The 62,401-nt window shown below is 44.2% G+C and overlaps 2 protein-coding genes across 6 annotated transcripts; one reads left to right on the forward strand and one right to left on the reverse strand.

Annotated features, from left to right (window-relative positions):
• The first annotated feature begins 10,402 nt into the window (after window positions 1-10,402).
• Tada1 (transcriptional adaptor 1) lies at window positions 10,403-24,857 on the forward strand. Of its 2 annotated transcripts, XM_030254784.1 has the most exons (9): window positions 10,496-10,712; window positions 13,363-13,454; window positions 13,633-13,698; window positions 17,175-17,255; window positions 17,902-17,999; window positions 19,798-20,007; window positions 21,072-21,223; window positions 23,059-23,221; window positions 23,804-24,857. In XM_030254784.1, the coding sequence occupies exons 6-9, from the start codon at window positions 19,894-19,896 to the stop codon at window positions 23,954-23,956; spliced, it is 582 nt and encodes a 193-aa protein (XP_030110644.1). In that variant the 5' UTR covers window positions 10,496-10,712; window positions 13,363-13,454; window positions 13,633-13,698; window positions 17,175-17,255; window positions 17,902-17,999; window positions 19,798-19,893; the 3' UTR covers window positions 23,957-24,857. The 2 variants fall into 2 exon arrangements, with proteins under 2 accessions (NP_084521.1, XP_030110644.1); NM_030245.3 differs by lacking the exon at window positions 17,175-17,255 and having other exon boundaries at window positions 10,403-10,712.
• Window positions 24,846-41,089, reverse strand: Pogk (pogo transposable element with KRAB domain). Of its 4 annotated transcripts, NM_175170.4 has the most exons (6): window positions 40,943-41,064; window positions 40,234-40,567; window positions 39,635-39,768; window positions 34,734-34,860; window positions 33,102-33,200; window positions 24,846-31,401 (listed from the first exon to the last, which is right to left on the reverse strand). In NM_175170.4, exons 2-6 carry the CDS (start codon window positions 40,250-40,252, stop codon window positions 29,936-29,938), a joined length of 1,845 nt encoding a protein of 614 aa, NP_780379.2. In that variant the 5' UTR covers window positions 40,253-40,567; window positions 40,943-41,064; the 3' UTR covers window positions 24,846-29,935. The 4 variants fall into 4 exon arrangements, with proteins under 4 accessions (NP_780379.2, NP_001136420.1, XP_017167846.1 ...); NM_001142948.1 differs by lacking the exon at window positions 40,234-40,567; XM_017312357.2 differs by lacking the exons at window positions 33,102-33,200; window positions 40,234-40,567 and having other exon boundaries at window positions 26,627-31,401; window positions 40,943-41,089.
• Window positions 41,090-62,401: the final 21,312 nt, after the last annotated feature.

Consider the following 62,401-nt stretch of genomic DNA (forward strand, 5'->3'; position numbering starts at 1 on the left):
AAATGGAGGATGTTAACAGATCTGTGAGCAATCAGTAAAATTATCCAGCCAATGGGTTCCTTGCAGTCTGGAATCCCATCGCCTTCCTTGTTACCTAAGGAGTGGCCTATCATAATGATTGATCTAAAGGCTTGCCTTTTTACAATCCCTTTACAAGAACAAGATAGAGAGAGACCTGCTTTCACAGTGCCCACGTTTAACCACTCAATGCTAACCAAAGGTTCCAATGGAAAGTCCTGCCACAAGGAATGTTGAATAGTCCTACCTTAGGCCAATATTTTATACAACAGCCATTTGAAATAATTTGTAAACAATTTCTTCAATCCATAATTTACCATTGTATGGGTGATATTTTGCAGACTGATTCAAGTAGAGATCCCTTAGAACAAATGTTTAATGAAGCAAAACACAATTGTCTTACTGGGGATTACAAATTGCTGCTGAAAAAATACAAAAAGGAGATTCTGTTAATTATACTCTTAATGATTTAGAAAAAAATTACTGGGTGATATTAACTGGCTTCAGCCTACAATTGGTTGGAGCACTCAAGAGCTGAGAAATTTATTTCAAACCTTCCAGGTAATAAAGAATTAGAAAGTCCAAGAAGATTTTTAGCTGAAGCTGAAAAGGAACTGGCTCTAATAGAAAAGAAATTACACATTGTCCGTGTAGATTGTATTGACCCAAAGATGGCGTGTATTTTAGTTATTTTGTGTTTTACTCATTATCCCACAGGAATTTTTTCCTTTTTTCTCAATTTTTACTAGATATTTTCTTCATTTACATTTCAAATGCTATCCCAAAAGTCCCCTATACCCTCCCCGTGCCCTGCTCCCCTACCCACCCACTCCCACCCACTTCTTGGCCTTGGCATTCCCCTGTACTGGGGCATATAAAGTTTGCAAGACCAAGGGGCCTCTTTTTCCCAATGATGGCCAACTAGGCCATCTTCTGCTACATATGCAGCTAGAGACATGAGCTCCGGGGGTACTGGTTAGTTCATATTGTTGTTCCACCTATAGGGTTGCAGACCCCTTCAGCTCCTTGGGTACTTTCTCTAGCTCCTCCATTGGGGGCCCTATGTTCCATCCTATAGATGACTGTGAGCATCCACTTCTGTATTTGCCAGGCACTGGCATAGCCTCACTTGAGATAGCTATATCAGGGTCCTGTAAGCAAAATCTTGCTGGCAAATGCAATAGTGTCTGGGTTTGGTGGCTGATTATGGGATGGATCCTTGGGTGGGGCAGTCCTGGATGGTCTATCCTTTGTCTCAGCTCCAAACCTTGTCTCTGTAACTCCTTCCATGGGTATTTTGTTCCCTATTCTAAGAAGGACTGAAATATCCACACTTTGGCCTTCCTTCGTGATTTTCTTATGTTTTGCAAATTGTATCTTGGGTATTCTAATTTTCTGAGCTAATATCCGCTTATCAGTGAGTGCATATCAAGTGAGTTCTTTTGTGATTAGGTTACCTCACTCAGGATGATATCCTCCAGATGCATCCATTTGTCTAAGAATTTCATAAATTCATTGTTTTTAATTGCTGAGTAGTACTCCACTGTGTAAATGTACCACATTTTCTGTATTCATTCCTCTGTTGAGGGACATCTGGGTTCTTTCCAGCTTCTGGCTATTATAAATAAGGCTGCTATGAACATAGTGGAGCATGTGTCCTTATTACAAGTTGGAACATCTTCTGGATATATGCCCAGGAGAGGAATTGCTGGATCTTCTGGTAATACTATGTCCAGTTTTCTGAGGAACTGCCAGACTGATTTCCAGAGTGGTTGTACCAGCTTGCAATCCCACCAGCAATGGAGGAATGTCCCTCTTTCTCCACATCCTTGCCAGCATCTGCTGTCACCTGAATTTTTGCTCTTAGCCATTCTGAATGGTGTGAGGTGGAATGTCAGGGTTGTTTTGATTTGCAGTTCCCTGATGATTAAGGATGCTGAACACTTTTTCAGGTGCTTCTCAGCCACTAGGTATTCCTCAGTTGAGAATTCTTTGTTTAGCTCTGTGCCCCATTTTTCAATAGGGTTATTTGATTTTCTGGAGTCCATCTTCTTGAGTTCTTTATATATTTTGGATATTTGTCCCCTATTTGATTTAGGATTGGTAAAGATCCTTTTCCAATCTCTTGGTGGACTTTTTGTCTACTGACAGTGTCTTTTGCCTTACAGAAGTTTTGCAATTTTATGAGGTCCCATTTGTCAATTCCCGGTCTTACAGCATAAGCCATTGCTATTCTGTTCAGGAATTTTTCTCTTGTGCCCATATCTTCCAGGCTTTCCCCCACTTTCTCCTCTATAAGTTTCAGTGTCTCTGGTTTTATGTCCCACAGGAATTCTTATGCAGAGGGAAGATCATATCTTACAAGGGCCTTTTATTTTATTTTATTATATTATTATTTTTTTTAGCACACAAAGAGAATTAAGAAATGTAAAGTCCTATATAGAAAAGGTCTCTGAACGGATTCTAAAAGGAAAACTGAGACTTCATCAACTAGCAGGAATAGATCCAGCTGAGATCTCAGTACCTTTTAACTAATGCAGCAATTGCCTTATTAGAGGCACATGATGAACACTGGCAAAGAGCTTGCAGTAATTTTGTGCGGTGTGTGTGTGTGTGTGTGTGTGTGTGTGTGTGTGTGTGTATGTGTGTGTGTGTGTGTGTTAATTAACAGTAAATACCCCCAAAGCAAATGACTTCAGTTTATAAAAGAACTAATTAGATTCTCCCTCATATAATAAAAGGGACACCAATTTCTGGAGCTCCTACATTTTTTACTGATGCAAATAAATTGAGAAAGGTGGGATATAAGTCAGAAGACATAAGTAAAGTGGTTGAGAGTCCTTATAATTCAATTAAAAAATCAGAGTTATATGCAATTTTTATGGTGTTATTAGATTTTTAAGACTCTCTTAGTGTAATAAATACTTTTCAACATGCAGAGTTGTTTTGCATGTAGAAATTGCTGAACGGCCAGGCAGTGGTGGCGCATGCCTTTAATCCCAGCACTCAGGAGGCAGAGGCAGGTGGATTTCTGAGTTCGAGGCCAGCCTGGTCTACAAAGTGAGTTCCAGGACAGCCAGGGCTATACAGAGAAACCCTGTCTCGAAAAAGCAAAAAACCAAAAACCAAAAAAAACTCAAGCAAACAGAAATTGCTGAACGTATTCAGGATGATTCCAAATTGACTTCATTGTTTATTCAGCTAAACAAGTGATCAGAAATAGAAATAGTCCATTCTATAGCACATATCAGATCCCATACAGATCTACTGGATCTTCTAGAACAAGGTAATGATACAATTTTCCAGCTATTGATAGGGAGTGTGCCAGAGGCTACAGAATTTTATTAAAAAAAAAAAAACATGTTAACAGGTTTAAAAAAAGAATTTTCTACCACTTGCCAGCAAGCTAAGGAGATTATAAAGACCTATTTGTTCCACATATAACCAAACTCCATTACCTACAGGGAGTAACCCTAAGGCACCCAAGGAAATGAAATTTGGCTGTGTTTCCTTTTATAAAGTTTGGTAAACTGAAATATGTGTGCTATAATATAGAAATATATACAGGATTTCAGTGAGAAACTACTTTAACTTCTGAAAAGGCTGATTCTGTAATTACACATTTATTAGAAGTTATTGCCTTTATGGAGATACCTGTACAAATTAAGACTGACAATGCTCTAGCATATGTCTCTAATAAAATGAAAGGATTTTTTTAAACACATTATGGTATAAAATGTATTCCAGGCATACCACATATTCTTACAGGACAAGCAATTATAGTGAGATCTAATAGTATTTAAAGAGATGCTTAACAAGCAAAAGGGGAGAACAAAGACCCCCAGAAACAGATTTGTATAGTACTTTTTTAACTTTAAATTTTTTGAATGCTAGCAAACAGAAATTAGAGCTGTTATAATTATAACAGAAATTATAATTGGAATATGGGGAAAACTGCTGAACTAAACCAGCCTGTTCATTTCAGAGATGTCCTAACCTCAGAATGGAAAAGAGGAATTTTGTTGTGCTGGGGGAGAGGTTATATCTATATTTCCACAGAAAAAGAAAAGCTATGTGTTCCTTCTAAATTGACAAAAACCAGACATAATAGGTAAAGACCTCCTGGAGATCCTGACGACAGAGAAGAACGAAATCAAAAGGCTCCAGATAGTCAACATACATGCTGGCTGGTCCCTTATAAGGAACAAATTGGTTGGAAACCGACTGGGACTTAGAAATGTCTCCAGCCATAACTTCAGCTATACATGGCCAACAAATCTTTGCCACCCGTTTATAAGGCATAGATAGAGATTTACTGCAATGTCGGTTACAATCCAAACTAGCTCAACTGTTCAAACAAGGAGCAGAAAATCATCTTTAACTGATCTGTGAGCACTGCGCATTCTGTACAAATGTCCTTAGAGAACTATATATTGCTTATTAAAGTCTGTGTGTTGCAGAATGGAAGGCCAAGAATGCAGCCCTAACAAGACTCAGCCTTGGGGATGCTGAGATGCCGAGGCTTGCTGGCCCAGCTTCTTGCCTGATTCCACTTCAGAGTATAGCAACGCTGTTTCCTCTAAAGACTTGCCTTCAGAACAGCTTCAAAACAGCTAGCTCACTTGATCCAGAATCACAGACTGATCCAGTGAGGACTTGTGTTAAGCCCTGAACTTTCTCAGCACATAGAGACTGGACAACAAACACGACAGCAGCTTTCTTAAGACTAACCATTTTTCTAATTTTCTTGAGTCCCCCAAAAGGAATTCTATGTCCAACATTAGCAGGAAGCAATTATAAAACCATTGTCCCAGTCCCTTAAGTTGGGTTGGGTGGTTTTGGTCACTGTATGAGTTATATATATGTTGTCATTTTAGGGGATGGTTACAAATAATTTGGACAGGGAGGAAACAGAATAGGGAGCCTTGGGGATTTCTATCTTCCCTTTCCTTTTCTCTACGCTTCTTTTTTCTTAGATAAAAGGAAGGGCTTGGGAAGAAAAGAGGGGTATGGAATTATCATATAGAATTATCATATAGAATTAATAGTATAAAAGGTAGATTATTGAATCTACTCTTCAACTTACAGCTCTTGATATTCTCAAATGAGATTATTTTTATTTACATTGATATGCATCACTGTATATTTATACAGGTCTAAGGTTTTTATTGGTATGAATCTTTGTATATTTATACAAAATTTTAGGTTAATTTTGTTACAACATAATGTATACATGTTTTAACTATTATATAGATATTAAGCCTATGCAGATCATTTGAAAATGCAAGATTTATCCCAATTCTTTTATGTGGGAAGCCACATGTGCCGTTGCAGGGTGGCGCTGGCTACCGCTGGCCACCATGCATAAGTTTGGGTAAACAACCAATGTGTACATATGCAGTAAAGTTTTTCACCAAGTCACTGCCTGGACCAGGCATGATAATGAGGCTCCATGAGATACTGAGAGAGAATAACCAATCAGATGAGAGACATGCAAATGAGGTATGATAATGAGGCTCAGTGAGGTACTGAGAGAGAATAACCAATCAGATGAGAGACATGCAAATGAGGTATGATAATGAGGCTCAATGAGGTACTGAGAGAGAATAACCAATCAGATGAGGAACATGCAAATAAGGTGGAAAGCATAACCAATCCGGGTGTGAGACACGCCTCTCCTAGGCCTATATAAGCAGCACCAGTTTTGGGCTTGGGGTTCTTTCGCCTCTGCAATCAAGCTCTCCCAATAAACGTGTGCAGAAGGATCCTGGTGTGGCATCTGCTTTGCTGGCGAGTCGGGCACTCACAAGACTTTTAGTAGATGCTATTGCAAACTGTTAGGGATGGTTGAGAAATGCAGGTTAATGGTCAGACAGTCAAACTAATGGTCTGTTACATACTAGTTTGGATTATCACAGAAATGTACATGCTGGTTTAAACAAGTAATAAATAGCTAGAAACAGGCAACGTTTGCTTGTTCAGGTATGCTATAAATAGGTAGATGGTCTTCAGAAACCTCAGAGACTCACAAAATATGGTATTTAAAGTTTTTTTAAAAACTTAATGTAAGGCTTTTTTGACATGGAGACATGTCAGCTCCTGGCAGTATCCCATTTGACTTAGAAGAAGATGTCGAGCATTGAAGGACCTCTAGTTGGAAGCTTAATTTGTGGCAGGCTAACCACCAGGCAAAGAAAATGCCTTAGCTTCGTCTGTAGACAAAATGATGTCCAGGACAAACAGACACAGGGAAGTCACCGCCAAGCTCTGCCAAGACAAGCAACTCCTTCATAATTCCTGCTTCACAAAAGATCTGTTAGACATTCTGGGCCAGAAGGCTGAAGATGATGCTCCAATGTTTTAGAGAATATTGGGGACTGTCAAAGCAGTAGCTATCTCTGTCATTTCTGTAATTTTTGGAAGCTGCATCCCTGCACTTCCTGCATATTCGGGTAATATATATTTTTCTCCTCAAATCTCAGATTGAGACTAGATAGCCTCAATTGAAGACTACTCTTATCATAAGCTTTAGTTGTTTAGGATTAAGAGGATGTTCTAGATCTAAGAAGATGTTTGTAGGTTGATAATGCAAGTTAGGATAGAAAATTGATTTGGATACAGAACTCTGAACTCACAGGATAGGATAGATAATAGAATACTTCTCCATAGTTGCTAAATAAAAACATTTTAAATGTAACTCTTACCTAATAATTTTCATAGTGGTTTCATAATTATTCCTATTGCATGTTGTTTATTTTATCAGGGAAAGAGCCTTTTAATTTAGACAAAAAAGGGGAATTGTTGAGGTTTGGTCTGTTGCTATGTATTGTAGTAGTAAATTCTGTTCCTGAAGGTTTACAAGTGAATTCTCATGTTTACCTGCTTGTGCTTTACAGCCTTGCTTCTTTTCTCTTTTCTTTCTTTTTTTCCTTTTTTCAAGAAAGGTTTTCTCTGTGTAGTCCTGGCTGTCCTGGAACTCACTCTGTAGACCAGGCTGGCCTTCAACTCTGAAATCTGCCTGCCTCTTTCTCCCACGATCTGGAACCAAAGGCGTGTGCCTCCACTGCCCAGAGCAACCTTGCTTCTTAATTTAAAACTATTTGGTTAAGGGCCGGGCGTGGTGGCGCATACCTTTAATCCCAGCACTCGGGAGGCAGAGGCAGAGACAGAAAGATTTCTGAGTTCAATGCCAGCCTGGTCTACAGAGTGAGTTCCAGGACAGCCAGGGCTACACAGAGAAACCCTGTCTCACAAAAACAAACCAAACCAAACCAACCAACCAAACAAAAACAAAAACAAAAACAACAACAAAAACAACTATTTGGTTAAATAAAATTGGCTCAGCCAATTTCTGGAGGGATTAGAGGTCGGCAGGTTTCAAGTTTACCTGGTGGGGGGTGGCAGAGGCAGAGAGAAGAAGGATTCAGGGGAGAGGGGGAAACCACCATGAGGGGAGATGGACCATGAGCAAGCACATGGCCAGGAGAAACAGCAAGTGTCTGGAGCACACTGCTGGGGAGGTAGCCAGGCCAGCAGAAAAGTAGGTAAGGGGCTATCTCCAGTGATTTTCAAAGCCAAGACTCAGTAGTCGGAGTCTCACTCATTTGTAAGCCTGACGGGGATACATTTAAATTGGTTTAACTACATAAAAAGAACCAGAAAAGAAGCCAAAAGATTAGAGCATATTGCCACAGTTAGTATGAGGCCAAGCAGAGAAATCTAGGAGAGGCCAAGAGAAAGAAGCCAGATTGAATCAGTCAGCTTGGAGAGCTGGAGCCAGAGCAGCTGAGTTGAACCAGCCAGCCAGAGTTCATAAAGAGCTGGAAAGCGTGAGCGCAGTCAGCAGTGAGCCTCAGAGGCTGAAATATTCTAGGCCTAGGTTAGCAGCTTTCAGGACTAGGCTTACAGATAGAGGCAGTCAGCCTCACAGACATCTGCATCAGATGAATAAAAGTTATTTTTACAGTGTGGCCTGGCCTACACAATAGTCCCAGTAGTTAGGATGTGGCCTAGCCTAAGAGTCTGTTGACAGATGAACAACCTATGTGTGTGTGTGTGTGTGTGTGTGTGTGTGTGTGTGTGTATATATATATATATATGTCATATATAAGTCATTCATATATATGAATACAAAGTGTGACAACACAGTTCAGTTGCATCTTGAGGACATACTATGTGAAATAAAGACACAACATTAAAAAAAGTATGCCACAATTTCATTCATAGGAGGAATTTAAAGTAATCAAATTCATAGAGTGAAAGGTTAGTAGGGGCTGGGAGAAGGAGAAATGGGAAGTAACTAAGTAGACTCTAGAGATCTTCTTATACATTGTTGTACACACAGTGATACACAGTTACAAAATCTGTTACAGGTAGATCTCTTGTTGTGTTCTTCCAAAAAATATGCTAAAGCAAAAACAATGCTGTTTAAGATGCTGAAAACTGAGAAATAAACAGAGACAAAGCTTTTATAAATATGCAAGTAAAATAGTTATATGAAATCAGGTGGTGAAAGGGCTCGGTGGTAATGGTGCTCCTCACCGAGCCTGATCACGAGCTCACTTGCTGGAACACACGTGGCAGAAGGGCAGACCTGAGTCCTTTGTTCTTTGACCTCACACGTGGGCTGTGACCCTTGAGTCCCTACACACATACGCATGTAAATAAATAAATGAATGAATAAATAATAGTAAATTAAAAGCTGCTATGAAAAATAAACCAGTGGGTATCTTCCTTTTTTGTTGTGTTGGCCTATGGAAATAAATTGCAGAAAGTGGGCAATATTTAAGAGTAATATTATCCGCCCCCAGTCACCCACCCTACTGGAAGGGACTGGGTATCAGGTGTGCAGCAGAGGCCGTTAAATGCACGTGATGAAAAGTGAGCAGCCTGACCACTTCTGCAAGCACCCGGAAGGCTGCTGGGTTTAAACTGGGGCTTCCTTTTGAATATAGGGAGGATTATTTTAAAAACTGGGAGGCGCTTGACCACAGGGACGAGACATTCATAACGATTCCTGCCACCCGATCCCATGATTCTCTTACAGGATTCTGTCCTAAAGTAATAATTACAAATGAGGAGAATCTGCATAAAGATGCTTGTTAAAATATTTCTTTTAATACAGGAGAAAACCCCAGTTTAATAGACAGGAAAGAAGTCATTGTATGCATCTTATCTGTGCAGTATTTAACAGGGCCCGCTGCTCACAACCACCTGTAAATTCACTCACAACGACATCTACCTAAAAACAAAATCTTTAAAAAATTATGCTGTCATTAAAAGTATGAACATTAGCCGGGCAGTGGTGGCACATGCCTTTAATCCCAGCACTTGGGAGGCAGAGACAGGTGGATTTCTGAGTTCAAGGCCAGCCTGTTCTACAAAGTGAGTTCCAGGACAGCCAGGGCTATACAGAGAAACCCTGTCTCAAAAAACAAACAAACAAACATGAACATTAAGGCAAAATAATAGCCTGGTGTCAGATAGCCAGGGCTACAAAGAGAGACCCTATTTCAAGAACAAACAAGCTGGGCATGGTGACCCATGCCTTTAGTCCCAGCCAGCACTAGAGGCAGTTGGATCTATGTGAGTTAAGAGGCCACTCTGTCAAAACGAGAGAGAGAGAGAGAGAGAGAGAGAGAGAGAGAGAGAGAGAGAGAGAGAGAGAGACTTTAAAAGTAGGCTTTAAAAAGTTTTAAGCTGAACACAGCTATGGCTTCCTAGTGTAGTATATATGTGCATATTCGAGTGTGAATTTGGAATTTGAGAGAGGACAAGCTAGCTTGTGGGTCCTTCCACTTGACCTTGACTTGAAACGAGGTTCTTTGCGTCTTTTCCTCTGTGGGTCAGGCTAACTAGCTGCTGAGACTCCTCCTGTTACCTCCCCTAGGACCTTTGGTAGTCCTGCTTGGGAATTATTTTTATTTGATCTGTCAATAGTGAATGTTCAGAACTTGAGTAACATAAATCCTGCCTTCAGGCAGCTCTCGTTTTAGTTGCAGGAGGCAGAAAACGAGATCGACCAACTAAATGTCACAATAGGTGGTGAGCACTTGGCAAAAAAATGAGGACAAGAGGATAAATTAGATATTGCATGCACTCGGGGACCTGAGCTCTTCCTTCTGGGAAGAGCTGACCTGCAGTCAGGGCGGGGCCTGGCCGGAGGGCGGGCGGGGCGGTCAAGTTCGCGCCCCGGGGGCCGCCGCGGGCGGGCAGGCGGGCGTAGGTTGGGCACGCGCCCACCAGGGGAAGCGGGTCACGTGAGCCAAGAGGCGGGAGTTGGCGAAGGGAGTTTGGCTGGGTGCTTTCCCAACTGCGAGACGGCGGGGCCAAGAACCAAACCCACGCAACGTCTCCCTAGCGGATGGGGGCGGGGCCGCCGAGCAGAGCCGAGCCGAGCCGAGCCGAGCGGAGCCGAGCCGAGCCGAGCGGAGCCGAGCCGAGCCGAGCCGAGCCGAACCGAGCCGAGCCGAGCCGAACCGAGCCGAGCCGAGCCGAGTGGAATCGAGTCGAGTCGAGCCTCCAGCGTCCGGCGCGCAGGCCTTCCGCCGCGTTGATCTTTCGGTTGCTGGTGGCCGTGGGCCGCGCGGTCTACGGTCGGGCTGAAAGACGCGCGCTGCAATGGCGACCTTTGTGAGCGAGCTGGAGGCAGCCAAGAAGAACTTGAGCGAGGCGCTGGGGGACAACGTGAAACAGTAAGAGCCGCGGGGACCAGCCTCCGGGCCTGTCCGTGGGTGTGCCCCAAGCTCGGGGCTGCCGTAGTCCCTGGACTCTCTTCACCTCCCGGAGGCCGTAGGCGTCTCGCGGCCGCCACGGCTCCCGTGCGGGCTCCGCCGGGACTCGAGGCGCTGGAGGACTTTCTCCTGGGCGTCCCGACACCGGTGATACCCGCGTGGGGGCGGGAGCAGCGCCCTAGGCGCCCCGGAGTCGGTAGAGCGGGGGGCGCGCCGGGGCGGGGTGGGGGGGCCCGGAGGGCTTCCCGGAGGCGGAGGCCCGCGTTGCTCAGGGGCCAGCTAGAAGAGCTGTGAAAGCGGGTTCGGAAGGCACAGAGACCCCAAGTGAAGTCGGTCGGTCACCCACCTTACAACCACAGCATCCAAGGGGGCGGCTGCCTAGCCGGCCGTAGGACGCCTTTCCCAGTGTTCCACACGGGCCAGCCAATCCTCAGACCTGAGATCGGCACAGTTCGTACTCGAGAGACAGAGATTACTTATTCCCCCAAAGTCACTGCCCAAGGATGGGACTGAGGCTTCTGGTTCCCGCCGTGTGATGCTTTTCAGGGGTTACTTGGAAAGTCCTCCCGTTCCCCACACCGCCGGGCTGTCAGCAGGGACTGGGGCAGAGTGACAGCTCTATAAGCAGTAGCCTGCGGCAGCCGGAGGAGGAGCCTCGATCTTTTGGGGGAACTTCAATTCTGGCAAACCCGTATTTCCTGGCACTGAAGTTGAAATGATTGACAAGAGCAGCCCGTGAAGCAGAGGTGGTGTTAATAGAAAGGCCGTCAGAAAAGCTTAGGTGCAAGCTCCTCGTCGGAACCCCTCTTTAAAAGGCTTTAAATAAATAAATAAATAAATAAATAATAAGTATTATTATTTGTAGATTTTTAAGCACCGGAATTAAAAAGAGATGCCCAGGGAAATAAGACATACCCAGATGTGGACTTCTCAATGGAGAGTCACAAGTTGTGCGTTTTGGCAGCTGTCTTGTTACACCCAAGAATTTTGTACAAGTTTCTTTTTCTTTTTTCTCTTTTTGCTGATGAGGTGGACAAGCTTATAAAGTCTGGTAGAGTAAAACCAGGCGACATTAAAGTTGCACAAGGGGTTTCTCTGTCCAGATGACCAGACAACTGCGGTTTTACAGCCTGGAAGCGAGAAGGAGGGAGGCCTTAGACAGAGATTGTTAGTTGTGTTGGAATTTTCGATGTTAGCTGGTAAGAGGCTGCAAGCTGAGTGGGGTGAGGGACTCTTTTGCGTTTTTTACGTTTGTGATGTTTTCAGTTTGATAGTCCTGCCTCAAGACTGTCACACCAAGCGCCATGGGTGAAGGACCACCTGAGATGCAAGGAGGAAATTAAATTAAATTTAAATAGGTAAAAATGGCAGCCTTTGGCTTCGTTAGAATGGTTGTGTACTTTTATAATACTGTTTGGTGAGGCTTACGGTTAAAAAGCCTATTGGGAGACTTGTCTCTTTTTCCACGCTCACAGGGTTTTGGAAGTGAATGGTTTCACACGGAGCTAAATCTGCAGGCTATGACTTGTGAAGGCCATGACTCTAACTCTGGCCAGAGTAACTGTGCCTTCCTTCCAGACTCACTTAGCAAACTCAGGCATGACAGAAACCTTTGCAGTCTTTGATCCATTTGTAATGGCCAGAGCTGACTGTGATGTTGCACAAATATGGGTGCTGATTCCAAATTTTATGTATCTGTCATGTGAAATTCACAAGTCTTTGTGTCAGGGACACAGTTAATGATGGGATTGTAATGCATTTCTGTTTCCGGTCTTCATTTTTAAAACCTGCCATCTTGGTTAAGCTTGCTTGTCTCTGGCCATTTCCTCTTAAGCAGTTTGCTTTTCGTTGTTCATCATGACCATTTAAATGGGATCCTGGGAGGTAGGTAAAACAAGGGTATACAGAGTGCATGGTGTGAATTGTTTACCATATGTCCAGCGGTCCAGATGTTAAAACCACAGGCTTTCAGTTACTCATATCCAGGAATACTTCCTTTCTGGCGAGTGATTAGAAAGGCAGCATTTCTGCCGATTTGAGCTCATCTGAACGGAAGCGTGGCACAGGAATAGGTGTTAGTCACCACTCTCCTCCTCATAAAACGTTCACGCTTAGGAGTAAGTCCGCCATGTTCTTTTAAGAAGGCGGCCAAGAGAAGGAAAGGCACAGGTGTGTCTGCACCAAGTCTGCCCTGAGTCCTCCTTTAGGGAGAAAGGATGTTTCTTGTTGCTCCTCTGCCTCTTTGGTGTGTTCATTTGCTAGGCACCACAGGCGAGTTGCTTAAACCACAGAAGTTACTCTTTTCACAGCTCTGGGGGTTGTAAATCCTAGGCCAGTATGCTGGACGGGTGGGTTTCTTCTGAGGCTCTCCTGGGACCTCTGCAAGAGTCTGAAGTATCTGTCCCCTCCTTTGCTGCTGACTAGACAGACTAGCTTAGGAGTCACCTCGTGGTCTCCTCCTAACCATCTTTAATATAGGCTTGGCCCAGAGCCACAAGTGCTTCTCAGCCCAAGACACCGGGGATTATAAATTTGTCTTCCCTGGGAGTGAACCCCGGGGCAGAGGCAGAAGCAGAAGTCTGTGGCTTTAATGTCATTTCTCCTTCTGCAGATACTGGGCCAACCTGAAGTTGTGGTTCAAGCAGAAGATCAGCAAGGAGGAGTTCGACCTTGAAGCTCACAGACTCCTCACACAGGACAATGGTAGATCTTCTCCCAGTTTCCCCAGATTTGCAATTAGTACTTTTGTGTTTGATGCTGTGTAAGAAAATCTTAACAATATTATGGTTACAAAGGTAACTGGGAAGACTGGTAGGGAGAGAGGGAACAATTTAAGTATTTCCGAGCTCCTCTGACTTGTGACAACCTTCCTTCCTTTCAGTGCATTCTCACAATGACTTCCTCCTGGCCATCCTCACACGTTGTCAGATTTTGGTTTCTACACCAGGTAAGGGGGTGGGAATGTTTCCAGTCTCAGGGAGGGGGGGGGGCGGGCTGGATATTTAACTTCCTTCATCAGACACCACTTAGGTTTACAAAGGAAATGTTCCACCACTACTACCACCACCAAATGTTGTGTAGGTGATGATTGTACACACACACACACACACACACACACACACACACACACTCTTCCTTGTGCTTAGTACTCTTACTCCCCACACAGCTTGTCACATTCTGATGACCAGGGTGGGAGTCAGGATTCAGACAGTGAAGGCTGTGATGAGAGGCAGTGGGTACCAGGAGAGGGCGGCATTAGGAGACACAGCTGAGCAGTGGATGCTGGGAAGTCAGGCAGTAGAAGCCTGGGCTTGGGATGTGTGCTGAGCAGAACAGCACCCAGTAGAGCCGCTCAGCGCCCGTTTGGTAGAGTGTTGGGAGGAAGTAAGTGCTTTAAAAATGTCCCTCCTGATAAGATTGTAAAATAAGTGTAAATCTCCAATCTGGAAACTAAGCATTATTTCTTCATTGAACACTATTTCCTCATAATGAAATGAATATTTGCTAGTAACAAAAGAATGGTTTTTGTTACAAGTAAAATGTCCTTCTTTCTATGTGACAATCACAGGTGGACCTGTTTTCTTTTTCTTTTCTTTTACACTACTTATTTCTTTTGTTTTGCATGTATGTATGTGGGTGCACACGCCACAGCATGTGTGCGTGTGTGTGTGTGTGTGTGTAGGTCAGAGGGCACCTTGCAGGAGTCAGTCCTCCCTGTGAGCAGAATTCCAGGGACTGACCTCAGGTCATTAGGCTGGGCAGGTGCTGTCTTTCTCTGAGCCCTCTAGCCAGCACTGTTTCCTATTTTTCTAAGGAAGGCCAGAAATACAATTTAAATAGTATTTATTGAGTACAGCATGTTAGATAATCTTTGATGCAACTCTTCAGGGTACTGTCAGCCTCTTTAGAGTGCAAACAAACATCAGAACGACAGAAGCGGATGCCTGGGCTCTCTCCAGTCCTCAGTGCCCTGGGCACCTCTTCCCTCTGGCACCCTCTGTGTCCACACAGCTTGCTCCTGAGCTCAGTGCACCCTGCTCCTTCATGGGCCTGCACTCTCAGCTTTTCTGCCAGCACCTAGGATCCAGTTTTAGTTGAAGAACTGTAGAATTGAACTGTAGAACCCAGGTTAATGTCATCCACAGAGATTTATTAACCCGCCCGCCCCTCCCCCCAAACCAACCAACCAACCAACCAACCAACCTGGAGTTCATTAAAGTGGTAAGCAGTGGGGCTGGGTAGATGGCTCAGTTAAAGCACTTGCCACTCTTGCAGAGGGCAGAGGACCAGATTCTGTTCCTAGGACCCATGTGACAGTCAGCTCACAAGTGTCTGTAACTCCACACCTCTCCTGGGCTCTTGAGGCACCAGGCAGAGTTTATGATGCACATAACATAAAGGCAGGCACTCATAACATAAAAATATCAATCTTAAAAATGGTTAATAAGTTGAGTGTGATGGCGCATGTCTTTAATCCCAGTACTTGGGAGGCAGAGGCAGGCGGATTTCTGAGTTTGAGGCCAGCCTGGTCTATAAAGTGAGTTCCAGGACAGCCAGGACTACACAGAGAAACCCTGCCTCGAAAACCCCCCCAAAAAAAAAAAAAAAGGTTAATAATAGTTATGGTATTACAGTTATGAGTAGATGTTTTGGTAGAGAATGGGGCTGGAGAAATGGCTCAGCAGTTAAAAACACACTGCTCTGGAAAAGGACCCAGATTTGGTTCCCAGCACCCATGTTAGGTGGCTCCGCTCCTGTCACTCCAGTTGTAGGAAATCCAAAGCCTTCTCGGACACCTTACAGTCTTGTACATGCACACATTACCCTCCTCGGGCACCTTACAGTCTTGTACATGCACACATTACCCTCCTCGGGCACCTTACAGTCTTGTACATGCACACATTACCCTCCTCGGGCACCTTACAGTCTTGTACATGCACACATTACCCTCCTCGGGCACCTTACAGTCTTGTACATGCACACATTACCCTCGGGCACCTTACAGTCTTGTACATGCACACATCACCCTCCGACACCCACACCCACACACATTCCACATGTATATTATTAAAAAAACTTTAAAAAATTATTTTGGAGGAGTACTTCTTTGAATTGCCATTTTGGAGATATTTTTTTCCAAGGATATATATTTTTTTTAAAAATTAAACACCGTATTCGTAGTTCTAAAAAAATCCCAGATCAGCACAAAACACTCTTTGGAAAAGGCTGCTCCTTCCTGGTACACTGCACCCCGGTCAGTCAGTCCGGTGTCTGTTGTTAGGGACAGTGCCCCATTGTCCCTCGCCCTGGCTGGAGCCTGTCTCTGGATGTGTGAGCTGCACTGTCCGGCTGCCTTATTACCCCGTGTCCTTTGACTTTATTCTTCTTGATTTCAGCACTTTTATAGCACTTTCTTCTTGTTTGACGGACACTTGTGTTCTCACCCTTTCCTGAAGATCGCAGAGGGCTGTGTGTCGTCTCCTCAGTGTTCCTGTCTAGAGCACCTGTGCATGCTCTGTGCTGTTGGTTAGGGCGGTCAGGGTGCTGCCCATGGGTTAAGTGCTGGGGTCTTAGGTCTCAGTGGTGGTGGGAGGTGGTGGGAGGTCCTTAGGCACCGCAGTGGCCACCTTCAAAAGCAAGGGTACATTAGTGAATCTTGGTGCTCGTGATGGTTTGGATTTCTCTCTTTGGGATGTGCAGTTTTGCTGCGTGGGACTCCTGAATTTCTTTTTCGGTAGGTGGGGTAGTATGCCACAGTTTGACTGCACAGCTCAGGTTGGCCTTGAATTTGGAATCATCCTGGCTTCCATGGTGCTGGGATCACATGCTACCATGCCTTGGTCTCCTGTTTGGTCATGTGACCCACCCCATCCCCAGTCTTGAGTGTGTTCTATTGCAAATATTCCAAATATGACGACGCGCCTCTTTGGTGCTCTCCTTTATATTTCAGGGATGTAGCAAAAACCTGTGGAGCGTTTGCCTTACAGTGAGCTTGACAGCCCACTGCTCAGTAGGAGTAGCTGCTGAAAGCTTTGTCCTTGGAAACCAGCATCCTTCCTGCCTCCCTTAGCTGGCACCAGTGATGCTGAGTGTGGCTTGAGAAGTCGTCTCCCTCCCTCCCCCAGAGCTCATCTGTTGTATGTCCCTGTTGTGTGCTCTCCATGCTGGAAGTGAGCAGAGCTGCTTTGTGGGCCTGGGAGCTGCTTTTGCACAGATGCCTGCCTGCACATGGCTCGCTGCTTCACCATGGCTGACTTATTGTTCTTAATTCTTAAACAAAGAGGGCCATATTCTAAAAATGTAGGATTTCATAATGTATATAATGTATTTGATTAATTCTTCCTCTGCCACATTTGTATTTCATAATAGACCTAGCCCATGGGGGTTTTGAACATTCACCTTGTATTGATAATGATTTTTCAGCGTACCAAACCCTCCTCACTCCTTGTCTGTTAAGCCTCCTTTGCCGGTCCTTGCTGGGTTACGGCTCCCATGGATAAACTTGTAAGTCATTACCTTGTTAGTCCATCTTGGAACCTATTGAGACTTCATTTCTTTATTTCTTGTAGGTGTATGCATTTGCCTTCCTTTATTTTTAGCCAGGTTTTGAAAAGGAAATAAATACATGTATTGAGTTAATCAACCTGGGCTATGCCCCACTCCCAATTAATTAAAAGCATAGGCCTGGGACAATAGACGTGTGAAGACCTGAGTTTAATCCTTTAGAAGCTTTGTCAAAGCCAGGCATGGCAGCATCTGCCTATAATGATCTACCAATAATCTCTTTGCTGCGAAGGCAAAGAGGGGAGGAGCTTGTTGGCTACCTCAGTTTGGTGAGAGACCCGTTGGCGTTGATCTCTGACCTCCACTTGTGCACGTGTACACACACACACACAACACACACACACACACACACACACACACACACGAAAAGTTTATTTTCCTTAAAAATATAATTTTAGTTATAGTCAGAAAATAATGTTATTTGAGAGAATTTATAATTTTGTTTGTAGAGAAGTAGAAAGAGATGATTCAAATTTGAGCTTCATTATTTCTTTTCATTATCCCCAGATGAAACAATAATTGCTGTTGTCATTTCCACTCTGGTAATTATCCTTCTCACCATGGCTGTTGTTTTTCTCTCTCATAGAGGGTGCTGGATCTTTGCCCTGGACAGGGGGCTCTGCAGCCAAGCCTGGAAAACCCAAGGGCAAGAAAAAGCTTTCTTCTGTTCGTCAAAAATTTGATGTAGGTCATTCTCCAGTAGATGCCAGCAACTGTGGGGTTAAGAGCTAACTGTGAATTTCTTTGGTGGAGAAAGGTTTTCTTTGCATAGCCCTGGCTGTCCTAGAACTTGCTTTGTAGACTAGGTTAGCCTTGAACTCAGAAATCTGCCTGTCTCTACTTCCTAAGTGCTGAGACTAAAGGTACCGCCTCATAGCTGTGAATTTTTTTTTAAAAAGATTTATTTATTATGTACAGTCTTCTGTCTGCCTGCACACCAGAAGAGAGCATCAGATCTCATTATAGATGGTTATGAGCCACCATGTGGGAGTTGAACTCAGGACCTCTTGAAGAGCAGCCAGTACCCTTAACTACTAAGCCATCACTCCAGCCTAGTAGTTGTGATTTTCTTTTTCTTTTTTTTCCCCTTCCCTTTCTCTCTCTTGCTCTGGCCCTGCTTGCTCCAGCCCATAGGTTTTTTATTTGTTTCTCATTACAGATTGTTGTGAGCCACCATGTGGTTGCTGGGATTTGAACTCATGACGTCTGGAAAAGCAGTCGGTGCTCTTAACCACTGAGCCATTTCAGCAGCCCACAGTAGCTGTGACTTTAAATATCATATTTAAAACAGTATTATTTATTTTCAGTATTATATTTAAAATAGTATAAATGTATTCTTGTCAGCATTTACATATATGTCAGAAGCAGTTCAGAATTTCCACTTATTGGAAGCTGGGCTTATGGGCCCTCCTCAGTTGTCTCTCAGATCAGTAGGTCACCTGGGAGACTCTGGTAGGCTTCTTTTAATATTCAGCTGTGCTCTGAGCCCTCAGAGATTAGCACAGAGACTATGAAGTGTTTGACTTCACTTATAAACCTTCTGGAATGTATGGTTCTAGGAAGGAAAAAAAGTTTGCCAGAATTTTCTCATCCCAGGATTTCCTGTGTGTGCTTCCTGTCAGTAATATAGACTCAGTGCTCACCCTCGTCATCTCTAGAGCCAGATCGGATTTAAATGTTCTGGATCATCCTTGTACTTAGGAAATGGGAAATGCCAATAGTGTTTTATAATCTATACATGGCTCAGTGTCTCCACTGCAAAATCAAAGGGACTAGGAGCAAATTTCCCAGTGATGGCAGGAATTTTATAGGAATGCTGAAGTTTTACAAAGGATCCTGCCTTTCAGAGTGTAAGCAGACAGTAACAGTAATGAGCTGCTACTGTCCTGTCACACTAGCTTGGGATCTTTGTCAGAGCTATAATTTGATTCATTGGGCTTTATAATAATTGAAGCATTAATTGTATATCTGTACTTTCAGAATTTACGTAAGCTTCTGGATTTTCTGAATATAGTTCTATGTTGTCTCTTCCGGTTGTTACCATTGGTATTTTTAGCATAAGGGCGTACATTTTGTGACCACCAAGGTGTAAAAATGAGCCCTGAGTACAGTAAGTGGCTGCGCTGGGCGTGGAGGTACACACTGTACTCTCAGCTCTTGGAGGCTGAGGCAGTGTTATGAATGTGAGGCCTATCTAGGTTATTGTGCATAGCAAGACTGGTTCACTCATCCCCATGTAACGGGTGTGAACTTATGATCGTTTGTTTGCGTATGATTTCCTCTTTGTAGTTTTGGCTGAGCGCCTAGCCTTTTGTGGCCGAGCCACCTCTCTAGCCCACGATTGACTTCTTACTTTTAATAGTCTTGTGGTATAGTTTTGGCTGCCTTAATGTGTAGATTCCCAGGTATGGCAGATGGTTTTTTCTGTTTCTGTCTTGTCCCTTGCTACTGAAGTGAGTAATTATGATGTCTGCTCCCTTAGCATAGGTTCCAGCCTCAGAACCCCCTCTCTGGAGCTCAGCAGTTCGTGGCAAAGGAGCCCCAGGGTGATGACGACTTGAAACTTTGTTCACACACCATGATGCTTCCCACGCGAGGCCAACTTGAAGGGAGAATGATCGTGACTGCCTATGAGCACGGGCTGGACAATGTCACTGAGGAGGCCGTGTCTGCCGTGGTCTATGCCGTGGAGGTTGGTGGGCGTCCAGAAATAACTACACATAATTGTGATGAGCTGACTCTGACAGGAACTGGACGGCACTCTCTGTCATCATTGAAGGAGAGACACTTCACACTGTAAAACTGCAGAATTGCTTTTGATTGACAGGTTTTCCAGACAGGTTACCCACAGCGCCCTTGGTTCTGCTTGCCTCTCGTGTGAGAAACTGTAGTGGCGCAGGCCACTTGTGTGTAAGGTCGTGCTGCATTTAAAGAGTGTCAGTGTGGACACCTAAATAGTTCCACCCACTATTTGAGTCATCCGGTCACTAAGTTATTTGACAGAACATACATTGCACCAATGCCAAGGCAGTACACAGTAACTATAGACAAGTTTCTGTTGCACATTTTCCTCATAGACACTTGTAAGATAATAGTTGCCTTAAATGAATTCTATGTGAAAACCCGTATTAAGTTGCACAAGGGCATGCTGATAAGACACTTAGATTGGTCTGAGTAAGTGCCCAGCCTGACTCTGTCGCTCTGTGCCGACATATGACAGGAGGGCTCTGCTTTCACACTCCCCAGCCAGCTCTGATGAACTCGGCTCTTCTGTAGGCGAAGAGGATTTGAGCAGACATGCGTGGTGTTCTCTGCCTGTTTGAAGAGCTTTTGAGAGCAAAAGCTCTTGCAGTGAACATTGTAACCAGCCAATACTAGTGTGTCAAATTTCAAAGTAATTTGTCTTTAAAAAAAGTATTTTCTTTCCCAAAACTCATTTCTGAGAAGCATCAGCTAAGGAAAACAAGACAAAATGCATGTGGCGTGGTGGCCATCTGCCCTGTGTGATGTCAAATCTTAGCCCTGCAAACCAAAATAAAATCCACTTCCAAGCGAAGCTCCCCATGGAGCACGGCCCCCTGAGAGCAGAGTGAAGGCAGCTCACCCCGCACCCGTGCCCTGCATCTGTGGGCGAGGGCTCTGTTCAGAAGCATTTCTGTCAGGCTGCATCTCCACCTAAACGGGACGAGCACTTGACGGTGGAACTTCTATGCTTTGCTTTTGAGGGTTTCTTGCTATTTTCTTTTGTTTTTACAGAATCACCTCAAAGATATTCTGACCTCAGTTGTGTCGAGAAGGAAAGCTTACCGGGTACGGGATGGTCATTTTAAATACGCCTTTGGGAGCAACGTGACGCCACAGCCATACCTGAAGAATAGTGTGGTGGCTTACAACAACTTGGTTGAAGGGTGAGTGAGTGGCTTCCATTCTTTGCTGCTTGGTTACCGACCTTATCTGACAGGCCACTGTTTAAAGACAACACAGTTATTTATTTATTTATTTATTTATTTATTTATTCATTCATTCACTTATTGATTATATATAAGTACACCATAGCTGTCTTCAGATACTCCAGAAGAGGGTGACTCCTCTTCTGGATCTCGTCACGGATGGTTGTGAGCCACCATGTGGTTGCCGGGATTTGAACTCAGGACCTCAGTGCTCTTACCTGCTGAGCCATATCGCCAGCCCAGCACAGTTATTTCTTAAGCTACATGCTTTATATGTTTTTTTTTTTTTCTGGTACTTTTTTTTTTTTTTTTTTAAATCAGGCCATTGTTTGGTTTGATTGCTTCTCACTTCCTGAAGTGGGATTGGGTAGCTCCTCGGGTCCTCAGGTCCTGTTTGTTTCCTGATGGTGGCCTCTGCCTGGTGAGGAGGTGGTTGGTCTGTTCTCAGCCAGAAGTATGGCCTATGGCTGGGTCTTTTGACGTGGGAAGAGAAGGAAGAATCGTAGTCGGTTGTTCATAGCCTCACGTGACACCTTTAGCTGGATCTTGAGGTCGTGGCCTGTGCCCGTGTCTTCCGATTGTTCCCGATGTCCTGTCGTACAGATGGGCTCCACATCCTCAATCCGCTCTGGGCTCTCTGGGCTCCCAGGGCCGTCTTCACGTCTAAGCCACTCTTCTGTGAGTTGGCCCACATCACCTTTACCCATTCCGCTTTCCCCACAAAATTTAGTGTTAATTTTAACCTTTTGGAAAGAAATAGCAGAACAGTTTTCTTGTTGTTACTGCAGCGACCGTTCTTCCTCTAAAGGCTGGATTTTGTCTGTCTGGCTGTCTGGCTAGTGGAGGACAGGAGGAAGGAGGTGACCATACAAGGTCAGAGCAAATATTTTAGACCAGGAGGACAGGCGGGAGCTGCAGTGGGGAAATTTCAGAGAGAGGGCAGGCATGAGGGGAGCTGACAGTGGCTATTCCAAGGCCCCGGAGACACTGTGATGAGTATCATCTTAGACTGGGGTCCCTGTTTAGGCCTCCACCTGTGGTAAGTTATTACCCAAACCTCAGACAGACTTGTTTGGCATTGCTTCATATTTAAGTCACTCTCTAGAGAAAGATGAAAATATCCCAGTGTTTTTGTGGTCAGAGGTGTTGAGTTGTCTCTGCCATGGCTTTGCCCTGGAGCCCTCCATTCTCTCTCCCAGTCCCCAGAGCTGTTGCTCTAGCAGGGCTTCTTTCATTTGTGCTTTAAATCCAGTCGCTGCCCCGTCTTTGCTCCACCTCCTCGGATCTTCTTGGCAACTGTGTACTCACCTGTGCTGAGGTAGAAGCCAGGCCTGACTTTCCAGCGTGTCATTTATTTTGCCTGTTTTGGGAAGTGAGCAAGACCTGGGTAGCTTTTCCTTTATCCCCTTTTGCCTGTTACTTTTCCTGATGTGTTTTCTAAGCCCGCTGCCTCCATTTGTTTTGAAAATTTCATATTTCAAAAGTTACACTGGTTTTCTGTTTTCTTTCCAAAATGGAAAGTGTGAAGGGGTAGGAAACAGTTTGGTTCAGTACCCTGAGCTAAGTAAACATGTTAGTATTGTAGGAGGGGGAGCAAACGTGGCTACAGTATATTGTCTCCAGCCTGATACATGGGGCTTTTTGAAAATCAAAATCTTTATATGTGCAGTGGTGGTTTCTTCTTCATTTAAAGACCCTGAGAATGAGACATCCCAGCAGAGCCTCTCTGTTCTAGGGTTCACTTATCTCTATTGTAGGTGCTGAGAGTATTTCTGTAAACCCTTCTTTTTCAGCCCTCCAGCCTTCTCTGCTCCATGTGCCAATCAGAGCCCAGCGTCTCAGCCACACCCCGACGATGCTGAGCAGCAGGCTGCATTCCTATTGGCCTGCTCGGGGGACACGCTACCTGCATCTCTGCCTCCAGTGAACATGTATGACCTGTTTGAAGCTTTGCAGGTATTTCTTGGCTTCTTAAGATTTATCTCTACTTACTGATACATTAATGACTCTGGATCTATAGAGATACTAGCGTTTCTCATTTTTGACTTGCGTTTTTGGTCAACTGTAATAGCCTCACTTTTAAATCCCAAACCCTGTAGCTCTTAATTTACCTCTCATGCTCTACCTCATTCAAACAAAGTCCCACCTTTAGGTATCCAAAAGTTCCTTATCATTAGGTTTTGTTTTCTTTTTTAATTCTAAAATTTAAATAGTATGTTTTCGTGTCAGTGCCTGTGCCATGGTTTGAGTGTGGTCAGAGAACAACTTTGTGGGCTCGTTCTTTCCTTTCTCCCACCTTTACTTCACCTGAGTTCCAGGGATTGGACTCATTCAGTAAGGCTTGCTTGCCAATTATCTGCTGAGTGGCCCACAGAACATTTAGTTTCCCATCTGACTCGGGGATTCACTAGGTTCTGATTTAAAGTTCATAGGGTATCTACGTCATAAGCAGTTTTTAAAAATACAGGTTATATTTTTGAATGCTAGAAAAATAAGTCTACTGAAGCATAACAGAAACATGTAATTTTAAACTTACAGGTCCACAGGGAAGTCATTCCTACACATACTGTGTATGCCCTTAACATTGAAAGGATCATCATGAAACTCTGGCACCCCAATCACGAAGAGCTACAACAAGACAAAGTCCACCGCCAGCGCCTGGCAGCCAAAGAAGGACTTTTGCTCTGCTAAATTAGAATTTGAAGATTTGGGACCATTACTAAATTAATTGGTTGCTGAAAATTGAATGCTTTTGAGTCCACATTTCAAAACTGAAGTGTATAGTGTATGTATAACCTTTCCTATGGAAATGTGACATTTGAGTGCATTTTGTGTTGCTACTGTGAAGGCATTAATATGTCTGACTGATGACCTGTGTGTCTGTGTCCCCACGTATAGGAGCACTCATTGGTCTGTGTCTGAGTAGGGATCTTAAGACACCTGAGGTGTATCTGGTCTGTCAGTAAGATAGGTGACATCGTACAATAAAGATGCTGTGGCCGTTCAGTCCCATGATCAGCAGGACCACTGTGTGTTCAGTGATGTATGTTCTGTATCTGGCAGCGTAAACTCTGCTTTTCCTAAAGAACTATACTCTGCATATTGGTGGAATAGCCTAGTGCTCATCAGAATCTGTTAGTGACTAGTTAGCAACTGGAGTTCCCAAGCAACCCGCTTTCACTCCAGAGAGCAGGATTTAGCTCTCTGCTTCTTGCTTTGCTTTGATCCTTGAGTCCAATTCTTAGATGTAGTTATCCTTACAGAGGGTTCTGTAACTTCCTTGTTAGCTGACCGACAAGCTTGTTAATCCTATAGAACGTTTTCATGAAATCTTACAAACTAATTTTCCCATTTCTACAAAATGTCTGTTTTATCCTTTCAAGTGGTACTATGAACTTGTATCTGACAGTGTTACTGGTAACCAACTTGTTTTAAAGCTATGTTGCTTTTTACTCATGTAGTGTTCATGGGTGAGATGTATAGATGGGTTTTATAGGCCTAAACAGTGGATACATGTGAATGTTTTTGTGTGTTCCTATATCTGAATTTGGTTTTGTATTTTAAACATGACAAATAAACATTTTGGGAGAAACCCTTTTCCTGTTTATTCAAATAAGCAGATAAGGAATATTCTCTTCCATAGAAACAGAAGTCCAGCCATATGAGATCTTAGCTCAAACTTCAAAAGAATGTGCCAAAGGCAGGTTCTTGTTAAGGTACTCATTTAGTGGTCTGTAGCCTAAGGTTAAAACAAACAAGTTAATAGCAAACCTTTTAGGGTGTCAGGTGGGTGACACTAAGAACATTTAGAGGTTAAAAGGATTTGGAGTGATGGATACACACTGCTGCTGTATAAAGAACCCCTTGCTGCCCAGGATGTGGGTATGTTGTATACTCTCCTGAATTCAGAGAGGCAGTTAGGAGTGGCAACTGGTCTTGGCTGCCCCCAGCAATGGAGAATTCCAAAAGGTGTAGCAGAGCATGCTCTAAGTTCGAAGCTGTTCACTGTGCTAGGCCCCGGTCTATACTTAGTGCCCTCTCCAGTGAGACCAGACCACAAGGCTCCAGATCTATCCTGTTTTAGGTTTACACTCGGGTCTGTCTTCCATGCCAGTTGTCAAGTGATTTTCTGAAGTGGGCAGATGGGGTTGGAGGTAAGGCAGGGACATAATAAGAATTAAGATATTTAAGAGTTCCTGAAAAGGATTTCAATTTTTTGTTTTCCACCAAAGGCTGGCTCCATTTCTGTTACCTCATCTAGTCATGAGTCTATGTGCAATCTCCTACAATTAGGAAATAATAAATACATATTGTCAAAAATCACATAAGTACTTGAAGCAAGCTGTTAGAAACAGTGTAATTAGTTACTCTCAAGTTAATTTTGACTGTAAGTTTTTAGTAGCGTGTTTGGCCACAGGTGACTACACACCAACGGTCTGCCTTTACCAGGCACATACCTTAGTCATTCACTGTAGCCCTCTAGTACTTTGTTTCCCCCACTGTGAGCAAGTCAATCCAATACTTCTCCTGTGCACACAGTAGAGGCCTGTGAATATGCTTTCACTTGAGAAATTTATGAAAATTACAACTTGGCACATTGAATCATCTGTATTTCATCCTGACTGTAACACTGCTAAGACATGACTTACAGAAGAAACCTATCTAAACCTCTCCAACTTTTAAGAGCTAGTTTAAAACCCCACATTTCCTTCTTTTAAACAAATGCTTGCACCACTTAGAGTACATGCCAGGAGACTGCTTCAACGGTGTGATGCAGAGGCAATAGCTTTTAAACTTTGGATAACACCAGCAATAAATAAAATCACCAGAGCCTATTGTCTTTGTTATCAAAGTTTATTACTGGGATCAGTTTCTATCTAGGGAGTGCCAGTCCCAGTGAGCTATGGTAATTCTCAGGAAACAGCTATTCTGCTCAATAGTTGTACTGGGGCTCTGTTAGGCATAGATCATCTTAAGTCGGTGGAAGAATGTGCCCAGAAGACCCGGACAGCAGAACCATTACTCTAGAAAGTTCCAGTGCTACATAGCCTGTAAGGCATCTTAGCTGATAGTGATGGTATGGGATGAAAAGGGTTAAACCCATTTTCTACTCTATTTTTTTTCTTTTTTTTCCGAGACAGGGTTTCTCTGTGTAGCCCTGGCTGTCCTCGAACTCAGAGATATGTCTCCCAAGTGCTGGGATTAAAGGCGTGCGCCACCACTGCCCGGCTTATTTTCTACTCTTAAGATAACTGTCTTTTGTGTGGAAACCTAAACATAATATTTTTTAAGCTCTCAAGCAAGAAAAATAAGAGTCTGGAAATAGGACAGCCAAAGGAAGAAAACAAACCCCAAACCTGATGAGAACGTGGAGAGGAACAGGGTTTAATTAGATGGCACTCGGGGATGACGAGACGGTACAGAGAAAGCTAAGAGGAACAGTGTCAGTACACAGAGTTCTCAGGAGTCACGGTCATGTGTGTGGAACTCTGACAGACTGCGCAGGTTTATGACTGGTTACACAGTGAGAAATCACGGTCATGTGTGTGGAACTCTGACAGACTGCGCAGGTTTATGACTGGTTACACAGCGAGAAATGTGAAGGACAAACAGGAGCAGGAGAACCTGAGTAGAAACTGGGGAAGATGCTGAGAACAGCGTTGAGAATCCACAGGAGCCGAGTAGAGGAAGGAACTGTGATCACAGCAACCTGGTGGCTAGACTGAGTATTCGGAATGACAGAGCTAGCAATGGCTTTGCCTATGAGGTTCTGGTAGAATTTTTGTACAACATATAGCTTTGAAGGAATGTTTTTCTTAGCTGCTGACTTACATGGGAATGCAAATTACTACTGTAGAAGTTGTCAGTGACTCATACCTACTCTTGTATGGTTGGAGTCTAACAGCAGCTGTGGCTTACGGCCCAAACCCTCCCATTGCCCTTTTGACAAAAATATTAAAGAAATTAACCAAGTCAGTGGGCCCTGTTCTGTGTAGACGGGAGAGAACTTAGTCTTCTGCAGGCAGCCTGAAAAGCAAAGGCTTGTGCACCAAGGGCTGCCTCATAGAGGACAACAGAAAAAATTGGCTCATTAAATAAGACCCTAGAAAGGTCTAGCTGCCAGATTGGAAAGGTATCTGCAACATCATTTATCTTAGTCTTTATCTTGCATCCTAACCTAGTTTACCTACAGAAAATCCATCTTCTGCACCAAGCCTGTGTCCCACTTGGTTATTAACATCTCATTCCCTCAGTGAGGAGACATGGAAGTAGCAGGAGTACACGTGTGACACGCCTTTACAAAAGCTTTCCTGTAGTCTCGGCCTGTGTGGAAACAGCTCCTACTGAAGCACCTGTGAAGGTACACACACACTCACTCACACTCGGTGTGAGAACGTGTTCTCCAGAAAACACCTTTGCTCGATTGGGTTTATAGGCTTCTATCTGGGCAGATGGAGACAGCTCCGAAGGAAGAAGCAGGCCACCAAGTTCCTTTTCTTGTCACTGACCATAAGGGTCCTAGACTTGGCGGACACTGACAGGACGTGGTAGATGGGACTGTCTGATAAGGTATTCATGCTGTCCACCCCTAGGATTCTCAGAGAGCCTCATTGCCCATTTTGGTCCCTCTGCAGCCATCCTCTTACAAGTTTTCCTCCCAACTGTTTCCATCACAGTTCCATTTTCTGGAAAACAGAGAGAACCTGAGTAGGAATCAGTCTGGATGTCTTTAACAAAGCAGTATACTATTCTGTAACAGGAGGTGGTTTAATGCCTGTGTCTTCCGAATCTTGTTCATGTCTGTCTCCATCACTTCCCCCAGAAGCTGTACAAAGATCCTAACAACTGGAAGAGCAGACGTGGCATGTACCCATGTGCACAGCTGTGGCTTAGCATGGTTTTCTGCTTTTTCCTTTTCTGGCAGTTTTTGACTGGGTTCCTGGAGTGGTAAATTGCTTAGGAAATTGAAATGTTTTCTAACTTAGGTGAAAAATGAAAAGCAAGAATGTGAAAGGATAAAACAACTCCAACTCAAAGTCTGCTATCCAACAGGGGCAGCGGAGTGGTCAGCAGAAAGGGAGCCTGAATCCAAGGCTTTACAGAGAGTAGGGGCATGTGGAGAACTATCCCCGAAGCCTAGGGCTCAGACAGGAAGGTGGTGCACGCCACCGAGGAGCCTGCGCTTACACAGCTCAGGGGCATGGGGATTTCTACTAGCATTTCACTTGCACGGTGGGCTTAGGGGGACAAGTAAAATGTACACTAATTGACTTTTTCTTTTATAAAGGAAAGCTATGTTAATTTTAGGTTTTCTATTAAAGAACTGACCATTTTCCTGCTGTTTGCCTTCCATGTGCCCCTTACTCTGGTCCTTCTCCTGTTTGCTCAAAGTTTGTGTTTAGGGGCTCTGGGCCTTTGCTAGTGTGGGCTCTGATCGCCTGCTTTTTTCCAAAGTTGCTCTTCTTCTGCACACCTCCTCAACTCCCTACATGTACACTTGATGACCTTAGGCTCGCGAACTGTATTCATTGTACTATTTCTGGTGCAGATTCATTTCATAAGAAAGATTTAATTTTATGTGTATATGTGTGAGCCTGCATCATATGTATGCAGGACCTGGCAGAGGCCAGAAGAGGTCATAAGATGCCCTGGAACTGGAGGTACAGCTGGTTGTGAGCTGTTATACAGGTGCTGGAAACTAAATGCCAGTCCTCTGCAAGGATGAAAGGTAAGCACTCCTAACTGCTGAGCCATCTCTCTAGCCCAAGGCTTCTTTTAGTCACACACACGTGTGTGTGTGTGTGTGTGTGTGTGTGTGTGTGTGTGTAACTGTGCATGTAACTGCAGATGTCAAAGGAGGCTAAGAGGTCATTGGACTCCTGAAACCGGAGCTACAGGTGTCAAGCTGCAGGATGTGGGTGCTGGGAACCAAACTGCAAGAATAGCATGCTCTTAACTGCTAAGCCAGCTCTGCAGCCCTTCAAAGTTCCAATTTAAAGACATCTTCCTTCAGATACCTGCTGGCAACAGGAATTGACTGTAACGTCTCACCCCATAACTGAATTTCTATGAGACCAAGATTTTAAACTCTCAATATTCCCTAGACAAAACAAACAATACATATTATCATCTCCCTGGTGGGCATGGAGGTAATAATCTCCCTAGGACACAGAGATGAGGCCTAGAGGTTACCATACTAAAGGCTGACTTCATTCTCTCCCTGGGCCAGGGTCCTGCAGATCAGCAAAAGGCAGTGCAACTATGTTAAGTAATGTGAGCAGACAGCCCTGCCCTGAAGTTCAGCATTTTAGAAGAAAGTTGTCTCTTCAACCTTTTTGTGAACTAAACAATGTCGAACTATGTTCTAGAGGCCTAAGAAACTTGGCAGTGGGACTGCTCTCATGTGAGGTGTTCTGACAGACAGCTCCTTGTTCATCTTACCCATTATAAAAGTACTCCTGGATCCAGGCCATAAAACACAATACAAATCTGTTTCTGATGGAGAAAGTGCTGATGACCTGCCTGCCGTCTACACTGTGGCACGGCAGGCTTATTTCAAGAGAACGTGAAAAGAACAAACTCAGGGCCAGAAAAACGGTAAGTGCTAGCCATGAGCAGGGCACCAGTGATGGTGCAGGATCTTTGACTGACCAGTTTACCTGAGTCCTCTCAGTCACCCTCAGCCACACTTTCAGGACCACATTCTTTTGGCGGTTCTTTGGGCAACTCGCCCTCGATTTCCCAGAGGACGTCACCTTCGTCCTCTAAGTTGCTGGAGATGTGGCACTTTCTGAACCCCTGGACAATTGATTCACTTGAGATGCTGTTCCATGCAACCATGATCCACTCCAGGAAGAGGCCCAGGGGGGGCTTCTTAGCATTTCCAGTGGGGCTGAGTGCCAGGTTCCCAGCCAGAAGCCAGTTGGAATACTGGGCCCGAACGCTGTCGTTCAGAGGCTTGTAGACAACGACATCCAGCACCTGCAGCTGGGAGGTCAGGCCCCCTGGGATGATCACCATGTCCGTGTTCATGTTCTCCATGGAACTCTTCACAGAGTCAGTGGCATGGCACCGGAAGCCATTCAGGATCAGCATCCCTCGCTGTCTGGGCACAGCTCCAGTTCTCCGTCTCCACACAACTTCCAACCAGTCTTGCATCAAGTCCTCAGTCATCCATCCGTAGCGGTGGCAGCGGATCTCCATGCCACTGGGAAACTTCCCAGGGGGGATGTATGTTCCCCTCAAAATGATGTACGGTGGTAACTTCCTCCCATCAGCCAAGACCCCCAGCATGGCTGTGATCCTCAATTTCTCCCTGCCTGGTGTCTTGACCAAGATGGGCTTTTCGCCCTGGTTGTCAACAGTCACTCTAGAGGGGACTTCTAAGCAGATGGGCGTCTCGTCTGCATTGCCCATCTGGGCCACTTCATAGTCGTGTGTCCTGCGCAGAGCCAGCACACTCTGCTGGTAAGTGACAAGCTTTTCAGTCAGGTCCTCGGCCAGGTGTTGAGGGACTGGCACTTTATGCCTCAGAGACAGGTCATACCTTCTCATCATTCTTCGACACCAGCCCAGACTTGCCTTGAACCCTTTCTCTGGAATGTTCATTTCCTGGGCGATTTCAAGAGCTTTCAACTGCATTGCCTCCCTAGTGATAGGGTCCCCTTTGGCCTGCATGTATCTGACATACTCAGCCACTCGCTGGTCTACCAGAGCAAACCTTCCATTCTTGGGGCCTCGGAATGCCCGCCGCATGGCATGAGCATTTTGGAGCTGTGGCTTCACTTTGCGCCAGTCTCGAACATTTTTTTCCAACACCCCAAACTGCTTGGCAGCCTGACAGTTGTTGGTGCTCTCGGCGTACTCCACCACCATCAGCTTGAACCCTGCATCATAACTGCGGCGCATGCCACGACTGAACTGAAACTTGCTCGCCAAGTCGTCAGCTGAGAGGTCATACCCGGGGAAGCCCATGGCCATATAGAAGGGGTAGCCCTCAGTCCACTCAGGCAGTTCAGTGATGTCCTGAGGCAGACGCAGGCCAAAGCTGTTGAAGGGCTGAGGTTGAGGAAAATGGGAGGTGGCATTCGTCGGGCTTGCCCAATCTGGAGTCCTAAAGTCAGATTCTTCATTTTCTAGAAGACAAATAAGGAAGGGCAAAAATAATGACAATATGTAACATGGTTTACATGTTGGAGGGAGGTCATACTTTTAATTTTTGATCTGGAGCTCATCAGAAGTGAACCACAAGTTTAACAAATAACCAGCCTAAGTCCTTATCTATGTCCCATTAACACCGATCACGAAGGCTAATTCTCATGGCACTGTGTATAGCAGAGGTCCTTGGCCCCTTTGCAGATGGAAGCAAAGAGGCCATAGATGTTATGGGATAGATGCAAGGTTGCCAAGAAGTGACAGAACTTTCAGTGTGATCTGAATACAAGTACTAAGCCTGAAGCAAATGACACTGGGGCCATGTTTGCATGAAGCAGTGTTTGTAAGTGAGCTTGGTGATGTAGTGACATAGCCCTGTAATCCCAGCTATTTGGGAGGCAGAGGCAGGGGGATCACAAATTCAATGCTGCTACACTATGCAGTTTAGTGAGGCTCTGTCTCAAAAATATAAAGTAAAAGGGACAGCTGGGCTAGAGCTTGCTTATCACTTAGCATGCACATGGCCCTGGATTCTGTCCCCACTACTATACCATCAGCATCGTTCAGTTTTTGTGGATGGGAAGCCAAATGTATCCATACTACTACCCAATACTACAGAAATCTGGATGCACCATGGGCTGGCTGAGCCACAGCCCTTGAACAACAACAACAACAACAACAACAACAACAACAACAACAACAACAAAAAAGCCACCACCACCAACCCCACAACCCAAACAACAACCCAAACAAAACAAAGCAAAACTCAAGCCTACAACAAAGCTTGTGTCAGCATGACTACAGCAAAGATGAGCCTGTTTCATCATACACTTCCATTTGGACAGTGGTCACAGGAAGCATGGCTTGCTGCATCTTGAAAATGTAAAGGCTATCAGCCACAGAACACACTATTCTATGCCATGAACAAAAGGAGCTGCTATCCATGCCCTTTGTTTAAGAGGCATTCTCAATTACAATGTAAAGAAAAGCACGCTGCAGACTCAGTGAAATACAGCATTTTAACCTTGACTAAAGAGAAAAGCAAATATATTTTGGTAGTTTCAAAGCTATGCCATACATACACATGTGTAAGTGTAAGCATGAGTGCGGAGAAGGGTACATGTACACACATACTCTTTCTGAGAGTCTCATGTAGCTCAGGCTGGCCAAGAATGACCCTGAACTTCAGAGCCTCTACCTCCCAAGTGTTGGGATTAACTGTATTTTTCTAATTTCTTTTGATAAATTAGGTACTTCTTAGAAAGACCACTCAATTGTGTACTATGGCTGTCACTGGCTTCCCTATCCAGAAAGGAACAGGAAGCCTAGGGTAAATAAATATACAAATGGGCTTTGTCCTTCCTCTCATTAGGTCTTTGTAGAGGCATGTGGCATGCTGCCAAAGTGGCCATGCTCATTCAGGTGTGGACCAACCAAATGCTCTATCAACCCCAATTTGCTTTATCCACACACCAGGTTGCACATGAACCAGTAATGAAGAAATGTAGGCCCAGAAGAAAGAGGATGCCTAAATCCACACAATACTAAAAGGGAAATCTTCACACCCCAAAGCCTACACATGATTTTTGTGCCTCACTCCTAAATACCTTACACAACACACAGGGAAGCTGAAAACCCAGCTTGTTTCCCTTGGTAGATGCTGAACTGGTTCACTCAGTACCTGCAAAGGTTACTCCCTGGAGCCGCCACTCATCAGAATTAGGACACTCCTCGTCCCTTTCCAACCGATTGATCATATCTGGCTTGGGGAATGGGAATTCTGTTCATAGGAAATAAAGTAGGGAAACAGTTGTGTATTACTAGCCTGGCACAATGCCAAAGTAAGTACCACGCACCCTCCTACCACCCCACCTCCACTGTAGAAGACGGGGACAGAGTGTGGTGAGGTGATACGTAAGGACATAAAGGATGCAAAGCAAAGTCAGTCGGGGCTTTCTGGACCTCTGAATGGGAGCTGGTACTAGCAACAGCAAAATCAAGTGATTGGCAGCAAGGTGGTGGACACACCATGGAAACAATCAACATTCTGGAACTCAGCCAAGCAAAACTGGGAAAGTCTTCCAAATAGAAGAGGAGTGATGCCAGTGTGTGTGTGTGTGTGTGTGTGTGTGTGTGTGAGTGAAGTTGGGAAGTACTGTCAGGGTTATATCCCCAAGTGTCTGAGGTTGGTAAGTGTAGGGGGAGGTGTTTTCCTAATTGTTTTTTTTTTTGTTGTTTTTTTGTTTTTGTTTTTTGAGATAGGGTTTCTCTGTGTAGCCCTGGCTGTTCTGGAACTCACTCTGTAGACCAGGCTGGCCTGGAACTCAGAAATCTGTCTACCTCTGCCTCCCAAGTGCTGGGATTAAAGGCATGTGCCATCACTGCCCCGCTCCCTAATTGGTTCTTGATTGTGTCAATAAAAAAGGCAGAAGCCAACTGTTGGGTGAAGGGAAAAAGGTGGGACATCTGGGTTGCAGGAGCAAGTGAAGGGGATGCAGAGAGAAAGAGGATTTGGACCAGAGTGGATGGAGATGGCAGTAAGCTGTAGACATGCAGTTCTCAGGGCAGAAGCCAAGGAGAATGGAAGGAGCTAGTTGTTAAGATTAGGGCAGGAAATTCTTTACCCAGCCATTGGGTTATCTGGCTAGTTTTAAAATAATAAAACTGTCTAGTGTTTTCCATCTGCAGTGATAAGGTGGGCAGGAGGAGGAAGAGGGTGGCTAGTGCGGTATTGGCAGCTTGGTGAAGTCAGCTGTAAGGGGCCGTTGGAGTGTAGACAGTAGCTCCTGGATTCCCTGGGGTTGGGGAATGGTTGAAATTGAGTTGGAAGTAGGGGAACCAGGAGAGGGCTGAGGCACCAGGCAAGGAGATAGCAGGATTTGAAAATTACACGCAACAGATAGATAAGACAACAAAGTTTTCCTTTCCAAGATTCAACAGAAGACAGGCTTAGATCCATGGTGATATTCTGAAGACTTATTCCCTCCCTCCCTCCCTCCCTCCCTCCCTCCCTCCCTCCCTCCCTCCCTCCCTCCCTCCCTCCCTAGGAATGGGAATATTTGGGCCAAATGAGAACTGTTCTGAGAGGTAACATGAGTTTTCAAACAGAAGTACATCATCTGTATTTCATATTCAAATCAAAACCAGGAAATTAGGTTGACATAGGCTTGGGCGGGGGGGGGGGGCACGGGGGGTGGGGACGGACACACACGACCCACTCAGAGGAGGAGATTGGATATAGCAGAGAAGACAGACACTGATGAATGTCTCTGGGTTTGGAGAGTCCCAGAGACAAAGGAGAACAAGGCATTACCCAGGGACAGGACAGTCTCATAATTCATCCTCATGACTTCCCGGTAGAGGGCTTTTTGTTGCTCTGTCAGAACTTCCCACTCCTCATCTGAGAAATATATGGCCACCTCATCAAATAGAGCTGGTACCTGGAACATGAACAGCGCTTTCTTAATGACTGTGTGTACATGCACACAGCCTTCATTCTCACAGGTCACTTCAGGGCTCTCACCCAGGGGGGGTGCTCTGTCTATATGCTCACTGCTCTTGGAGACAAGAGCCCTCTGGTGTCCCACCACTAAACAGCTGCCACCATCATGCTGGGAACCCTGGGCATCATCAGGTACTGATTGCATGAGATGTGTTCAGTTCTCCTGGGATTTCAAAGTCATCCACACCCCACATAAGTATCCCCACAAAGATATCTACTCTATCTTCTACACCTCCCTATCTACCAGCCAGAGACTCTCAGCCCAGAGGGTGGGGCTGGATTTCAAGCTGAATAGGACTACTGCTTTCCATGGCATCTTTGTGGGTTACACAGACCTCCTCTCAGTGAGTCAACCTTTCCTGCTGTTGTTTCAAGGCCAGAGCTGTTCTGAAGAGAAACACGAGAAGGCGCCTAGCTTCCCTTCCAATCTACAGAAGCACGAGTAGCAGAGAAGGCCCAATTCAAGCTTCACTCATGGAATGAAATTGCAGCAATATGGTGGGCTTTTATGCCAAGAGGAGACTCCTTGCTCCTCTCCCATTTGTCTATCTTTCCTCTTCCCTTTCTGGGTAACAAAAGGAGGGCGTACCTTCCTGGCTAAGGATGGCCAGCAACCAAAATCTTTTGTTTTTCCAACTGATTTGCTTTTCTTTCTATTGCATTCTCCTTTGTGGTCATTAAAATTTCTACTCCAAAGCTCATATTTAGGATTAAGAAATCATTAATGAATTTGTTTCAGGCTTTCCACTTTGCATTCTCTCCTTTAAACTTATCCCTCAAAGCTGTTATCTTGGACCAGGATGATCATACTGTCTCTCCTTAGCTTAGAAAATCAGTGTATATATGGCCTACAGCCTTGTCAACAGTCAAGCTGTCAATCACAAACACAGCCTGGCCTTTCCTTACCAACTAGGCCTACTTAGTATAGAAGGAGTAAGTACTATCTTCTAAATAGGGAACACAAACCGGGCAAGGCCCTCTAACTGCTGCCTGATTTCCCTCATTAATCTCACAGAAGAGCAAAGACACTCCAGTTAGTAAGTGTTGGGGGCAGGGGCTCAAAGGAGTCTCATTTCTAGGCAAAAGACACACAAGGTGACAAGGTTGAGACAACAGCCAGCACTGTGTGAGCCCAAGGCTCTCACTAGTGAGGGGAAGAAAGCTTTTTCCCTGAGTGATTCATCATCTTTTGCCTATGCATATATATCTCTGCTTACTTGGCCCCTTGGCCCATGAGGCCCTCTTCTTTTACACCCAACCTATCTTCAAGACTACCCTACTCTGCGGGCCTTGAGCATACCAACATGGCACCATGGTGCCCTGTGCTCAGCACTCTGGTGCCTTGTCACACTGGGCGTTGTTTGACTTCTCTGCTCTCACTTCAATCTGATGTCGCTGCGAACAGCACTGTTTCTTTCCTTAAGCCTCGGATGCTTCCTCTAGCTCAGCGCACCTCAACCTTCCTGACACGGTGACTTTTTATATAGTCCCCATGTTGTGGTGACCTCCAACCATAAAATCTTTTGTTGATCTTAATAACTGTCTTTTTGCTTCTGTTTGAGTTGTACTGTAATTATCGGATATGCAGGATCTGATCTGTTACTCCTGATATGACCCACAGAGTGAGAACTAATGACATAGCTAGTAGATACAAATCACTTATTACAGAATGAATGACTGAGGCAAATATATTACCTCTGGATTTCTCTTTTCCTGTCATACTTGGAACAATTTCAAAGAATTAAAAGTTTTATCTGTCAAAAAACCAAGTCAATTCTCTGAAGTAAGAGTGAACAAAAAACAGTCTTCCCATGTGGAAGAGTAGGAGGTAAAAACACCATGGTCCCTCGGCTTTCCTGGCCTCTTCCACAATCTGGACACCAGGCAGCTCAGAGAATTTGCAGCCTACTCTATTCCTACTACCCAAGATTTTAAACAACACTCTCTTTGACCTTTTTACTCCCTTACAAGTTCCAGATCTAGGCCATAACTATTTATAGACCCCTTCCGTTTGCTGACAGAAGAATGCAGGCCTGGTTATACCAATCCCTACAGAGCAGGTAACACATTTTAGACCTGGAGGAATAGTGGCTGGGGGAGTGGGGAGTTCTCTCCTAATTACCACATGGCTAGAGGATCGTCAGACAAGTCCACGTAAGCACCTAAGGCACTGACAGCTCAGAGGCTTAGGAAGCCTCCTCAGAGCCCTGTGGAGATGGGGCAAGACTCTGAGTCCTGCTAGCCAGGCCTTTTATGCTCCAAAGAAGCCTTTTATTAGGTCAAATACAACAGAAGGTAACCAGGGCTGGCTTTAGGAAAGATTGAGAGGCCAGGCAGTCTGCAGTTCAAGCTTCAGGTAAGAACCTGCCCTTCCTGTCTTTCTTCTCTCACGTGACTGGGACTCATCAGAGAGGTGCTCACTCTCCTGGGAAGCTGGCATTCCAACACTTCTTCCAGGGGTACCTGTTCTGTGAAGAACCGCACAGGTTTACTAGACAGGAGGCATCTGAGGGGAGTTGTGAGTCCCTGCTAGGTGAGGTGAGGTACTGTTCAGGGTATTTCCATTCATGTGAGCATTTTATCTCTCTGAGTTACTTAAATAAGCTATGAATATGGGGATTGCTACGGAACTTTTATGGTTAAGGAAACCGTGGCTAAGTAACTTGGCTGAGGTCATACAGCTAGTCTGATTCTAAAGCTAGTGTTGTCTCAACAGGTCACATAGGCCAAGGTTACTGAAGTATGTAATCCTTCCAAGCTCTGCTAGACCTTTTATGTAGACTGAAGGATTTAAGGCTTATTCCTTAAAGTTACTCAGGCCAGCTCTAACTACCGGGCGTAGCACACCGTGTGCCCTGGTCTACCTTTCTCCATTGCCTGTCACACACTTAGGGTTCTAGCTTCAGGGGCAGCTCTTAACCCCACCCACAGCCTCCCTCCCTCTACCATGCCTTTAATCATGCTGTTCTCTTGACTGGAGTGCTAACTCTCCTTTCCCTTTGCTCATCCCACTCATTACAAGGCTCAACTCAAAGTGGATTGCTCTTGTCTGCCGGAAACTGTATTTCTACTCCAACTCCAGCATAGAACAGAGCCTATGTGTGAGTAGTCTTTACTACCTATTTATTATCAAAATATGCATTTAAAACACATATTCTATTTTTCATTGTCCTAATTTAATGTGCTAGTAGATCTGTTTCAAGCACATGCTATTGACATTTCAGACTACTCAATTCCTTATTATACAGGCAGGGTACCTTCATCTGCACTGTAGCTCCTTGGAGATCCTTGGCTGAAATCGAAGATGCCAGGAGGACTCCACATCTCAACCTCCACCGTGGGTCACAACAACTAAAATAGTTGTCTCCGTATACTGCTAAACGCTCTAGAGTAGGGAGGGCACAACTGTCCACTGCTTAAGACCAGCCCTTCTCCAGGAAGAATACTGTCAGGCATGATTTTGCCTGTGAGAACATCCTGAGTTGACCTCCACAGTCCTGTTAGGCATCTTTTGCTGTCTTGAGAGTCATGAGCCCCCTCATGAGACAGGGGGCAGCATGAAGGCAGGGATCTTGTCTTAACCCTGTGCAGTAACTATAGGTACATGGTAGACTTCCCAGAGGTAACAAATGCCCACATCTTAGGCCTACCCCTCCAGCTGCCAGGCTCCCTCCTCCAGGCACTCTGCTCGTTTCTTTCTTTGCTGGGCAAGACATGCTCTTCCCTTGGCTCTTCTCACTTGCTCAGCACAATCAAGATGTCTACTGTTAATGCTTCTCCGTACTTCCCCAGCCCATTTAGACACACTGGGTCGCTCAATTTAGCCTCAGAATCCAGGGTTTCTACCGCTTTGAGGTCTTCCTTCAAGCTAGACAGGACTGACTCCTGCCTGAGTCAGAACTGAGAACATAGTGCACAAAGAACATGAACAGATAAATGCAACCGCTCCAGACCAGTGAGCCCAGAGTCCCGCAATTATTTATGATGCCACTATGAAACCTAACTCAGAAAGATGCTCCACTGGCGGGGCTGCAGCTCAGGAAGCCAATATGTAAGGATTTTCAGAGTAAAGCAGACAACTCTTGGGTACCTGAAGTTCCCTTCTGTAGGAGGAGTGGACCAGATAATTTGGAAGAAGGGTCTTTCTGGTTCTTTGCCTACAGCTCTGTGTTCTATGATGAAGGGCTTCCCGCTCATGGGACACCAAGGATATTTTGTACTGATGCTACTGATAAATGTTTATAGACAACGAAAAACTAAGCAATGCCAATTTATTGTTCATATTCAATTTCCATGTCTCTAGTAACACTGTAAATAAATGTGTGTGTTAAATACGGTTGCACCTGTACCTGTGTAATCTGTGGAGCCTGGCACTTCCACTCACACCTAGGAGACATACACCTCTCATGCCAGCTCTATGACCCAAGTCTTCCATGAATTTGGTGCCTGTAATACGTATGGTGCTATTGTCAGGCACAGGGGAAACAGGTACTGAAAGAGTGACAAGTTTCTGAGACCTGTAATCAGCCTTGCTGCCGGAAGTCCTGTCCTCTAACCACCTCCTCCATTATTTGTCTTCTGAAGCCACCAGGCTGTTTTCTCAGGAATGTAAACACAGGAGACTGGGCTATTCTTACTTCCATGTCTGCTCCGGGAGGAAGACCCCCAAAGCAAGCCTGGCTCTCAGGCTGGACTGCTCACACTTTACTTACCCATGCGCCTTCTGAGCAGATTTGTACTTTCTGCATATCTATGGGGCCATCCTCCAACTCTTGGATCTCAACCTCTTCCTCCTTTTGCTCTTCTTTCAGGGTCAAATTCAGAGGGTAGGCCCGGGACTCCATTTCTGCATTCAAGAGTTAGCAGACAATCAGGTGTCAGTGGGAACTAGTCTGTGAGAGGGCGGCTCAGGCACACACACACACACACACACAAACCTGTTTAGGTCAAAGCACTGTCTGCTTCCAGCTGGAAGGAAGGGGTTCAGAAAGGTGGCTGGCTTATTTAATTATTACAGAGGCTGAGGGCAGATAATTTATCTGGCTAACTTCAAATATTTAAAGAGCCCCCTGTGGCACGGAGACCAGAGTAGTTTTCACAGAGCCTCTGTGCAGAAGGGCAGAACTTAGAACAGTGGGTAAATATCCCGGGAAGAGGTTTCAAACAGCTCAGTGATGGGCAGAAGTTCCCACTGCCAGGACTGTTTGAGCACGGAATCAGGACCAGAGGAGGGCGGTGCTGATTTGCTACCACATCAAAGTATCTCAGCCTAGATAGGAAATTTAAATAGTTAGCCCAAAATAGTTATCACCTGGGTTTTCCAGATTCATAGGCGCTGTCCACAAGCTACTTCAGAAACTTAACAGTTTTTCTGCCTCAAAGGACCTCCCAAAGCCAAGTCCATGATGCAGAGAGGGGCGTGCCTGGGTGGCAGAGGCCAACCCAAACCTGGCTGGACTTCTCCTCGCCTCTGGGTCGCAAATCCTCTCTATTCGAAGCCTCCTCAGGCTGGTACAAAGAGGTTCCCCAGAAGAGACTGCGGGCAGCTGCTGGGTATGCAGAGAGTGTGCATCTGTGAGCTCCATTTCCCGGGACTTCCCAAGCAAGGATCTTCCCGGAGTTCAGAGTCAGCTTCTTCAATGTTTCTGGGGTGGGTGGAGGCATGGGGAGGTAGGAACACTCGTGAGGTCACAGGAGTCCCGGGACCTGAACTTGGCCGCGGCCTGTGCCCAGCTGCGGGGCGGGTGGTGGGAGGGGCCGGCACGAAGGTGCTCGCCGCCGCCCTTGCCCGCTCCAGCCATCTTGTCCAACCCTCTCCCGCCACCCCCGCCCACCACTAAGGTCCTCGGTCCACCTGCGGGGCGGCGACAGCCCACGCCGCCTACCTCCCCGGCCGGCCCGCAACAAAGGCGGCGGCGGAGGCGACACTGCCACCGGCGGCCCCCGCCCCACCGTGGCCCAGCCTCCTCCGCCGGCCTCGAGGACGAGCCGCCCGGATCCCGCAGCCCGCGCGCACTCACCCCGGCCGAGCGGGCGGCGTCGCCGCAAAGGGCGACGAAGGCTGTGGCCCGGCATTCACCGCGCCATCGTCTCCACCGCTCCCGCCGCCCCAGCGCGGCCCCTCGGGAGGGAGCGAGGACACGTGGTGGGAGGGGAGGGGTGGGCGGAGCCCAGGGTGTTAGGGGCGGGCTAGGGGCGGTGACGTCAGCAGGTCTCGGCGGCGCTTCCGGCGACCTCGGTGCTTCGAGCCGCGTTAGCCCGGTGGCTGGCTCACTTGCGGCCGCCGAGGTGGGCATTTGCTCGGAGGAACACCGCAGCCTTTCCGCTCAGGCATCCAGAAATGCTCTGTGCGCGGAGGGGTGACCGGGCTCATCGTTCTTGTTCTGTCCAGAACGCTGATCCAAGCATACCAAGAAGCGAACTTGAAGATTTTTGTAGTATTGCCCTTTAACTCCCAAGCATGTAGTTTCCTGGGCGTAGTAGGTGTGAAGAAGTTTTTTCGAGTTGTTTGCCCACAGCTCTGTGGAGAATATAGCAACCATGTTCCAGGAGACCTCGAAAATCTTCTTATTTCAGAAAAAGATTCTACAGTCGGAGATCTGTTTGGACCTTGTTTAAACAAACACCACACACACACACACACACACACACACACACACACACACACACACACACACTTCATACTTATTGAAAATACTAAAAGATTGAGTTCAACTTGGGGGTTGGTGATTTATAGCCAAGGAGAGGAAGGGGTGTGGATGTCAAGAGTGTGGATAATTACTAAGAGGAATTATCAAAGATTGAGGGATTCTTGCTAAACCCACTAAACTGGATTCTGGTTGAAAGCAGACCAGGGTGATCAGATAACAAATGTGCTAAACTGACTTAGGATTCTTGCTTAAATAAGGCTGGGCAAGCAGAGGTGGGGGTGGGGAGCACGGCAGCAGAGGCAGCTCAGGAGAGGGTTCAAGAGCCTGTGGTTAAGAAAAGAATCGTTTTTAAAAATCAAAATATTATTTTAAGTAATATGTGCATGGGTATGTGCTTATGCCTGAAGGCTAGAGTCATGGGATACCACTGTGTTGGAGTTACAGGTAGCTGTGAGCTGCCTGATCGGGGTGCTGGAAACTAAGCTCTGATCCTCTTCAAGAGCAGTGCACTTAACACCCGAGCTGCCTTTACAGCCCCCAGGAGAAGCTGTTGTTAAACATTTTACTTTAAACTTATTGCTTCTGTTCACTAATGTGTGTGTAAGCACAAATGCCAAGGCATAGATGAGCTGTGCTTTTTAATACATATAGTACGACACAGAAGACTCACTCTTGAAATGTTGTTATGGCTGACAAGAGCAAAGAGCAATGATGGCTTAATCACTGCACAGAGATTATTGATATATTGAAAGAGAAGGTTAGGATTCCTTTGTTGTTTTAATGGATAGCTCTTTTGATGTATATATTTATTTATTTTTTTAAGAATCAGGAATGGTGGCTTAAATTAATTGATATTCTCATTTTTAACTTTGCTGAGGGAAATGGCAGTTTCCATTGCAAAAGTGAGAAGGTTGTCAGGAAGAGAGCAGAGGGTGCTGGGCCATTGTTGACACCTTCTCTCAAAGGTGAACATGTGTTCCGAAGTAAGAAAAAAAGCAATGCTAAGTTTTAGTCTTTGAGAGTCATACACACACACACACACACACACACACACACACGTATGTATATAAGAGGCTAGTCAGTGACCCATTTTGATCTTTAATTTTTTTTTCAGAAAGATTTATGTGGATGAGTGTTTGTTTGTGTGTATGTCATTGTTTGCCCTGGAGTGCTGTGATACAACACCATGACCAAAAACAACTTGGAGAGGAAAGGGTTTATTTCAGTTTAACAGTTGTAGTTCCTCATGAAGGTAAATCAGGGCAGGAGCTCAAGGCAGGAACCCAGAGGCAGGAACTGAAGCAGAGACCACAAAGAAGTGCTGCTTGCTGACTTGTTCCCTGTAGCTTGCTCAGCTTACTTTCTCATGTCACTCGGGACCACCTGCCAGGATGATACCACCCAGTAGGCTAGGCCCTCCCACATCAGTCATTAATCAAGAACAATCTGAAGAAGGCAATTCCTCAATTGACATTCTTTCCTCCCAGATAGGTCTAAGTTCATGTTTAATTGACAAAAGCCAACCAGCACCATGCATATAAGTACTTTATGTGCCCATGGAGGTCTGAAGATGGCATTGGATCTCCTGAAGCTGGAGGAACAGATGGTTGTGAATCTCCTTGTGGTTATATCAGTGCTGGGAGGTTATATCAGCATGGTTCTCAGAGACATGAAAGGCTTTCCAATAGACCACCCCACCCCACCAGGGTATGCTGTCCAGGGAGGCAGACCTTCCAGAGCCTGTAGTCAGTGACAGGTAAGATCCCAATAACCAGGGCAACCTAAGACAGGCACGGTTTTCTATGTTGGTCACCCCCCCCCCCCCCCCTTGAGGTGGGATAACAAGGTCAGAGCACAGGACTTTGGCTCCTACTGAGCTGCCAACTTCTAAACTGAAAGGGGTCAGTATGTAGGAGGAGTAAATCAGTGTGTTCTGATGAGCAGTCCACAATGGCCCAAGCATGCTCAGCAAGTGTTTTCCCCATTCACTAACCCTGGAACCTGCCTGACACACTGAGACACACAAAGACAGAGCATGTGACCAGGGCAACCAATCAGCTGGTGCCAACTATGAGGGACCAAGGGGACAGGGTTGGGGGTATAAAGGCACTTCTCATTTGGCTCCCAGAGTCTGCGTTGTTGGTTCTGTGCCTTTTACCCCTGTACGCCCAAGGACAGTCCCAAGGGCAACATCTGGCCCTCTGTAAGAGCAACAAGTACTCTTAATTGCCGAGCCATCTCTGTAGCCCCCTTGAATTCTTATTTTGAAATCAGAGTCCCATGCTTTCAATGACTGTCAAGGGACCCAACAAAAGAGACTTACTGGCTAAGAATGCTTACTCTCGTCTCAGAATGGGTCCAGGTACTTTACTGGAGCAATGCATTTCAGACATGAATATTCAAGTAGTTCTCTAAGCCATACTGTCTGCTTGGCTTCCTTCAACTGCTAAAAAGAGGAGAATCTATCAGGCTTTCCCTCAGTTCAACGATTTGGTTCTTAGTGCAGCTTTACCCAAATGGGGAGTGGTTGAAGCAAATCTTTGAGACAGTGCATGGCTGCAGTAAATTAATCCATGGGTTCGTGGATTTCTGCTGGAAGGTGCTTTATATATCAGCAGATAGATGTAACCAATATGTATCGTATGTAATCAACATAATAAATCTGCAATGATGCTGTTGGGCTGATTTCGTCTTTACTCCTATTGAATTATAGGATCACCAAAACATAAGATTCCAAAAAGCAGGGCTGGAGAGATGGCTCAGTGCTTCAGAGCAAGTGTGAAGACAGGGAACAAGCTGGACATGGTTCCGTTCAGTCCTGCAACATGAGCTTCAAGGAGAGAAGAGATGGGAAGACCACTGAGGCTCCCTGCCTTTCAGCCTTTGAGAGAGTGTAGTTTGGGGGTTGGTCTGCAGCTATGGCTGTAATTGCTACAATATGAACTCCCAAATCTGTCCCCCAGACAAGAGAATTATCATGGTCACTGGTCTTTGCTGTGTAAAACTTGCTCCCCAATTTAAAGTTAATTGGTTAATAAAAGGCTAGAGCCTATGATCGGGCAATAGAGAGAGAAAGGTGGGACTTGATTCAGTGAGGGGCCTCAAGAGAGACTAGGGGGAGGAGGAGAAAGGAATGGGAGAGGAGGAGGTCAACTGCAGGCAAAATGCTGTCCAAAATGGACAAACATGGACAAAGAAGTCAACTGCCACACTTGGCAAGGAGCAGGTAGGCCAGCCCTTCACAATTCCTGCTCCACAGAAAAGCCTGTCAAATATTCTGGGTCAGAAGACTGATGATAGATATGTGATCCCGAGTTCTGCCTCTTTGTTGGTTACCAATACTCTGCTTCAGGGAAAGCTGGACAAAGACCAGGATGGGAGTCTGCAGTCCGTATTTCCCCTCAGGCATCAGACATCACTGTGTGCCAGACTGAGGTTGATAAAATGTCTGTGATTGAGGCTCCACGGGTCTCTGATTTGACTAGGAATGCTGGGAGTGTTATGGCTCTTAAAAAGGAAATAAAGAGATTCAAGCCCGCATGGGGCAGGTAGTTGGGGTCTACTGTCCTGTGGTGGCTGCAGCAGCAGTGATGGTGATGGTGGTGGTGCTGGGATTGCCAGCAACACTGTCAGCAGCCATGTGAAGAGCCTCTGTGGGTAACAAGAGCCTGGCTAAGCAGTCAGGTCCAAGATGCAATGATGAATGCTTTGGAGTAAAGAGCCTTTCCCCAAGTGTTGCAGCTCAGTAAAAACAGCCAGTCTTAGTTGATCCTTGGTGAAATAACTTGTGCACTTTATCCAAAGACTGTATGAGCCTTGGGGAGTGGGAGGAGATTTGGGGAGTATAGGCTTTCTATTGGCTGAGGTTAAGATGTTGGTGGTGCTCTATTTGCATGGGGGGGGGGGAAGAATTCTAGATGATGCATTTTGTGACTGACTGCCAAGGGTCACCTCAGTTGGGTGTTGTGTTCATGTCCTCCAGAGCAGGCAGAGACAGAGAAGAGGCAGCTCCACTCCTACAGCCTCAGATCTCTGAGATTCCTGGGGTTTGAGCACGGCCCACCTCACCAGTTTTTATGTCCATCTGGTAGTGCAGTCCACACGTCTGACATAGATGCTCTAAAAATTTAGAGGAACTCTAAGGGACTTTTCACACAGGCAACTTTCTCTGTCATTCCTATAGTTTTGGAAGTTGCTTCCCAGCACCTCCTACATACTCAGGCAATATTTATTCCTTCTCAAGCCTCTGATGGGGTTGAAGACTAGATAGTTGTGGTCTTAAAATTAAGCATAAACTGTTTAGGATTTAAAAAGATGTTTTTAGATCTAAGAAAATGTTTTAGGTTAGTAATACAAGTTATGATAGAAAATGATTTAGGTTACAAAACTCTGAACTCAGGGTTCTCTAGAGTCAGGGTTCTCTAGAGTCACAGAACTTATGGGTAGTCTCTATATAGTAAGGGAATTTATTGATGACTTTCAGTCTGTAGTCCAACTCTCAGCAATGGTCAGCAGCAACTGTGACCAAGGATTTAGCAGTTGCTCAGTTGCACAAGACAAGCAGTCGAAGGAGAGAATAAATCTTCTTTCTTCCAATGTCCTTATGTAGGTCTCCAGCAGAAGGTGTAGCCCAGATTAAAGTTGTGTGTTTCCATGCCTTAACTCCTAGGTGACCTTGAACTCAGAGATCTCCCTGTTTTAATCTTCTGGAATTCATAGCCACTATGCCTCAAGATCTCCATGACAAGGTCCAGGTCAGAAACTTGTATCTCCAAGCCTCCAGATCAGGATCACTGGTGAGCCTTCCAATTCTGCATTGTAGCTCATTCCAGATATAGTCAAGTTGACAATCAGGAATAGCTACTACAATAGGATAGGTAATAGAATAGTTTATTCAAAGTTGCCAAATACAAATTGACTGGACTTTGTGAATATAAATCTTCCCTAATAGTTTTTATAATTGTTTCATTTTGTTCTTACTGTATGTCACTTATTGTAAGAGAAAGAGCCTTTTTGTTTAGACAAAAGGGGCAAAGGTTGGGGATTGGTCTTTTGCTATCCATACAAAAGCTAAATTCTGAACCCCAGATCTGGTTGCCTCAGACTAGAGAATTCTCAGATACACCAGCCTTTGTTGTATAAATTTTGCTCCCCAATTTAAAGTCAATTGGTTAATAAAAGGCTAGAGCCTATGATTGGGCAATAGAGAGAGAAAGGAAGGACTTGAGGGTCCAATGAGGGGGTATCAGGAGATATGGGGGGGGTGAGGGGGCGGGGCAGGGAGGAGAAAGGAGACAGAGAGAGGAGGAGGCTGCCATGAGAGGAAATGAAGCATGAGCACATGACCAGGAGAAGTCGACCTAGAGGATAGGCTGGTGGGACAGAAACAACCTGGGTGAGCCTCAAACAGCAAGTAACAAGGGACATATTCCTGAGCTGTAAGTTACAAGCGTTCACAGCCTGCCCAATCTAGGCTACATCTTATAAATCAAATACCAAGAGTTTGGTGTTCAGCTGTAATAAATAATTCATTTACAGGGTAAAAAGGGTTAGGACACACACACACACACACACACACACGCACACACACCACACACACACCACACACACACACCACACACACACACACACACACACACACACACACACACACACACACACACACACACACACTGTCCATAGTCTTGAGGAAAAGGAAAGGCTATGGAACACACCAGGAAGCATCTGTAACACATCTCATTCTATACCCAGTGAATGGGAATGGCTCCTACAGACTTAGATATTGTATTTCTTGGTTCCCAGTTGGTGAAACTGTTTGGGAAGGATTAGTAGATGTGGCTTTCCACCAGGACATTTGAAAAGTGGCCTGATCTATGACTTATGCTCTGTTACTATAAAACCTTCACAAAATTGTTACCATGTTGGAACATAGGATCTAGAGTGACCTAAATCTGTTTTCCCATGGCATAGTTACTCATATTAAACTTCAGGAAAAAACCAAAAAGACAAGAGTTGAGGCAAGAGTTGAATTTTTGTTTTGACACGATTGATATCCCACTGGCCAAACACTTCTGGGGGCAGGCTTGAAATCAACATACACATAAATACATTCTGTCCCCATCAGACCACGACAAAGGTGCCAACAAATAATACTGCCACAGGAAATGAAAAATTAAGACCAATAATTCAATTTGCAACATTATCTCTGAGTTATTTCATGCAAAAAATGTACCCATACTCCATCTAATATATCCCAAAGCCTCATCAAGTCATAGCATTAATACAAAGTACAGACACTAACAGCATTTATTAAGTTTACCTGATACATTTATGAATTAAGAAAGTGGCTTGGGGACAGGATAACAGAAATAATTATTTTATTTGAAAAATAAGGGATGGTAGACATTTAAATCATCATATTCATAACAGTTCTGAATTTCCAGTGGACAAATGTTGATGGATTGCCTTGCTCTGGAAGTATAGTGTGTCCCCTAGGCCCTGGTTCAGATCCATTATTTTTCAGTACTTAACTTTGTGTTCTGGAGGGTTCCATATCATCTCTCCTTAGCTCTTCTGCAGAGGGCACTGGGGAATGGGTTGCTATGGTGACAGAATGACCTCCTAGCCTGCTTCCTTCCTTCCTTCCTTCCTTCCTTCCTTCCTTCCTTCCTTCCTTCCTTCCTTCCTTCCTTCCTTCCTTCAGGAATCAGAAGCTTGAGAGTTCTTTTAAATATTGACTAAAAGTCAATTTTAAATATGTCCTTTTATTTTGGTGAGTATGGGTATGTGAGCACTACCCACAGAGCCCAGAAGAGGGCTTTACATTAGTCTTTTTTTTTTTTTTTGGCGGGGGCGGGGGGGTGATGTAGAAGGCATTGGAACCCAGGTCCTTGAAAATGCTAGGCAAATGCTTTGGTGTTGAACTATCTGGGATTGGGATTTCAGATAGTCGTGCACCACTCTGTGGGTGTGGGAACTGAACCCGGGTCCTCTAGAAGAGCATCAGTGCTCTTATCCCTGAGCCACCTCTCCAGCCCCTCAGTTTGTTTTTAAACCATGTTTGTAAAGCACTTTCTTTTCTGCCAAAAGTCTCTTCTTTAAAATGTTTGAGTTTTCTAAGTATTTGATTCTAATTGCTATCATTAGCCCAAAGGAACCTCCATTGTTCTTTTGAAGGTATGATGTTCTCTCTCTCTCCCTTTCTCTCTAAATCCAAGTAAGACTACTTTAGTCACTTCAAGCTTCTGAGATAAGAAGTTTAATGTTCCTATCAATTCTTGTGTGCAGCTGAAAGGATATACTCCATGTATTCCATGCCCCTTTAACTCTCACCAAAATGCTTGCTTCTGATCTCTTGAACGTGTCTATAGTGGCTGATGCTTTACATTAGTCTTTTTTTTTTTTTTTTTTTTTTTTTTTTTTTTTTGGTGGTGGTGGTGGTGATGACGTAGAAGGCGTTGGAACCCAGGTCCTTGAACATGCTAGGCAAATGCTAGGCATATTTAAAAAATATGTAATTTCTTAAAGAGGCAGTTCAGAAGCAGAGCAAGAACGGGAAGTGGGGTGAGGCTATAATCCCTAAGGCCGGTCATTAGTGACATACTTCCTTTAGCAAGGCTCCACCTCCAAAAAGTTGCATGCTCCTCCCCAGTCCAGATAGCAAGAGCTCACACACACAACCTCTGTGGGACATTTCACATTCAAACAATAACACCAAGCTATGGAAGTGGTGTTTCTTCATGATTCGGTCTTGATGAGGTGTTTGTGTCTGTTTCTTCCAGATTATTAGATCTCTGGTGTGGAGTTGCTCATAGCAATCTCTCGTGATCAATAATATTTCTGTGATGTTGGTGGCAATATCTACATTTTCATTTCTGACTTTTGTTTATTTATTTGAGACTTCTATCTTTTTTAGCCTGGTCTTGCTAAGGGATTGTTAGTTGTTTGCCTGTTTGTTTATAGGAATAACTTCTTTGGTTCACTGGGTTTTTGTTCTTTGTTATCACCTCACTGGTTTCTGTGCTGACCTTTATTTCCTTTATTTTTTCTTCTACTAGTTTTGGGTTTGATTTGTTCTTGGTTTTAGTTTTTTCTGGTGCACTGATAAATTGTCCATTTGAGAAATTTCTGTCTTTTTAAGTACATTAATTTCTGTAAGCTTATCTCTTTTTTTTTTTTTCTTTTTTTTTTCTTTCGATTATTTATTAGGTATTTAGCTCATTTACATTTCCAATGCTATACCAAAAGTCCCCCATACCCACCCACCCCCACTCCCCTACCCGCCCACTCCCCCTTTTTGGCCCTGGGGTTCCCCTGTTCTGGGGCATATAAAGTTTGTGTGTCCAATGGGCCTCTCTTTCCAGTGATGGCCGACTAGGCCATCTTTTGATACATATGCAGCTAGAGTCAAGAGCTCCGGGGTACTGGTTAGTTCATAATGTTTTTCCACCTATAGGGTTGAAGATCCCTTTAGCTCCTTGGGTACTTTCTCTAGCTCCTCCATTGGGAGCCCTGTGATCCATCCATTAGCTGACTGTGGGCATCCACTTCTGTGTTTGCTAGGCCCCGGCATAGTCTCACAAGAGACAGCTACATCTGGGTCCTTTCAATAAAATCTTGCTAGTGTATGCAATGGTGTCAGCGTTTGGATGCTGATTATGGGGTGGATCCCTGGATAAGGCAGACTCTACATGGTCCATCCTTTCATCTCAGCTCCAAACTTTGTCTCTGTAACTCCTTCCAAGGGTGTTTTGTTCCCACTTCTAAGGAGGGGCATAGTGTCCACACTTCAGTCTTCATTTTTCTTGAGTTTCATGTGTCTAGGAAATTGTATCTTATATCGTGGGTATCCTAGGTTTTGGGCTAATATCCACTTATCAGTGAGTACATATTGTGTGAGTTCCTTTGTGAATGTGTTACCTCACTCAGGATGATGCCCTCCAGGTCCATCCATTTGGCTAGGAATTTCATAAATTCATTCTTTTTAATAGCTGAGTAGTACTCCATTGTGTAGATGTACCACATTTTCTGTATCCATTCCTCTGTTGAGGGGCATCTGGGTTCTTTCCAGCTTCTGGCTATTATAAATAAGGCTGCTATGAACATAGTGGAGCATGTGTCCTTCTTACCAGTTGGGGCATCTTCTGGATATATGCCCAGGAGAGGTATTGCTGGATCCTCCGGTAGTACTATGTCCAATTTTCTGAGGAACCGCCAGACGGATTTCCAGAGTGGTTGTACAAGCCTGCAATCCCACCAACAATGGAGGAGTGTTCCTCTTTCTCCACATCCACGCCAGCATCTGCTGTCACCTGAATTTTTGATCTTAGACATTCTGACTGGTGTGAGGTGGAATCTCAGGGTTGTTTTGATTTGCATTTCCCTGATGATTAAGGATGTTGAACATTTTTTCAGGTGCTTCTCTGCCATTCGGTATTCCTCAGGTGAGAATTCTTTGTTCAGTTCTGAGCCCCATTTTTTAATGGGGTTGTTTGATTTTCTGAAGTCCACCTTCTTGAGTTCTTTATATATGTTGGATATTAGTCCCCTATCTGATTTAGGATAGGTAAAGATTCTTTCCCAATCTGTCGGTGGTCTCTTTGTCTTATTGACGGTGTCTTTTGCCTTGCAGAAACTTTGGAGTTTCATTAGGTCCCATTTGTCAATTCTCGATCTTACAGCACAAGCCATTGCTGTTCTGTTCAGGAATTGTTCCCCTGTGCCCATATCTTCAAGGCTTTTCCCCACTTTCTCCTCTATAAGTTTCAGTGTCTCTGGTTTTATGTGAAGTTCTTTGATCCATTTAGATTTGACCTTAGTACAAGGAGATAAGTATGGATCGATTCGCATTCTTCTACATGATAACAACCAGTTGTGCCAGCACCATTTCTTGAAAATGCAGTCTTTCTTCCACTGGATGGTTTTAGCTCCCTTGTCGAAGATCAAGTGACCATAGGTGTGTGGGTTCATTTCTGGGTCTTCAATTCTATTCCATTGGTCTACTTGTCTGTCTCTATACCAGTACCATGCAGTTTTTACCACAATTGCTCTGTAGTAAAGCTTTAGGTCAGGCATGGTGATTCCACCAGAGGTTCTTTTATCCTTGAGAAGAGTTTTTGCTATCCTAGGTTTTTTGTTATTCCAGATGAATTTGCAAATTGCTCCTTCTAATTCGCTGAAGAATTGAGTTGGAATTTTGATGGGGATTGCATTGAATCTGTAGATTGCTTTTGGCAAGATAGCCATTTTTACAATATTGATCCTGCCAATCCATGAGCATGGGAGATCTTTCCATCTTCTGAGATCTTCTTTAATTTCTTTCTTCAGAGACTTGAAGTTTTTATCATACAGATCTTTCACTTCCTTAGTTAGAGTCACGCCGAGATATTTTATATTATTTGTGACTATTGAGAAGGGTGTTGTTTCCCTAATTTCTTTCTCAGCCTGTTTATTCTTTGTGTAGAGAAAGGCCATTGACTTGTTTGAGTTAATTTTATATCCAGCTACTTCACCGAAGCTGTTTATCAGGTTTAGGAGTTCTCTGGTGGAGTTTTTAGGGTCACTTATATATACTATCATATCATCTGCAAAAAGTGATATTTTGACTTCCTCCTTTCCAATTTGTATCCCCTTGATCTCCTTTTGTTGTCGAATTGCTCTGGCTAATACTTCAAGTACTATGTTGAAAAGGTAGGGAGAAAGTGGGCAGCCTTGTCTAGTCCCTGATTTTAGTGGGATTGCTTCCAGCTTCTCTCCATTTACTTTGATGTTGGCTACTGGTTTGCTGTAGATTGCTTTTATCATGTTTAGGTATGGGCCTTGAATTCCTGATCTTTCCAGAACTTTTATCATGAATGGGTGTTGGATCTTGTCAAATGCTTTTTCTGCATCCAACGAGATGATCATGTGGTTTTTGTCTTTGAGTTTGTTTATATAGTGGATTACATTGATGGATTTTCGTATATTAAACCATCCCTGCATTCCTGGAATAAAACCTACTTGGTCAGAATGGATGATTGCTTTAATGTGTTCTTGGATTCGGTTAGCGAGAATTTTATTGAGGATTTTTGCATCGATATTCATAAGAGAAATTGGTCTGAAGTTCTCTATCTTTGTTGGATCTTTCTGTGGTTTAGGTATCAGAGTAATAGTGGCTTCATAAAATGAGTTGGGTAGAGCACTTTCTACTTCTATCTTGTGAAAAAGTTTGTGCAGAACTGGAATTAGATCTTCTTTGAAGGTATGATAGAACTCTGCACTAAACCCGTCTGGTCCTGGGCTTTTTTTGGGTGGGAGACTATTAATAACTGCTTCTATTTCTTTAGGGGATATGGGACTGTTTAGAAGGTCAACTTGATCCTGATTCAACTTTGGTACCTGGTATCTGTCCAGAAATTTGTCCATTTCGTCCAGGTTTTCCAATTTTGTTGAGTATAGCCTTTTGTAGAAGGATCTGATGGTGTTTTGGATTTCTTCAGGATCTGTTGTTATGTCTCCCTTTTCATTTCTGATTTTGTTGATTAGGATTTTGTCCCTTTGCCCTTTAGTGAGTCTAGCTAAGGGTTTATCTATCTTGTTGATTTTCTCAAAGAACCAACTCCTCGTTTGGTTAATTCTTTGAATAGTTCTTCTTGTTTCCACTTGGTTGATTTCACCCCTGAGTTTGATTATTTCCTGCCGTCTACTCTTGGGTGAATTTGCTTCCTTTTTTTCTAGAGCTTTTAGATGTGTTGTCAAGCTGCTAGTATGTGCTCTCTCCCGTTTCTTCATGGAGGCACTCAGAGCTATGAGTTTCCCTCTTAGAAATGCTTTCATTGTGTCCCAAAGGTTTGGGTACGTTGTGGCTTCATTTTCATTAAACTCTAAAAAGTCTTTAATTTCTTTCTTTATTCCTTCCTTGACCAAGGTATCATTGAGAAGAGTGTTGTTCAGTTTCCACGTGAGTGTTGGCTTTCTGTTATTTTTTTTGTTATTGAAGATCAGCCTTAGTGCATGGTGATCTGATAGGATACATGGGACAATTTCAATATTTTTGAATCTGTTGAGGCCTGTTTTGTGACCTATTATGTGGTCAATTTTGGAGAAGGTACCATGAGGTGCTGAGAAGAAGGTATATCCTTTTGTTTTAGGATAAAATGTTCTGTAGATATCTGTCAGATCCATTTGTTTCATCACTTCTGTTAGTTTCAGTGTGTCCCTGTTTAGTTTCTGTTTCCATGATCTGTCCATTGGTGAAAGTGGTGTGTTGAAGTCTCCCACTATTATTGTGTGAGGTGCAATGTGTGCTTTGAGCTTTACTAAAGTTTCTTTAATGAATGTGGCTGCCCTTGTATTTGGCGCATAGATATTCAGAATTGAGAGTTCCTCTTGGAGGATTTTACCTTTGATGAGAACGAAGTGCCCCTCCTTGTCTTTTTTGATGACTTTGGGTTGGAAGTCAATCTTATCAGATATTAGGATGGCTACTCCAGCTTGTTTCTTCATACCATTTGCTTGGAAAATTGTTTTCCAGCCTTTTATTCTGAGGTAGTGTCTATCTTTTTCTCTGAGATGTGTCTCCTGTAAACAGCAAAATGTTGGGTCTTGTTTGTGTAGCCAGTTTGTTAGTCTATGTCTTTTTATTGGGGAGTTGAGACCATTGATGTTAAGAAATATTAAGGAAAAGTAATTGTTGCTTCCTGTTATTTTTGTTGTTAAAGTTGGCATTCTGTTCTTGTGGCTGTCTTCTTTTAGGTTTGTTGAGGGATTACCTTCTTGTTTTTTTCTAGGGCATTGTTCCCGTTCTTGTATTGGTTTTTTTCTGTTATTAACCTTTGAAGGGCTGGATTCGTGGAGAGATAATGTGAGAATTTGGTTTTGTCGTGGAATACTTTGGTTTCTCCATCTATGGCAATTGAGAGTTTGGCTGGGTATAGTAGCCTGGGCTGGAATTTGTGTTCTCTTAGTGTCTGTATAACATCTGTCCAGGCTCTTCTGGCTTTCATAGTCTCTGGTGAAAAATCTGGTGTAATTCTGATAGGCTTGCCTTTGTATGTTACTTGACCTTTTTCCCTTACCGCTTTTAGTATTCTATCTTTATTTAGTGCATTTGTTGTTCTGATTATTATGTGTCGGGAGGAATTTCTTTTCTGGTCCAGTCTATTTGGAGTTCTGTAGGCTTCTTGTATGTTCATAGGTATCTCTTTCTTTATATTTGGGAAGTTTTTTTCAATAATTTTGTTGAAGATGTTTGCTGGTCCTTTGAGTTGAAAATCTTCATTCTCATCAATTCCTATTATCCGTAGGTTTGGTCTTCTCATTGTGTCCTGGATTTCCTGGATATTTTGAGTTAGGATCTTTTTGCATTTTCCATTTTCTTTGATTGTTGTGCCGATGTTCTCTATGGAATCTTCTGCACCTGAGATTCTCTCTTCCATTTCTTGTATTCTGTTGCTGATGCTCAAATCTATGGTTCCAGATTTCTTTCCTAGGGTTTCTATCTCCAGTGTTGCCTCACTTTGAGTTTTCTTTATTGTGTCTACTTCCCTTTTTAGGTCTAGTATGGTTTTGTTCATTTCCATCACCTGTTTGTATGTTTTTTCCTCTTTTTCTGTAAGGACTTCTACCTGTTTGATTGTGTTTTCCTGTTTTTCTTTAAGGACTTGTAACTCTTTAGCAGTGTTCTCCTGTATTTCTTTAAGTGATTTATTAAAGTCCTTCTTGATGTCCTCTACCATCATCATGAGATATGCTTTTAAATCTAGGTCTAGGTTTTCGGGAGTGTTGGGGTGCCCTGGACTGGGCGAAGTGGGAGTGCTGGGTTCTGATGATGGTGAGTGGTCTTGGTTCCTGTTAGTAGGATTCCTACGTTTACCTTTCACCATCTGGTACTCTCTGGAGTTAGTAGTTGTATTTGACTCTGTTTAGAGATTGTTCTTCTGGTGATTCTGTTACCGTCTCTCAGCAGACCTGGGAGACAGATTCTCTCCTCTGAGTTTCAGTGCTCAGAGCACTCTCTGCTGGCAAGCTCTCTTACAGGGAAGGTGCGCAGATATTTTGTTTTTGGACCTCCTCCTGGTCGAAGAAGAAGGCCCAAAACAGGGCCTCTCTCAGAAGTTGTGTTGCTTTGGCAGTTCCCAGAAGCTGTCAGCTTCTGTGGTGCAGACTCTCACCTGTGCAGACTAAAATCCTAAGTTCCAGGGAGTCCTGGAACCAAGATGGTGACCGCTGCTCCTGAGGCTGAGGCCGTCTCCCGAGCCAGGCGGACACCTGTCCTCTGGTCCGGACGGTGGCCGGCTGTCTGCGGCCCGCCAAGAGTGCTGCCTCAGCGGCTCTGTGCTTCTGCCCGTCCCAGAAGCTGTCCGGTTCTCTGGTGCACCCTCTAACCTGTTCAGACTAATTTCCTAAGTTCTGCTGAGTCCCGGAACCAAGATGGCGACCGCTGCTGCTGAGGCTGAGGCCGCCTCCCAAGCCAGGCGGACACCTGTCCTCTGGTCCGGATGGTGGCCGGTTGTCTGCGGCCCGCCCAGGCTGCTGCCTCAGCGGCTCTGTGCTTCTGCCCGTCCCAGAAGCTGTCCGGTTCTCTGGTGCACCCTCTAACCTGTTCAGACTAATTTCCTAAGTTCTGCTGAGTCCCGGAACCAAGATGGCGACCCAGCTTATCTCTTAGTATGAGTTTTGTTGTGCCCCAAATCTCTTGGTATGTGATATCTTCATTATCACTTGTCCCAAGAAACCAAAAACATCTTTATTAGTTTCTTTACTGAGTCATTTAGTTATTAAGAAGTTGTTTACTTTATACATATTTGTATACTTCACAAAACTTTTCTTGCCACTAGCTTTTAGATTTATTGTCTTTTAGTTGGAAAAAGTGATATGGTTTCAATTTTAAAAAGGTTGGAAGCTGTTGTTTTATGACCTGTCATATGACACATCCCAGAGAATGTAAAGTGTGATATTTAGAAGAACGTGTGTTTGTAGCTGTTGGGCAGAATCCTTGTAGATGTCTGTTAGGTTCATTTTGCCTAGATGCAATTATCTCTGGTATACTGGTTTTCTGCCTGGATGATTCATCCACAATGACAGTAATGTGTTTAAGTCATGTATTGTTATTGGATTGGAGTATATATTTTCCTTCAGACTTATTGAACAGACTTTTTAAACATAGCATCGATATTTACATATAATCACTATTACCTGTGGCTGAATCCACACCTCCATCATGAGATGAAGAGCTTTCTATCTCCTCTTCATACAAACTACATAGTTTGTATTTTTTAAAGATCCATTTAATCACTCTCCATCTTTAAATTGGAGATTTTTATTCACTTACATTTAAGGTAACTATTGTTAGCTTATATATTATCACTGCCAGCTTATTATAGCTTCCTGGTATATCTATAGATATTTTCTTTCCCCCTTTGTACAGTTAGTTGTGATTAAGCGATTTTTCTCTAGTTGTGTTTTCATTTTTATTTTAAAAAAGTATGTGTGTGTGTATGTGTGTGTGTGTGTTTGCTTGCAAGTATGTTAGTGCAGCATTGTGTGCCCAAAGATGTCCACAGAGTCAGGAAGAGGCAGTCAAATCCCCCAAACCTGGGGTTACAGATGTTTGTGAGCTGCCATGTGTGTGTGGGGAATGGGATTTGGATCCTCTGGAAGAACAGCAGCCAGTGCTCTTAACCACTGAGCCATCTCTCCAGCTCCTAGTAGCATGTTTTGATTACAAGTGTTTACCTTGTAGATTTTAAAAATTTATTTATTTGATGTTGTGAATACACTGTCACTCTCTTCAGACACACATGAAGAGGGCATTGGATCCTATTGCAGATGGTTATGAGCCACCAAGAGGTTACTGGGAATTGAACTCAGGACCTCTGAAAGAGCAGTCAGTGCTCTTAATTGCTGAGCCATCTCTCTAGCCCCCACCCACCGTATAGAGTTTTAATATCCATTCTACATGCATTTTTATGTTTTAAGCATACTGATGTAGATATTATATTTCTTTTTGATCTTCACTCTAAAGATATAGTTCTTCCATGCACGGTGTTTGCACCATGGATCATTTTGTTGGGTAGGTTGACAGCTCTTGTCTTTCTGTATATTCTATCTCATTCTACTCCCTGCTGTCAGGTAGGGTGTCTGCTGAGAGGCCTAATGTCAGGTGAGTTGGATCGCATGCATAGTATTTGGGGTTTCCCCCTCTTTCTTATGTGTGTGGTATACACATGTGTGATCATGTGTGTACATGCACATGTGTATGTGTGTATTTGGTGTGTGTGTGTGTGTGTGTGTGTGTGTGTGTGTAGCAGAGGATGACACTGAGTGTCCTTGGATGCTGTCCCCTTCTATGAGACAAGATCTCCCACTGGCCTGGAATTCCTCATGTAGGCTATGCTGACTGGCTAAGGAGCACCAGGGAGTTGTCTCCCCAGGTCTTGGATTAAATGCATATGCTACCAGTCTAGGCATTTCTCCTCACGGGTTCTGAAGAATGAACTCAGGTCTTTGTGCTTGCAAGGAAATCAGTTTGCCAAGTGAACCATTTCCCACACCTGAACTAAACTGGTTACCTGTACCTCTGTACTCCTTCTATAGCTGGGTGGTTGAGTTCTCCTCTCTACTGGAGGACTTTTCTGCTGTCTTTTTGAATAAGCTTTCCACCTTCTGGCCTTCTCAAAGGCTCTAGCAATGTGAATGTTTGTTCTTGTATTTCTGTCCTGTAGTTTCCAAAGGATTTATTTAGTCCATCTCCTTCATTTTTCTCTTTAAGTTATATATTTTCAAATAGCCCATTTTTGAGCTCATTAGATGGTCTTCTGTTTATTTGAGTCTGATAATGACGCTGTATATAATATTTTACATTCAATTTTAAGTACTTTTCTGCTTGAAGATTTGATTTTAAAAATTTGCTATCTGTTGTCTCTGATGAATTTATGAATTTTATTTTCATTTTCTTTCTTAAGATTTATTTATTTTATTTTATATGTATGAGTGTTTTGTCTGCACATATGTATGTGCACCACATGTGCCAGAGGCCAGAAGGTGGAAAGCTTATTCAAAAAGACAGCAGAAAAGTCCTCCAGTAGAGAGGAGAATGCAACCACCCATGTGGTGCCTATGGAAATCAGAACCTGCCCAGCACCAGGTATTGAGGAAAATAGCGATGGTAGCATTAGCGGATTTCAGGGGCAAAAACTGAGTTTTTCGAGGACTAAAATTGTTTACTTATAATAATATTTGCCGTTCTTAACTCTTTGCTTTTCTAGGATGAAAAGCCATTGGCTTCTGGTAATAAACTCTTGCTGGCATCATCAGGGAATTAAGAGGAAAAAAGGCTTAAGAAAAAATGCTGCTCAGGAGGCTCCTGCTGGCTAGGCAAGAGGCTTGCAGCTTGGTAACCCTTCATGAACCATAGAGAAAAGAAAATAAAGAAAGGGAGAACTCAAGCACACACACACACACCCTGCTCCGGCCATACCACCCATCTCATCAACTCTACAAGTGCTTATGCATATTTATACACACACACACACACACACACACACACACACACGTATGTAGGGACAAACAGACATACATATATACATTTGGTGAATGGGGCAGAGCCCCCAAGCCATACTTTAATTCTTCTCTCTGGCTTTCTTATACTTTCTTATACCTTTGTAGGCAATTTTTAAAAAAATTACCTCATAGATGAAATGTTACACAAAAGGGGCGTTACAGAAGGATGTTGGTGTTATCAGTTCAAAGCAGAGTTTCATTCTATAAGCTCATTGTAAGTTCAAAACAACAGTTTCACATGGCCTGGTGACAACTGTGACTTCATCCTTAGACCTGGCCTAAATGAATGTTTTTCCTTGGTCATAAATCTGTCCCAATCTTTTCTGCTTTCTTATTCTAGTGCAATCAGCCTGTAACACATAAAGGTTTACAGAGCCCTATTTGCAGCTCTTCAGAGAGTCAGAAGTTACTTGTGTAAATTTAGGAATTCCATAAACCTAGTATCAGGAACTATAAAAATTTCAGTTTGTCAACACAGCACTATTACGTGATAAGATATCTTTATTGAACTGCAGGGAATCTGCCCAACAGGGTAGGCTAATACCCAGGAATCATTAGGCTATGTAATAGTGACAGGAAAGGCATACCAGCAGGAAGAAGAAATCCTGGGATAAAAATCTCTGAAGATCCTGCAAATCAGAGCTTACCCATTGCAGCTGTGCAAAGCAGTGGGCCATCTCCAGAAAACCTACTTGTTTGTCTTTAGCCTTTCCTCAATGACTTCTGGCAGTTGAGTTCGAGGCCAGCCTGGTCTACAGAATGAGCTCCAGGACAGCCAGGGCTACACAGAGAAACCCTGTCTTGAAAAACAAAAATAAAAAAAAACAAACAAAAAACCCACCCCCCCCACAAAACCCAAACAAACAAACAAACAAAAAACAAAAAACAACCAAAACAAACAAACAAAAAGACCCAGCCATTTTAAATTCTCTGTCAAAGAGTTTGCACATATCCATTGCTTTCTGGTCAGTTTTTGATGCCTTATCTTTTAGGTAGGGTAATGGTCCTTTGAGCTGAATAGAAGCACCTATTATTGGACAGATTAGAAGTTTATTCCAGACTTCACTCTGTGGCTTTATTTGTGGCTATATTATATGGGCTGATATGTGGTGTGGTATGTGGTGTGGTGTGGTGTGGTGTGGTGTGGTGTGTGTGTGTGTGTGTGTGTGTGTGTGTGTGTGTGTGTGTGTGTGTGTTTGTATAATTGTGTGTGTGTCCTGAGCCTAGTCTGGTCTTACTCTAACACTAGAGGGTGTGTTCAGTATAGATTTCCTAGAGCCATGGTTGGTATATTATCAATATTTCAGCACTAGAGGGCACCCCAAAACTATATTTGCAGCAATCAGCAGTTGAAGCTGTTTTTCAGGATGGAATGGGTGTTAAAGCAATTTTTACTTTTTGATTTAGACATTTTTAAAGAGGATGTTTCTGTGCTGCCAAGATGGCTCCGATGGCTCTCACTGCCAAACCTGAGCACCTGAGTTCCACGCTGGGACCACGTGGTGGAAGGAGGGAGCCTGCTCCCTGAGGTTGTCCTCTGGTCTCCACATACACAGACACACAGACACACAGACACACAGACACACACACACACACACACACACACACACACACACACACACACACACAAAGAGAGAGAGAGAACAAATGAATATAAAAAATAAAATAAAGAGATTTTCAAATATTAAATATTAATAATTAATATTTCAGATTAAAAAGTGATGACTTTATTTCCAACCCAAATATCAGAAAATTCAACGTGAGTAACCCGTCTGATGAGAGAGAGCAGCTGATCACTGAGGCAGCTTCTTTGAAACAAGATCTTCAGACGATTGTGAATGGCTCTCAGTCTAAGAATACGGACACTTCTTAACCATTCGTTTCTGCATTAAAACACTCTTACTTGTGCAGTGTTGTTTTGAGACACCCACGAGATACTGTTACTCTTCACAATTCTTGTAAACAGCAAAAAGAGCGTGCTGCTAAGCCAGATCTGTCGGACTTACACATGGCTGTGGCTCTTGTAGAGGCGGAGGCTTCAGTCTCAATGACCCGAGTAACAGACTGCCAGGGAAGGCGGGAGACTTGAAGAGGGAGTGGCTGCATCTCACAGCCACACTGCACAGAGGCTATTATTATCATTTACTGACAGGAAAGGGAAACAGAAATAGGAAGTAAGGGATCTGGGCCACTGTTGGTAAGATTAGATTTTTTATTTCCAAAGGCAAGTTTTTTTTTTTTTTCCTTCCCCTTCCTATTTTTAGTTAGAATTGGCACATCATGGCTTGCATTTGGGGTGACTCAGTAGGTGGTTCTTAAGTCCTCTTGTCTCTGATCCTTGTACTATCATCTTAAATTTGCCGAGCCATTTTAGGCTCTTGGACATTGCCCAGAAATGTAAAGTGCTGAGGAGATGCAGGTTGCAACGTCTCTATTCCGTCTGCGCAGAGTCTCCCCCACACTGATACTGGCAAGTCAGATGGACAAGCGCTTTGATGAGTCAGGACACCTTGATATCTTTTTAACTCTTACAACTTTTGCTGTTTTATAAATGAGAAAGCTGACATTAAGGTAGATTAAGCAGTTTCCCTGTGGTAATACCAAATAGTAAGAGGCAGATGTGGTCCTGACATCCAGCCACCTGGCCCCAGTGCCTCTTCAGCAGATTCGACTTTCTCTGGAGGGCGAGGAGCTCTGCCCCTGGTGTCTATTCGGTCTTCCCATACCTTTTCTAAGTTTATACATCGGAGAAAGGTGCCTTAGAAAACAAAGAAGACACAGGACCATGACCGGAGCCACGTGCCATACAGAGCAAGGGAGGGCTGAGGGCTGAGAGCTTCCTCTGCTCTCCAAACAAAGGCTGAGTGTGGGAGACAGATGAAAAATTCACAGTAAAAAGGAAGGCAGTGATAGTGAAACTCTATTTCTTACTTGTTATTTTTTTAATTGGATATTTTATTTATTTACATTTCAAATGTTATCCCCTTTCCCAGTTTCCCCTCTGAAACCCCCCTATACCATCCTCCCTCCCCCTATTCCACCCACCCACTCCTGCCTCCCTACCTTGGCCTTCCCCTACACTGGGCCATCCAGCCTTCCCAAGACCAAGGGCCTCTCCTCCCATTGATGTCTGACAAGTCCGTCTTCTGCTACATATGAAGCTGGAGCCATGGGTCTCTTCATGTGTACTCTTTGGTTGGTGGCTTAGTTCCTGGGAGCTCTAGGGGGGTCTGGTTGGTTGATATTGTTGTTCCTCTTATGGGGTTGCAAACCCCTTCAGTTCCTTCA

The sequence above is a fragment of the Mus musculus genome, chromosome 1 (assembly GCF_000001635.26).
Source record: "Mus musculus strain C57BL/6J chromosome 1, GRCm38.p6 C57BL/6J".
Classification (NCBI taxonomy): Eukaryota; Metazoa; Chordata; class Mammalia; order Rodentia; family Muridae; genus Mus; species Mus musculus.

Bases quoted from the DNA above. Each gene is read 5' to 3' on its own strand.
- Pogk (NM_001142948.1), bottom strand. From the start codon at position 40,997: ATGCCGGGCCACAGCCTTCGTCGCCCTTTGCGGCGACGCCGCCCGCTC. The intron at 39,769-40,942 runs GTGAGTGCGCGC...TCTTGAATGCAG, and splicing joins ACGCCGCCCGCTCGGCCGGG to AAATGGAGTCCCGGGCCTAC. The intron at 33,201-34,733 runs GTAATGCCTTGT...TCCTATGAACAG, and splicing joins TGAGACTGTCCTGTCCCTGG to AATTCCCATTCCCCAAGCCA.
- Tada1 (NM_030245.3), top strand. From the start codon at position 10,639: ATGGCGACCTTTGTGAGCGAGCTGGAGGCAGCCAAGAAGAACTTGAGC. The intron at 20,008-21,071 runs GTTGGTGGGCGT...TTGTTTTTACAG, and splicing joins CCGTGGTCTATGCCGTGGAG to AATCACCTCAAAGATATTCT. The intron at 21,224-23,058 runs GTGAGTGAGTGG...CTTCTTTTTCAG, and splicing joins TACAACAACTTGGTTGAAGG to CCCTCCAGCCTTCTCTGCTC.